The sequence below is a fragment of the Seriola dumerili genome, unplaced genomic scaffold (genome assembly GCF_002260705.1).
Source record: "Seriola dumerili isolate Sdu_G_001 unplaced genomic scaffold, Sdu_1.0 BDQW01000003.1, whole genome shotgun sequence".
Lineage (NCBI taxonomy): Eukaryota > Metazoa > Chordata > Actinopteri > Carangiformes > Carangidae > Seriola > Seriola dumerili.
In genome coordinates, this window is record NW_019174258.1 from 11,805,570 (window position 1) to 11,877,658 (window position 72,089).

A 72,089-nucleotide genomic window follows, 5' to 3' on the forward strand; every position below is an offset into this window, starting at 1 on the left:
GGTCAAGATATCTGTGACCTCACACAAATGCTTTTGGCCCCTTGAAGGTGTTATCTCAAGAACACCTTGAGGGAATTTCTTCACATTTGACAGAAATGTTCATTTGGAGTCAAAGATAACGTGATTCAATTTTTGTGACCAAAGGTCAGAGTTCAAGGTCACACATTCTTGTGAATGTGATACATGTGGAACAAACATCCACTTGGACTCATGGACGAAGTGATTAGAATTTGGTGGTCAAAAGGTCAAGGACATGGTGACCTCATAAAACACGTTTTTGGTTGTAATTGACAAATTCATTTGCAAATCATGACACAGTTTAACACAAATGTCTAATAGGTTAAATGATGAAGTGAAGACATTTTATATCCAATAGGTCAAAGGTCAACTTCACTGTGACATCATAATCTTCTGCAAAAACACTTCTGGCCATTATTCAACGCTGTAACTCAGGAAGTGAGATTGTGACCATATTTATTGCAACACTGACGGCTGGCAGAGGCATCCAGCCATGAGGTGATATGTCTAATTTTTTGTATTATTTTGAAAACTGATTTTTTCACATTCTGTAATATCGTTGCAGTGTAATCTAATAATATCTTTTTTGTTTGGGGTACTTTTCTCATCCTTTAGACAACTGGTCCGTTAAAGCAAAGTGAAAAGATTGCAGTGTTACAACCTGGTTTTTGTGGCAGTCCCCTGAAACTTAAGTGGAAGAGATTTTTACTTCCAATGTTTTGCACATATTATTCAGCGAATCCATCATATTGCTCAGTGATCACATGTTTGTGCTAATGTGTGTTTATGAATGCTGATAGAAAAAGAAACAATGATACAACATCAGTCATGTTTCTTTTCCTTTATTACAGTCATTTTAGACATGTTGGGGTTAATTCTACCATTTGAAAGAATGTGGCACTGTAATCTTTAACATTGATTCCATAGGTTATAGAAGCTTTTATTCAATTACAGAAAAAACAAACAGGAAAACTTGAATTTGTTGCATTTGGCATCAAGATGGTTGTTAGCAGCCGTAGAGCATGTTGATCCTCATGATGTCCCAGTGGGACATGCCCTGCCTCTGGCCGATCTGGACGTTGGGGTCGGGGATGGGGGTGATGGAGTCCTTCCCGTACTGGATGGAGAAGGCTGTTCTTCCATAGTGCATGATGGAGGAGTAGTCGTAGGGAGTGTTCAGGTTGTTGGTGGGCTGCTTGTAGAAGTTGTAGGCCATCTGCGGATCGATGTTCTCCCAGTTGATCCTGACGTAGTGGTCGCGGTCGCTCCTGGTCTGCTCGTGCTGGAAGCCCAGAGCGTGGTTGATCTCGTGCTGGATGATGCCGTGGTAGAGGCAGCCCTGCCTGTTGAGAGAGAGCACCTGTCTGCCTCCCTCTCTGCCAAGAGCCGAGAAACATCCGGCTCTGTTCTCGACGCTGATGTAGTCGTACTCGTTCTGACGGGGGACGAAGCGGATGCAGGTCCTGCTCTGGTAGGACTTCATGGCCACGTCGATCTTCTGCTTCCCCCAGCTGGTGAACTCACCGCTTATGGTGAAGGGGATCATCACCAAGCCGTTGGAGGCTTTCCTCCACAGGCAACTCTGGGACCAGCACGTCATGGCATTTCTGGTTCTGGGAGCTAGCAGGTCTCCTTCCAGCAGGATCTCATTGGTGGCGTTGTTAGAAGTCAGAATCCTGGTGGTGATGTCCATGGTGTCTGGGACTTCATCTGCGCTTCCTTCCTCCTGGAGAGGATGAGCCTGAGAGAGGCCGAGCAGGAGCAGCAGCAGCAGGCTGGCAGAGGGAGTCATCTTCAGGGTCAGTCCAGAGGCTGTGGAGCTTGTGTGGAGAGACTGTTTGAGGCTTGATGTTTGACTCAGTGCAGTCCAGGGTTTTTATACTCTCCTCTGCAGGTGTGTCTGCAGGAGGATTATGGGCTGGGGTCCACACTGCTAGGCCTAAATAAACCTGTGAGGGGAGGACTCCACAGACAAACCCACTGTTTCAACATGATTTGTCATCTCTGGTCATTAGTTTTATCAAATTTCTGGTTTGGTGGTTGCGGTTTGCTTAAGGAAATACTTTTTATGGTCTTCAACCAGAAAATAATTCACATCTGTTATTTGCAATCAAGCACAATGCAAGCAAAACAATTGTGTCTCTCACTTTTCACGACCTTCTGTATCTAGAATATCTACGGGAAAACATCAGTACAATACAGGATTAAATAAAAAATACCTGTTAAAAAACAGAGATATCAGATTTCAATCTTAGCTTTAGATTTTCCAGAGGGTGACTATTTGCCTTTTACATTTGGATCACAAATTGTGACTAATATTTATGTGTATCTCTTTTTGAAATGATGAGGGCCATTGTCACCTCTTTCCCGACAATCTACCGATTAAATGATCAATTGTTTTACTGACAAAATCACCACTTACTCTTATCTCTGTATACATAATTCTAACAGTATCCAGGTCTCTGATCATCTGCGTGCAACATCTCAGCCAACATCACCAATAAAGAATGTTCGGAAATATGGACAAGGTAGTTACATGCTACAGGATGGTTTCCATTGAATTACCCCACCTAGCATTTGCAGGTCTCTCAAAACTGTGATATCGGGGCGTCGAGTGGCGCAGTGGGTTAAGCAGGCTCCCCATATGTAGAGGCTACAGTCCTCGCTGCAGTCATCCCCGGTTCGAGTCCCGCATCGGATGGTCCTTTGCTGCATGTCATTCCCCCTCTCTCTGCCTCCCCATTTCCTGTCTCTCTCTACTGTGCTATCAAATAAAGGCATAAAAAGCCCAAAAACATATACTTTAAAAAAAAAACTGTGATATTGTATTTTCTAGGTTCCTTAAACCAGGATATGGTGTAAAAACATGTGCAACACATAAACCACGATACTCCAAAAACCTGATTATAACCAGTATAGCAGTGCAAATATAAACTTAATCAATGAAAATAATCTTTAACTGCAGCATTAAATTAGTTTCTCGACATGTTACAGTAACAGAGGGCCATGTTGGTGCATTGATCAATGGGCTTTTCATTCCTTAGAGATATTGTCATGGCATGTGTGTGCATTACAGTTTAAAACAAAATTTGTGCTCAGATCAGTTGTTTTACAGCTCACTGCTCTCAGTGAAAATCATCAGCCTTTCATATTATTATTATTACATATTATATCTTAGTGAATTGGTCCAGTTACATGCTGTTGTAGAAAGAATGTAAAATGTTGTAGACAAAATGTGAAATGGAAGCCCAAATGTCAAATCTGCCAGCTCACACAATTCATTTTAATGGTGCTATTCATTATTGAAATTTCTAGTGAGGTCAAGAGTAGAATGACCTCAAGTCCCTATATCAACAACCTGACAGGCAGCCAATAGCAAGAAGGTCACTGTCACAGACCCAGCATCTGTCAAATGATCCCCATGTTCTACAGTTCACAGAGGTCTTATATACCCACAGAACTATTACTGGTTATGCCCTAAAAGCCACTTGAAAAGTGATGGTAAATATGCTTTTAAGCCAAATGGTTTTCAAGGATGAATATCTTATGCCATTTAAAAGTATTGATGTAGTTCCTCTTTGAGTGCTTTTTTGTGTATTTAGAAAGCAAAAATTAGTATGTTCAGATGTTTTCAGCACAGCTTCAATGTGGTTTTTGTGTCAGTCCCTTAAAACTGAAGTGGGTATTCCTGTATATATTTGCTGCAAAAACAACAATTATAAGCTTGTCTCTTGAAAATGAATCCAAAATCTGTAAAAGACATCAAAGGTTTTGGCATTCAGAATAATCTCTGACATCATTTACATCTGTGCTTTGGTGATTTATTTGTTTGTTACAGGATAAATGCGTTAATGCATTCTTCTTTCTCTGGACCTTGTGATTAAGAGGCATCCTAAAATAATGTCATCAGTTGGCTTGCACTGCATCAGCAGGCACTGTGGTTGATCCTAAATCACCCCAGTACTCTGAATGACTCCATGAGAAATGGACGCTCTTCCTGCTGAGTCCACAGTTTGTCTGATAGATTGTGCTGCTTCAGATGCTACTGAATTGGTCCTGAATGGTCCGAGGAATATTGTGGAGCCAAAAGCTGTAGAGTGAGTGGTAAGTGACCTTGGCACTCAGTGCTCTCTTATTTCACGGTCATGATGGAGGATTTTCACCCTGTGTTTTTTTACTGCTGTGCCTGTCCTGCCACTCTGCTGTCATTTTCATTTTTCTGCATGACGGACTTCAGAGCAGATGAACTTTATCATTCAGATCCCTGACACGCTCACAAAAAATACTAGGACATGTTTTGTTTTATTGGTGCTGGGACTCAAAGTGAGTGTTTGCATTTTATATCAGGTAAAACGTGAAAATAAATTTAAAGAAACAACACTCTACGATTAAATTTGCCAATATAGAACTCAAGATGAGAGTACAGCCTATAGGAGTATTACACATGGGAGCCTTTGTAATTCAGCTATCACATCCAGCCCAGATTTCCAGGAGGCATTGACTTTAAATAGCACAATGGAGAGTGGCATTACATCCACTTGACTTGTAGCTGGATAACTTGCAAACCACCAGCAATACCAGCTGTGTGATTTTTTTTTCTTTATACTTTCCTAGAAATGAGAAAGCACATTCAGTGCATTCATTGGACAGAAGCAATCATTATCTTTTGTATTCATGTTGTGACTTTTACATTCGCATTGTGGCTTAATTTGCGTTCATGTTCTTGCTATGTATTTGTGCTGTGGCTTTTGTAAAGTGTTGACCCTTCTGGGCCACTGTACAGACTGGCCATCAGAACCACCAGGAAAAATCCTTTGAACATCTAGATGGGGTTGTGAGGGAATTTTTATCCATTAAGTCTATTCTTCCTTAAGTCTATCACCACAGCCCATTGTTTATCTCTAGCCTCATTAGTGTGCAGCTGCTCCATTCCCATCAGTAGCTGTAGTAACCAAGGTTATAGCAGGCCTCTTATTGATAGTAGTGTACAAGGATGTAAACATTCAAGGGTTTGAAGCGCCTTAGAGTCCCAGGGACAGATGGTATGCAGCACCTTTAATACGACAAAATTCAAGGAGGATCCTCAACGTGAGTTAGTTAAGGCATGAGATGAAGTTTAGGTTTAGGTACCCAATGGACTTTGCACACATGTATGTGAAAGATATGTAATAGCCTTATTAGGGAATACAGGTGGTGAAAATCATGCTAGAGCCATGTGACAACCTGTGGGTGACAGACCAGTGACCATTTCACTGGGAGATTTTGCACCCACTGGCAGACAGAAAGCAGGGGTTATAGGGAACCAATGTAAATGTTGATTGTGTCATTATTCTATAGCCATTACATTGTTCAGTCAACATTTACTCCATAACGATAAGCTAAACCAAATAACCTTCAAATCATACCACCTTAAGTATCAAAATATAGTAGCTTAAAGGTTAAAGTGCACATTAGAAATCATGAAATAAATATGGTGCAGACTGTAGTGGTCCCTGAGCATTTGTCCACGCTGATACAATACTACTTAATAGTGAATGTTTTCATGTAGAACAGCTACAGCAGTACAACACAGTGGGCCGCTGATGTGTGTAATAGAGTTCTTGTGTGGCAAGTGTTGAATTTTTAACCATCCTGAAGCCAGCTGAGTACACTTCAGTCAAGCATGAAGCTAGATTACCTAAGCTAAAGCTACTATTACGGTAACATAACATAACACTGGCATGCAGGGGGAGGGGGAGCAGCTGCCAATGCACTTTTTTTGAGAGACTTATTTAACCAGAATATGTTTGTGCTTGTGCTTGCTGTGTGTACATATTATAAATTAAAGTGTGCTGCATTAAGTTAAATCAGCAAGACTATCAGCTCTGAATGGATTTCAGATCATGCCAATAGTATGTGGTAAAGATGCATTATAACTGTTTTTTTTTCCACTAGGAAATAAAATGAATCTTTTCTGTTACTGAAATTCTACACAGTCACAATTAGAGGCTGAAATAAGTATTAATATATAAATATATATAGATGAGGACGGGTTTTTGGGTTTTTTCCAGATATTTATTACATGTGCAAAATCAGCTGCATTAACACACACAAGAGCAGCTGCGTTCGCTGCAATAACAAAGAAGAAATAAAACCAATTTGTGCTATGTCATTACACGACCAGCAGATCTGTTCTCGTGGTGGATTTTGCTGGATACTTCAGTGAGTCAACTGATGAAATGTTGCATCTTTGTGGCAATGACAAAAGCTGAACGTGTGCACAGGTAAAATGATGATGTTGAGAAACACGTTGAAGGAGAGGGGGAGGAACAGAGAGAGAGAGGGAGAGAGAGATTACACCTCTCTCGTCCTGCTTTGGTCTTTGAATGGGAGGAGCAACATACCACAGCCTGCAGTATGCAGAGCTGCGGATCAGAACCGGGCTCAGAAACCAAAACTAGTCGGCACCAGTCGAGGGAGGAGATGTAACATCCCGGATGTGGAGAAACAGCGTCCTGTAATTCTACGTCGGGTCTTAGAAGCCGTCACACATATACATGCGTAACCTACGTATTTAAATATGATGTAGCCGATACGCACTGGCTGGACAGGCGGTGAAGAGAGGTCGCTGACGGACTGTGCGTAATGCTGAGTGGACAGCAGCATTTCTCGCTGTATATTCCAGCCTAGACGGGCTATTGACAGGAGATTCGCACTTCTTCTGCAGTGCAGCTCGTCATCAGAACCCGATGCGCTCCGCCGGACCGGACCCGTTCAGTTTCATGCCGTCCAACCCGACTGGAGCCTGAGCCGAAGGATGCAGGTTAAAAACCAGATCTGCACCGAGCGGAGCAGCACCGACGACCCGGAGCAGGATGACAACCAGAAGAAGACCTCGTGTTTTTCCAACATTAAGATTTTCCTGGTGTCGGAATGTGCGCTCATGTTGGCACAGGGCACCGTGGGCGCCTATCTGGTGAGTTTCCACAGAACAGCCTCAACGACGGTCTGAAGGAACGTCGTATCTCAGTATATCTCAGGTAACATCGGGTTAACGCAGCGCCCTTCAAACAGGCACAGGCAGACAGTGAGTAACGATGCGGTGCCTCAGCTGCTGCGGTAAATAATCATATTATTCTGATCACATTAAAATAATCACATCCTCCAGTAACCAAGGAACGCGGTGCTTTCACTGATTGATGAGTTGCTGCGTATTATCCATCAGGCCTATGCACCATCTGCATGACACAAAGCGCGTCACAGCGGCCGTAGGCTCCACGTTGTTGCTGGAGAATTTTATATGCGTATAATGATGGTCTGCCGGGGAGCGGGTTACGAAACACTGGTCAAGAGGTTTGATCCAACCTGCCGGCTCTTTCTGCATCCATGTCCATCAGTAATGCAGGAGGCCTTTGACACTGGAGGATACAGGCCTAGGGGATGACGTGATCACCACAACAGAGGCGACAGCAGCTTATATTGTATTTTCAGAAAAGATTGCTCCATTTTTTTTCTCATTAACACTGTGACAGTTTCATCACGTGCTATTCTAAGCATTGATGTCATTAGATTGATGTCAGTTCAGCAAATGCTCACATGGATAACAAAAATAACGTATGTAAAATGTAAATCTACCTGAATATGAAAGATGCCATTGTATTCTGGATTGTTAGTTCCCTGACTGAAGTCAGTTGCTCTGATAGGTGTATTGATACTACAAATAATTGTAGGTTCATAAGAGAATTGGGCTGAAAGTTACCTTTACTTATCTCAGGGCCAGAACACCTTTACTTAAGAAGTTAGAGTTTCCCTCTATATACTACTGTAAATAGTGTAGATTATTACAAATGCTTCTTTAAGCTCAGGACAAGGTGAAAGGTCAGCGTTTGACTGTCATTAGACACAGCCTTTATTTTAAAGCAGCTTTTGTTTGGAAGAGAAAAATATTAACAAGCTAAACCCTGTGGGCCGAGCTCCAGGACACTGTACACCTTCACATTTTGGTTTAAATTCAAAGTGCATTAGTATTTTCCTGCAGTGGAACTTTTCTCTTCTAAAGCATTATCCTGGACCAAAAGTGCACCTTTAGCAAATCCCTTTGCAGACAAAAGCACTACAATCTATCCTCTCTTGTATAAAATACAGTTTGTCATCATCTTTTATCGCCTCTCTCTTTTTAATTCAGCCACTTTCTTGGTTCACAGTGTGCATGTGTTTTCTCCTCTGTCTTTAGTGGCACATTATTATTTATTTATCTATTTATTCGTGTATTTTACAAATAAATGACAGTAAACTGAACTAAAAATTAAATCCTTGGCACAGGAGAAAGCTCTAATGACTGAAGGTCATCACTGTCAGCACAGCGGCACCTGCATAACAAACTGAAAAGGGCAGCAGGTTTTCTCTTTTGTCTGTTCTCTGCAACAATTTGTATCTCTGTAAATATAGGTGTTGAAAAGCTGCTGTTCTCCAGGAGGCCATGCAGAAATCTTTCAGGGCCACAAGCTTGAATCTTTCCTCTGTCGTCCAGGTGTTGTGACCTCTGAACTGTGTCCTCACAGCCTCTGATGTCAAGGAGCTGTGAATTACAGCTTTGTCATAATTCTGCACAAACAGTGGACACAAGCTAAAGTAAACGTTAAATAATTTTAACTAATAGACTTGCAGTGGTAACATCTGAGACGTCCGTCAGTCCCCCCACGAACCCACCCCCCACCCCCCACTCATGTGTTGCTGCATGGTGACAGAACTAGGTTAGTGTTCCACAGTTGGAATAATAAACCCGTGACAGCCATCCGCCCATTTTAGAAGTGAATTATAAATTGTTCATCCTTTTTTGGAAAGTGTGTGTATGTGTGTGTGTATGTGTGTGTGTGTGTGTGTGTGTGTGTGTGTGTGTGTGTGTGTTGGGGGGGCTGCCAGTTGTCTGGCTTTGTTACTGTTGTCCAGACACCTCTGGTGGCGACATACCAAGGACAGGCCCATGTATGATGAGGCTGAGAGCTCGGTACTTAGTTCTTTCTCCTTCAACAGTCATATAATCCATAGCATCTTAATAAACATATTTTTGATGTAGTATTAGTTTACCCAGAGGCAGTCTGCTTCTACCAGGACACCCTTTGTAAGGTTAAATTAAGTAAGAGCTGCTTGTGGACAATCCTTAACAAATTAGAAATGATCAGTCTTGTTCTGCTAAGTGCTATATATAACCTGCTAGAGCTGAAATAATTAGCTGAGTAACTGATTGATTCATCAACAGAAAAAAAATCTGTTTTGATTAATTGATTAATTTGTTTGATTATTTTTCCAAGCCAACATTACCTTGTTCCAATTTCTAAATTGTTAGAATTTGGAGCTTGTCTTTGTTTTAAATTGAATATCTTTGTGTTCTCAACTGTTGGTAGAAAAAAAACATAATAAAACATTAAAGCCATCATATTGGGCTTAAGGAAATTGTGACAGGCATTTTAATGATTTTCTGACATTTTATAGACCAAACAATTAATCAATAATGAAAATGAAAATCATTAGTTGCAACCGTAAAAAAAAAAGCTAACTAGAAATTGTTGGAGTTTGGTGTGACAAGACAAACAGGATAAGCAGTACAGAAAAAAGGTTCATGGTTAAATTTTCCTTTTTTTTTATCTTGAATTGCTTCTGAAGTCTTGGGACACGTACTGTACCTTTTGCTGTGGATGAGTAATTAGTAAAAGTTGAACATAATTCAGCCTTTTACTGTCGGTCCTGCAGATGAACCAGAGCACATTTGATGTAAGGGGCCAGCTCGTCGCTTACACACACCCAGAAAAACAGCTGGTGAGATTGTGTTTGTGCCCGCTGCATAATTAGAACAGCTGCATGAGGTTTGTTGCCTGAAGTCACACACATGCACTCATCCCTTTCTCCCAGGCTGGCGTCAGGCTCGCCTCAGGGTAGTTTTGGGAGAGAGAGGAGGAGTATGGGGATGTGCCCCCCCCCCCCCGCAGAACATCTCAGCTTCTGTGTGTTATCAACAGGTTGCTGATGTTGGTACAAGCTCTGAGGGAGTGGCAGATGGCTGCGTTTCCAATCTACTTCTACTGAATAACGCCTGAAGCTAAATACTCATGTGCATCAGTATTTTAAACAAACATTAAAATGGGATGGAAAATTTACAAAACTCATATTCCCTTAAGAATAATTACAGAAAGTAATAGAGTAGAAACTACAGTATGTAAAATCAAGTGTATGAATCTGCCTTAAAAAGGTGTGGGTTGGTTATGATGTAATTAGCAGTCATAAATGGCTACTAGTTGTAAAAGCACTTCATAACACCTGCTGTCTCTGTCTCTGTCTCTCTCTCTCTCTCCCTCTCTCTCTCTCTCTCTGCCAGGTAAGTGTTTTAACAACTCTGGAGAGACGCTTCAACCTCCAGAGTGCCGATGTGGGCGTCATAGCCAGCAGCTTCGAAATTGGCAACCTGGCCCTCATCCTGTTTGTCAGCTACTTTGGCGCCAAGGCCCACAGACCCCGCCTGATTGGCTGCGGGGGGATCGTCATGGCGCTGGGGGCATTGCTATCAGCCCTGCCGGAGTTCCTGACTCATCAGTACGAGTACGAGGCCGGGGACTCATGGCACGCTGAGGACGGCAGGGACGTCTGCTCCAACATCTCCAGGTCAGAAAACCGAGACTCTGGGTTTAAATGTGGCAACCGAGCCAACACCAACATGATGTACCTTCTGCTGATCGGAGCCCAGGTTCTGCTGGGCATTGGAGCAACACCTGTCCAGCCTCTGGGAGTGTCCTATATCGATGACCATGTCCACAGGAAGGACTCCTCACTGTATATAGGTGAGTCACTCTGAGCTACCGTACATGCATGACATCAGAGCAGATTCTCAATTCCGTATTCATGGTAGTTATTTTTGCATTTTAACATGAACAACATAATGTTTTATTACCAAATCCTCGAGCTGAAACATCTCCATTACTGACTGAATCCAAAGCTTTTTGCAGAGGAGCTCTGCTGGCTAAAAGCACTGTAGTCAGCTCCGCCATGATGTACAGAATGTTCCCTCATGGTTAAAAGCTTACTCAAAGACCACAGACACCACAGAAACAATCATGGTGTGATAAATGTGTTGTAAGTAGGAGGTTTCCAAGCTATTAACCTTTCTAATGATATAGAGGAAGGAATCCTTGGAACAAGCAACAGACTTAAACCAATTCAGATTCAGAGACTGAGCTCAGGACCAAACAACACCTTCATCTTCATGGCTATTTTTTTATTCAAAGTATTCAAGTACCAGTGCAACCTTTATGGCATGTTACAGTTATTAAACACGTATCAAAGGCAAAGGAGGGAAACAAAATACAGCGTTGGGGTCTTATTCAGCTAACATAAACAAGTCCAATAGAGGAAAAAGTTTCCGGAAATTCTGTCCATCATACATTAAAGAGATTTTGCAAATAGCTCTTGTAATAGAGTTCATTCTTCTATCCGTTGATATGGGGCTTTAACCAGTTACATCTATGAATAAAGTGCTTACCTAACGTAATTAAATTGTCTATCAGAAAATCCAAATCCCTCTTCTTCATAAGTACTCCAGCTTTAACCAACATCATATTTAGTGGGTTCTTTAGATTGCAGCTAGCTCTGAAACAAAATTCTTAGGTTCACCCTGGAAGAAAATGTGCTCTGCAGTTTCAATATCCCTCTAACAAAATCTACGTTGTTGTTGTTCCAATTAAATCTTTTGTGTAAGAAGTGATTGGATGGATAGAGTCAGCCATTCAAAATTTTAAATGGTATTTCTTTGGCCTTAAGGAGGATTGGATTGGATAAATATCTTTTCCTCATGTTCTTTGCCTCGTCGTTTCAGCTGATTAGGGTAGTGCTGATAAAACATCTCTAATAAACTTCTTGCTACTTAAGTTGATACCATCAATACAGATTGACGTTAATTCTGATACAAATGTTATTGCACCAAAAGCTGTTGAATCATTGTTTTGAGGGGAACTAGAGTTGTCAATTTATAATATTCTTTAGTTGGGCAGTGAAGATAAAATTTATCACAAAAGTCTCAATAATTACAAAAATTACCCTCCCTATCCATCAAATGCATTACAGCCCATACTCCTTTTTTCATCCATGCTCATAATAACAACGATTTCCTATTAGTCAAAATCTACCTGTTGTTCCACAGAGGTGTATTATGTGGTAGGTATTCACACCATCATCTTTCACACTCATCACCATGTCAGCTTTCCTAATGTAATGACATTTGTTTTTCCAGATAAAACTGAAATTTATATTGTTTATTTCGTCAGAATTTTCTCATGAAAAGGCGAGATAAATTGCTTTTGACAGATTTTCCATCTTAGACAGTTGTCAGTTGATCATTTAACACAATTTGTTTTGCATTTCATGCATGCTGTATTGGAGAATTGATTAATGGAGTCTAGCACTGTTTGTTTTTTTCAAATTTGTTTTTCATCTTTTAAAAATAATGTTGTGTCATCTTCAAATTGACTTAACTTTGATTATAATGTCTTCCATTTATGTCCATGTTTTCAGTCCCATTCTTCTTGTTCATAATGGACAGTAATTCAGCAACCATTATAAATAATAAAGGAGAGCTGCTGCAACCTTGTCTAATGCCCTTCCTAACAAAATCTTGTGCAAGTTCCATGTTCCAAAGGTACTGAACTATTAGTATCCTGACATAACAGATGAATTACATTTCTAAATTTCTGTCCAAAACCAAACTGATGTAAAGTTTCCAATATGAAAGGTTGTTTCACTGAATCAAAGGCTTTGTTGAAATCCAGAAATACAATGAGCTCTCTCAAAGTGTATCACAGCAATCAATCAGGTCTAGAACCATCTTATCTTGTTGTGAATCGATCTCTGATTGGGAAAACCAAATTGTGTTGTTTCATTTATTACCTGCGTCAGGCCTTTTTTCATTCCAGCTGCAATACATCCAGATAGCAATTTATAGTCAGTGTTGAGTAGTGTAATTGATCTTAAATTGTCTGGTCACCTTTTATCCTTGTCATGCTTGGGAATAAGTATAATTAGACCTTGCTTCATGCTTAGCATTAGTTCATTTCTCTCTACGCATTCTTGCATTGCCTCAAACAATACATTTCTGACATCTTTCCAAAAGAATTTATAAAAATCATCCGTCCAATTCTTCTATTTTTTGATCTGACGCACAAATTTCTTTGAATGAAACAACAATTTTTGGTTTGAAGTTGGATTTTTCAAATAAGCTGGTGAGTCAATGAGGGAGTATGCAGATGTATAAAGCTTACTCTAAAAATGTGAAAGCTTCCTTTTCAATGATTCTAGCGTCCTTGCATTCTACTTCGTTTGTCAGGAAGCCTGCTACTACCTTATTTTCTTCTCTTCTCCAGGTTGCTGAAATATGAAATATTCTTTTCTCCTTCCTCTATCCACTTTGCTCTTGATTTAAAAAATGCACCCTGGTCCCTTTTGACATAGATCGCATTCGGATTTGAATTGTCATTAATATTTTCTTTATGCACATTACTCAGTTCTGCTTTCCTGCAACACTGGCTGCCTTTTGGTTTTATTTGTATTATACAGTGATTGGTTAGTGGAACTTTGGAAGTGGAAGATGTCCAAGCCAAGCTCCATGTCTGAATCAACAGGTTTATACCAGGAATATTTTTCCCTGGATTTAAACATCTCCATATATCTATCAGTAAATTCCTGAATAATTCAATTAATTCAAAGAAATTGTCAAATTCTTCTTATTATAACGATAACTTTCAATTTTTGAGCGCTATTCATCAAGTGTCATATTCCAGTCACCGCCCATTAAAATAAATTCTGCGGTGTGTAGTGTCTTGAGCCTTGATTGCATTAGTGATACATCTTCCAACATTTGTTTGCTTTGGTCATTCATTCATCAACCATACACATTAAGTAAAATGAAGAAATGACTTTCAAGTGTTAAGACAGCCATTAACCAGTGGTCTTTTCAATGTATGATAATATCACCTGGAAACCCTTTGAAACAGAGTTCAATACCAGCAGATCTATTGGTTCTATGACTAAATAGTATTCGATCATCCCACAGGTTAGTCCAAAAGTTCACATCCAAGGAAGAATCAGTTTCTTGTAGTAAAAGACAACCAAGTCTTTAAGACCCCTCACATTCAGCGAAGCAAATGAAAGTGTGCAACTAAACATTTCAGTTCAAAACTGGAATTGGGACGAGTTTTGCAATGATAACAATAACCAAAATAGTCCCATGCCCTTATGTTGCATGAACTGTATGCATATCAAACCTTCCACCTGTTTAGCCAATCCACCGACCCTCTATGTAACCATGCGGTTCTTGGTGGTAGACTCGTTTCCCAGTCCGGCCAAGCATATACCTCTCTCCTTGCACAGGGGTGAAATCTTTACACCATATCTCTTCTTTGATAAAGCTCAGCGCAAAGAATGTAACTACATGTCTGTTGCCCTTCTTTCGGCTAACTCTGTGCACAATGTCCATGGTTTCTTCAAGCTGGCACACTTGGGGACAAGCTTGTTAAGAAGTTTCACAATGTCTGCTCTGATGTTTTCGTCGCTCTTCTCCATCAGACCTTTAAGTTTCAGACACCACAGCATCTTGTATCTTTCCTGCTTCCTGATCCTCTCTTTGAGCTCCTTATTTTCTTAACCTGGGTGCTTGTTGTGTTTTTCTTGCTCGTTAATTTGAAGTGGACCACTTAAGTTCAACTAGCAGTCATGGAGCTACTCTGTTTAGCTTGTTCCTTAAGTTGAGCCAGTTGTTCATCATTCTTTTCCATGCTTTGAATTGCTTCCAGTATGGCCAGGTCACAGACCTCTTGCATCTCTGCTACCACTATAGCATAGCTGACAACACATCAGTGTTCTGTATTTTATGGTAATCTCCCGGCCTCCTTCCATTTTGTTGCATTTTCTGGAAACTCCTGTAATTTGCATGGCCTTCAACCTTTATTATGAATAATCATCATACATGGATTCAAGCGTGTTATATGTTTGTCTGATGTAACTCAAGTTGCCATATTGCTTGACACACACAACCCACACACAGACATACAATTTCATCCCATCTGTTACCACAACCTGGCAACCTACAACCTGAACCTGGCAGTAGTAGTGGCTTGCTCCACAATGTTCTACCATGCTGTTTTTCTTTCCCCTCTGGGGCCTTTGACTGGACATGTGACTTCTGAAGTACATTATTTGACAGGAAATGGTATCTTCATCCCTGAGGCTTTAACATATTATTGATGCAAATTTGGCATGTTCTCAAAAGGTTGTTGAATATGGATGCAAATGTCAGTTCACTCAGTGACACCAGATGTCTGTCCTTCCTCACCTGAAGATGGAGTGCACAGGTGCAGTGAAATAAGTCATGCAGAAAATAATTTTGACTGTGACCACAACACTGGTTCTGACATTATAATGAACAAAGGAGATGATTTAGAGTCGGTCCTAGCAACAATAAAAACAGAAGATCCTTGATTCCTGAACTAAACAACAACCAGCAGCAGTTTGAGTCCTTCATGCTCTTGCATTTGGCTGATTCGTGATTCCAGTTAGCTGGAAGTAATGAGAAACAAAGGCCAATGGCACAATAAAACCTGCACAATCACAATATCTATCATAGTAAATGGAATGATTATGCATGCATAATTGAAACATGACTATGACATTAATCATTCATGTGTGAACTAAATGATCGACTCTGCTTAATGAACAGAGAACAGGCTCGTTTCAGGATTATAAGATTACAGTACAATGGGAACCGCTTACAGTGATCACGTCTGTCCAGGTCAAATTGATCACTGTGAGCCGATGATTATTATACTATTATATTATGAAACGGACAGCTTCCCATAGCACTATACCGATGTAAAGATAAAATAACTGCGCCATAGCCCTCTCCTGCTCCAAGCCCCATCTGAGTGGTCAGGGTGACAGCATTACACTCCACTCACGTAACAAACCTGCTGCTGTGACAGAGCGGGGACGATAATTACGCACTGTGAAAGTCCCAAAACGTGAGCAGAGCAGGAATGGGAGAAAAATAAAAATAACTCACTGAGTTACGACAGTGAAGATATCGCAGCTCACACACAGTGAGCCAGCAGGAGTAGTCGTCAGCAGTCGTTACACCCTGTGGCAGTCCAAAAACCTTGTACAAGTAAGTTCTTAGTATGACAACTTGCAGGAGTAGGCAACAACATTTTTTTTCCATATGTTGCCATGTATGAAAAGACACAGTGTATGATGAATACTGTAAGCAGTCGTCTTGATTACTATAAGCAAATGATCCAAACAGCATTTGTATAGGAATGATTCTGTCCTAAGCTTTGGATCCATGTAAGCAATTGATCACTATAAGCAGTTTCCATTGTTTTATATTTAAAAAAAAACCCTTTTACTGATATAATCTTCACTGAATCACAATTAGTCATGATTAGTTGGACAAATGGTAAATGCTATGCTAATGTAGTAAAGCAGGTAACGGAAAGCAGTGGTTGTGGCAGGGTGTTGGTTTGAGTACCAACTGCAAATGTTGGTTAAGCAGAGGGTCTAAGAGTAAAAGAAAAATCTTGCAGGATGCGTGTAGAGTAACACGTCAACCCACAATAGTATGTGATGGTTTAAAGTGTGAACTTCCCAGAGATCAGTCAGTCAGCACGTCCAGTAGTGTGATGTCTTTGTCTATGGATTTACTGTAAATGCATAGTGCGTTTCAGTTGATGACTTATTTTCTGCAACATTTTCAACCAGTTTGTACCGCAGCTCATGCCAACTGCTCAGCCCCTCTTCTAGATACGGATCAACACTTCCTGCTTGTATAGCCTGTCTTCTGCTCTAGCCCACTGACAAAACCTATCATGTGTACTGCAGCGTCACTGTTTGTGTGCGCATGTATCTGTGTGTCCATCTTCCTGTTAAGTGAATCTGACTCGCAGGTTTGGAGAAATTATAGTCATAGTTCAAAGTTTTCTGTCCAGTTCAACATAAGAATATCACTAATAGAGTAATAGAATTAATAGAAGAGGTAGAATACACATACATTAACCATACATAGACTACTAGGTTTCAAGGTGATACACATGAACGAAACACATTATAGATTATATATTAACACATTTGCTCTTATTTTGGCAGAAAAGAGAAATGCAGTATATTCTGGTTATCCAGCTACTGGTACACAATTTTATTTCACAAAAATTGTATTTTGGCAAAATCCATCTAGGAGACGAAACAGGGCTGGCGACATGTTTCTGTGACACTGTACTGGACAGTATTGACTTAGTTTTGCCCTGCTTAGATAATGTGTTTGGACGGTGGATGGAAATATCCTTGTTATTTTAGTTATGTGTGATGGGATGCATCAGCCCATCAATACGTGTGCTATTTTCTGCTCCTCTTTACTTAATGGTGTCATGATGCACTACAATGTTGCATCTGTGAAAATGAGTTTGTTGCTATGACAAAATCGAGGAGTGTGTGTTGAAGGTCAGAGACGCAGTCTTGTGAAAAGACGAACTGACTGATAATTTAATATTTCCTGTGTGAGCGCTTGAGAGGGACATTGTTGGTGTGTGACCTCTCTCAGATAGGGGCCATTGAGCAAAGCACTTCATCCCCAACTTCTGCAAATGTTCACAGGCCTGCAGCAGAGGACTGTGGTTATACTTACAGCAGAAACCAAGAGGCTGACATAACACACATTACAGCCTGTCTGCCTAAGTTGCCAAGGCAACAGTACAGAGGAAGGCACTGAGGTGTGCCATTCCTGCTCCTGCTCACCGCTCAGCGACCTGCCAGTAGCAGAGCTCCATCTGGGGAAGTGGAGAGGATGAGACAGAGGACGAGAGGAAAAAAATGAGAGACTGCTATTACTAAGAAAAGAAAAAAAATAGAAGTGTAATGTGTAGGTTACTTGGTTAAGATGTTGGTGCAGAGCATGGGAAATCCCTCTAAACACAATGCATATTTCCATGTTAAAAACAATAAATGATTTCCTCTTTCATTATTATTGGTGCATGATACAGAGGTGATCAATATATTATCTTCTGATGACTGAAGATGTAATTATTATTATGGTTATAATATCAGGATTTCAGTAAATAATTACACCAGATAATAGGGAGCTGTTTCTAATAATAGCTGCACTTCTTCCATGACTTTGAACCAACACATTAAGAATAATCATATTGCAGGTCAAACAGCCAAATCTGTGAGTAGCATGCAGCAAGGAACCATATGAAGGTGGTGCATTATGCAACAACATGCTGCAGGTTGTATTTTGTAGTTCATCAACTTAATGTGGGATTTTCAGTCATATAAATTCTCTCTCAGATTCAATTGCCAGTGAACAGGACCTTACCTGCAATTTGTTTCTAAAAATTGTAAGATCTGAACAGTTAACTTTCTGTCCACTTCACTTTTTGCAAATACAAGGTTATTGGCATGGTATTAGTAATTACTGGTTATTGTTATCAGCCCTGAAATTTCATATTTTTACCAGCTGTGGTTCAAGCTCAGCTGCAAATTTGCCAGCTATATTTAATTATTGTATCATAATGTATACTGTTAAAATTACAGTCACACTATAACTCAAAGTGCTTATACATAGGGCTGGGCATAGCACTGATCTTCTGATTGGATTTTCATTCACAAAGTCCAGAATTGAATAATTTCCATTTGATTCAGTCCAATTTGATCAGAATCTATCCTGAGCACTTAAAGGCTAAACTGTAAACATATTTCCTTTTTAGGAAACTGTGGGCCAAGGATTTCTTTTTCTTGGCACATGTAAAATGAGTAAAACATGATACGTCTATATTTTTTATAAGGCTGAATGTGCAAAACAGTCAGTAATTCATCTGCTGTGTTTGTGTTGACATCAGTCTGATATCCGCAGACAGCTGCTAGCTAGTGTTAACTCACCAACTGGGACAGACTGATCTCTAGACTGGCTATAAGACAGTCAGAGTCGGTGAACCATCCTGAGTCATGACAGTCCTGTAAACCCACAGACTGTAATTATTCAGTTACAGTTTACGAGACCGATGTGACACCAGCCGGCTCTTATAGCCAGCTATCATCTCTGTTACTTTTTACTGAACCTATTTGTGCATGTTGTAATAACTTGATTTCTACAAAATGGACATGAAGCCGTAACTGAACGTCTAACAACATGTAACCATTGCAAACACATAATGTTTAGCATAGATGTACAAGAGAAAAGGCACAAATACAAAGATTGATCTGGGCTTTAAATAATCAATATTGGGCCATTCAAATAAAAATCAATATGTCAATCAATTTTTTATCCAGCCCTATTTATGTATATTTAAGTCATCTGCTTGCAGATGAATTGAAAAATACACAGTTAGGTTTTGGCTACCATGTGGCTAGTTGCACCTCCTCACAGTCTCCTCTGCTAGGCCTTGGCCAGTCGTGTTTCAGTGCAGACCTCTTGCAGGGTGAGAAGGCCTGCGGTTTGTTCTGTGCATGCTTTGATCTGCACAGTCTCTGCCAGCAGCACTCAGGGAGGAGGAGAGGGGAGGAGGAGAGGAGGTGGGGAGGGAGGAAGGGATGGACAGAGGATGGAGGAGAGGGAGGAGTGCACACGAGGCTTGCACAGCACCCAGCAACCCACCCTACCCCCCGCTTGGCTAGAGGCCAACTCATACCAGATGCCTGATGTTACACTTGATATTCCCATGCTATTGTAGAAGATGTAAAGGAATGCACTGGTCTTCACTGAATATGATCATGTCTTATAATGTGACAATCCATTAGCAAAATCACACATTTAACATCTCTAAAATACCTTATTTAATCCTTATGAGAAAGAACTTAAGTAATAGCTAATGAAGAAACATTTTACAATACAGTAGCGGTTCGGTGGTTATCATGGCTGCCTCTTCAGGAGGGTCCTGCATCTGAATCTCCTTCATGCTTCCTCTCTTTCTTTCTCCCTTTCTTTCTTTGGAGCCATATTTGCTTCCACACAGTGTTTTCTAGTCTTCCTTGGGTCCACACACAAAAATAATAAGTAGAACAAATAATAATTAAAATCACACTAAAATGATTATTTAAAAGAATGAAAATAATTAATTAACTACTATTATTTACTAAAATAATTCTGTGTAAAGTTTGCAGTTAATTTCATGTTTTTTTCCAGCTTTTTCTGAATGTCTGAACAAAATTTAATGGTGACAGAAGGAAAAGTTGGTAGGGTTGATCCTCTTGGAACTATGAACGTCTGCACACAGTTTCATGCCAATCGTGACAACCAACAATGCCAAAATATTACAGCTGTAAAAATACTCTATCATGACTTTTGACAGCAAAAAGAAATGATTAACTGTGATTTTCAATTGGACTTTAAGCGTCAGAACTGCCTGTGAGTCTGAATCTGATTGCGTTTGTCTGTTGATGTTAGCCCAGTGATGGACTGGATCTGACAGTCTAGTCAGTCAACCAAGGACGTCTCTTAACCTCAGAGGTACCACCATTTGTTGCTATTTTTTCTCACTCTTGAGTCTTGAATTGTTACTTAGTATGAAAATTTGCACATTCTGCATTTTGGACATTTGTGACTCAGATTTGTTATCAAGCCCACTGTTGTTTGTCCTGGTTCAGTGCGAAGTGGCCTTTGCCAATCCATAAGCAACTGTTTCGTTCATAACATCCACCAAGCTTCTTCCATTGACACTTAAAGACAGGCTATTATTCTTTTCTCTCCACCACCCCCTCTCTCTACTCCCTTTTTTTTGACAATCGAGGCATGTTGATCGCCATGGTTACCTCCTACAATGTGACTGCTGGGTCGTCTGTTGTGGCTCTGTAATTGCATGGAGACCAGTCTTTATACAGTATGTATGTGTTACGTGCTGCCTAGTATTTCTGCTGCTTCTGTCTCCCAGTCTCCAGGCGGTGGGTTTGTTTGACAAGCTTGACGTGTGAAGACACAGTTGCATTGTAAGAAAACCCCCTGAATAATGCAACGTGACAGAGAAGCAGTTAGGAGTTGTTTAGCAAACATCTAACCAGATTATTAAATATTAAAATAGCAGCTCTCCGCGGGCTCGCTAACAAACCAGATGATAGACAGAGAGGCTGCTCTGTTGTGGCCACATTTTCACCCCACATGGATCAATACTGCCTGATTGAGAGATTGAGGACACTTGGATTACTCAAGAGCAAACCAGGAAACACTTAACACTTGTCCCTCAGCATATGCCTGCTCTGTATCTGTTCTGTATCATTACTGCAGCCTATTCTTTCTTAAATGTTGTGTGTGTTTCATTTAGTGTCCAACACCTTTGTGTGTGATTTTACTGGTATGTATGTCTGCATTCAGTCAAAACAGTGCTGCAGGGATAACGTATTTTTGTACGCCAACCTGGAAGTTAGCTTCACCCTGGTTCCCTCGACAAAAAGCCAGTGGGATTTTTCCATGGGCTTTTGGATGACTGCAGAAAATAAGATCTGGAAAATAACAACTGGAATATTTACTGATGTATTTTATGTCGTAGAATAAAACGTGAAAATGTCTTGAGCTTGTGTTAACCACAGACCTTATTTCAGTCATCTAACCAAAAACACATTCAAAAAACCCATAGACTTTGAGTCAAGGGAACAGGAAGTGGAAAAATGCTAACTTATTTCCAGGTATATCACTTGAAAATACTTGAAATACTGCACCACTGACTTCAGACAAGGTTTTTGTTGGTCAATTGTGCAAATGCTTTCTGCTGCCTAAAGATAGCAATGCGCCAGCACTGTGCCTGATCACACGTCATTTTAAGACCAACACACCCATGGGCGCTCACATGGGCGCAGGTGTATTTGCTATTTAAACAACATGGGAAGTGGACGGGAAAATGACAACTACGTCGGCCTGAAACTAGCAAAGACACTTAAGTTTTACTTTGCACCACTGTGTACCAGGTGTCATATAGGGCCCATGGTCTCCTAAGGATGAAGCCTAACGACTGGTGGTGGTGATTCTGACTTTCATCAAGTGCCACCAGCAGGTCATAGTTTTCAGTTATCCAGTGAAATAATTGAAATATATCAATAAATCTCAACTTGTCTACATTCATGGCTGGCAATACGTAATTTTATGCAGATATTCATGCTTCCCAGACAATGCATTGTCAATGACTTTGGTGATCTCATGACCTTTCCTCAAGCACGACCATGAGGATCACATTTGCGGTTCTTAGTCAAATGTCTCAGCAACTATTAGATTACCTTGATATTTGGTATACATGTTCAAGTTCCCCTCGAGATGAACTTTAGTAATTTCGATGATCCCTAAAGTTTTCATCTAGTGCCATCATCAGGTCAGAATTATATTTTATTTATAATTTATTTAGCATCATTGCTAAATCACCCTTATTATTACACCTATGCAGTAAGACAAAATAACCATCCATCCAATACAATCCAATACAATCCATAATTTGTCCAAAATTGGTTTAAAAGAAATTTAAGTAAATAAGAATTCTTTGACAAACTTGCACACCCTACGTAGACCTTCCCATTATCATATACATGCGCTCAGACTGAGCTACAAGAGAAATGTTACAGAACGTGCACCGGAGTGCCAAATGGCAGCAACAATACATTAAATTACAGAGCTGTAAAGTACAGTAACCTACAGTACATTACAGTACAGTAAAGGAAAAGAGCAGCCTACGGCACTTGAGGGGACCAGCTCTGCAGCCGCTGGGTCAGCTTCTCCCTTCCTGCTTCATATCTTAGACTCTATTCATCGCTGTAATGCACATAATGAAGCGCTGTGAGGCTGCAAGTTGAGAGTCCACTGCAGCAAAAATGTTTTTACTCCAGTGCAGTTATTACTCTTCCACTGTAGGACAGCAGAGGAAGGAATGGACGCTGACTCAGCACACACTGTCCGTTCAGACCGGCCCGGGATGTTTTATGTGTGCACCTTTTAGGAGCACCTTTGCCAAGATACAAAGTGCCAGTGATTGAACTGTGCCATAATGCGAGTCTGAGTGAGAAATTATTCATGTGCTGGCAGGTGTGAGCAGGTAGAGGAGCGCTGTCTCACACAGTATGACCTTGCCTCTGCTGCACTCATTACTGCTGGGTATAGAACACAGACGAAGGGAAAGCGCTGCCGTCAGCTTAGGCTTCATTTTTCATCACCTCTGAGTGTACCACTGTTTATTTGTTTTTATTAGAGGAAATGTAACAATATTAAACAGAAAAGGACCAGGTGGTCACTACTTTTGAACACCATATTTTATATATTGATTTATATTGTTATTCTAACAGTACTTTGTACAAATCAGCTTGGTCCTACCTTTTTAATAGAGGTGGGTAAACTGAGCTACCCTCCACCACATTCCTGGTTTTAAATGTCATCAGTGAATTAGAGCTCATTGTACATTGTGATATGGTTCTTTAGTTATCGTTTAGGAATTTTTACTGGGAATTTGAGGTTTTTGGCTAACTACTTTGACAGAAGATAAGAAGAAACTTTATTGAATCCCAGGAGGGAAATGTGGCAAATTAAAATAATAAGTATAAGAATTGATTATAATATATTTCAGCTATTGATAAGAAGTCTTTGAAACTCTATAAGAGCATTTAGACCTTTACCCTGGGAAATAAAATATCATTTGGATAATAATAAAATGAACTAACAAATAAAATATGAAAAATAAAATAAAAATAAAAATAAAAAATCCAAATAAATAAAAAAACATAGAAACACTTCTTTGATGCCTGTTGAAAATGTTTGTAGGGGGGGTGCAGTGGGGGAAATTGGACACTTTGTTCAAGAAGTACTTGATTGAACAATTGAATTTTTGGATGCTGTAGTTTGTAGTGATGTTGTATGGGACTGCATTATACTGTGACATGTTGGTAATACTCTGTGCTATTGGATTGCAATATGATGCACCTGTGTTTCAGGTAATTAGTAGAAAGAAAATTGGGAACAAGCATAACTAATCATGCGTACGACCACACATAGAGGAGTGTTAAAGTTCTCCCAGGCATCGTTTGCTCATCATATTTTCATTAATATGGTAAGCTATCTAGCAAGCTGCTGGCCTGACGTTACTCTTTGTGCTTGTTTTTATTGTGTGTATCTGCATTTGTGCTGTAATCAATGTATAATTAACATAATTTTGATATTGATATTTTAGAAGCTTGTGTCAGGCTCAGGCCAAGCTACAGGCCTATGTTATATGTGGTATTAAACGAGGCGGAGCTGTCAGATCTTGTACAAGCTCTCGGCTTTCGTGGAGTGTCTCTGCCTGACATTTCCAAATGGCTGGGTCAGACACACAAAGACTAAGCTGCCAGAGTGTTACATGGATATCTGAGTTATCTCTAAAGTCCCAAGTCTTCTCAAATCATCTGCACTTTAATAAGTGATCCTGTGAATTATACATTTCTGTCACACAAAGTCACTTCAGCAGAGATAGCCTCATGCCAAAGGGATGTGGAATAAGTACGCCAGGGAAAATAGAATCATGTTTTGTGAGTTTCTTGTCTGGCAAGACTGTGGTACTTTGACCTTTATCTCCTGCTGGCCTGATGTCTGTGTTCACTGTCACAGCACCCACAAACAGCAGGTATGAAATAGTGTAAAGGAGGATACAACAGCAATCTGATTTTTGCATAGAAATGATGAGAATCCATTAAGGTTCTCTCTGGAACTATTTTATAATGTGCAGCATCTCCAGGGAAAATCGTGTACTGCTGAATAGCCTATGTGTGTATGAGATCTCCACTTTGCGTGTCAAGTTTAATTGGCTAAGATGATTTGACTTAAAAATAGTTTTGGACATTGAAGTACATGGTTAGAAATAGTGGTTAGAAATCTAAGAATGATATTACAAATTTTTGAAAATGACTGATAGAACTACATTTAAATGAATAGAGGTAGTTTTTAAAGGATAATTAGGTAAATGTATAAGTGAAGTCGATAAATTGCACAGACTGGATGAGGCTGAGGTGAGTAAGTTAATGTAATAATATATTTTTACCCCAAAATGACTGTAGTTAATATTTTTTTGAAATAGAAGTGTCTAATATTAAAGTGTTTTGTTGCTGCCTTCTTGCACAGGTGTTTTTCTACCCACATACCAACAAATAGTGCCGTCATTGCTAAATAAGCTTTCTCTGGAGGATCAGTCCCAGAGGCTTACGGTCAAGACCATCTCCCTGTAGCTGATTCTGCTGAGTGCATGTTCCAGTCCTTCCTCCCAGTTCAGTCCTTTCATAAGTGCAGCTCAACTGAAAACACCGAGAGCATCTCATCCTCGCTTTACACTGAGGCAGAACTGCTATCACTGCACAGTCAATAAGTCTGGAGAGATTTACAGTCGGTCTCTAATGAGCAATCAAAAGTCAAACCAGTCCTGTGAAAATGAACCTATCTCAGAGGCATTGATTTCTGTAATTAATGTATTTAAAAGATGCACGCACATCATAATTCCTAAATTGTTGCCATGGATGCAGGTGTTTGCAAGATATGTGAAATTACAATGCAGCAACTTTTATTTGAACTAAAATTAAAGTTAAAATAGGAATATAGGAAAATAGTTTTGAGAAATGACTTTTACAGTTTGTTATATTTCTAAAGAGTAATATTGCTTAAGGTTTTGGAGGGATTTTACCTATTTTGCACATTGCTTTCTTAGATAACAGTATAATACTGATTTTCGGTCTTAGTCAATTGCTAAAATTTTCTTTAATTTTACAGTTTTAGTCAAAGATTGTGCCTCAGATGAACCAACTGTGGAGTCCAAACAACAGCCTGGCATTAGTCCTGACTGCTTCTTTTTAACATCAGCTGTTTCTCTTTGAAGGCCACTCCAGGCCGCTTACCTTATTCCAGTATGTAGGGGGCACAGTAAATGTGGTTGTGCCCACAGTGAAGTTTAGAGGATGTGGAGCTTTGGTGTACTGTAGATCGGATTCACGGATTGGCTGGCACCCAACATTTTCTACTGGTTCACTGCCATATTTTTGTGCGTGTGCGTGCATGTACGCCAGCTTGCTTGCATCACATACAGTATGGATTAGCTGTGTTATCCTGTGTTTGCCTATGATTTGACTCCTGGTGGGAGGCAGAGTAGGAGATAGGAGGATGTTGATTGGTTGGTGGTTGAGCTGGCCCAGCTGTAACCTCAGACCTCCTCTGTCACCTGACTTCAGTCCCATTGGCACCAGACTGCTCAAATGAACATAATGTGTCTATCTCACAGAGAAAGTCAAACAGGAAGAGAATGACTGAAGTTAAATTATTCTTAGCTTAAAAGCAATTATTTGTAAAGTAATAAAAATAATAATACACTTTATTTATTAAGCACATAAAACAGAGAAGTCATAAAATCATCATATTTAAAATGTGGTGTGAAAAACCAACTCAGCGTCGGAAAAGTATCTTTGTTTTATTTGAATTATTTTTTAATTGAAATAATTGTCTTTTCACCCCACTCTTTTACTACTGTTAGTCTGTCAGACAGTACAGTTCAGTACAGCTACAGTATGTCTTTAGTCTTGACATCTGAGAGTCTGGACCAAAGAGGTGCACTTGTAATTACTGGTTGCTAACACTGCTAAAATGTACAGTATGTGCAACTTGAAATGGAGTAGTGTAAGGTGTAAGGTGTAAAGACATGACTCAGTGTTAATCATTGTCTAGAGAACACAATATAATTCAACATGTTTACCATGACATTTGGTTCAGAAAGTCAAGTCTGTGGTACCTATTCATCTTATGTCATTATCAGGTCAAAATTTCAGCATGCCCAATTCTTTGGTTTGTGACCAAATACTTGAATTATCCCCTGGGGGAAATTCATGAGTCCATTAGCTCATTGTTGATAATAATAATAATGATAAGGATAATAATAATAATAATAATAATAATAATAATAATAATAATAATAATAATAATGATAATAATAATAATAATAATAAAAACAGAAGGAGGCAGTTCTTGTCGCTCCATTCACTGAAGGCCATATCAGATCCCTGTACTCCTCTTCCTGCCCGTTCCTGATGCACGCCACAATAGCTGTGTCATCTGAGTATTTCTGGATGTGGCAGGACTCAGAGTTGTATTTAAAGTCCGCCATATACCAGGTGAACAGGAACAGAGCCAGAACAGTCCCTTGTGGAGCCCCAGTGCTGCTCATCACTGTCCCTGAGACACAGTTACCCAGCCTGATGTACTGTGGTCGTCTTGTCAGGTAATCCACAATCCAGAACGTGAAGCAGGGATCCACCCCCATCCCTTCCAGCTTGTCTTTAAGGATCGGGGGTTGGATGGTGTTAAATGCACTTGAGAAATCAAAGAACATAATCCTCATGTAACCACCTTGCTCATCCAAGTAAGAATGGGCCGGTGGAGCATGCAAAGGACAGCATCATCCACTCCAACATGTATGTATCTTATAAACGTTAGCATGTTAGCATTGTTACTCAGTGTATGTTAGCATGCTGAAATTAGCCTTTAGCTGGGAAAGAATTTTCATATCAGCCTCCAAATAATTATTCTGAGTCAGTGATATCAGGAATTTCACATTGATGAAGTCAACATACCTTTGGCAGAATGGCTGGTTACATCAAACCAAAATCCAGTATTTACACTAATACAATCCATTCAATCCATGGCTCAAAAGTAGCCAATTTAGGCTGTTTATCCGGTGTGAGTGCCAGGTTTGCATTACCTTGGAATAATGTGTCCTAAGTCAGAATATGTGGTGTCAACATTACATCAAAACCTCTGTCTTGTTAAAAAAAAACATCAGCATGAAAACAGGACAATGTGGAATCTGGTTTTATAGGCCTACTAACTTTCTTTACAGATAGTGTTGTAAAGTCTTTACAAGACTGTTAGTGTCCAGCTTTATGCATATGAAACCAATATGTTTTGGTTGGGACCAGTTCTGGGACCTTTGACTGCAGTGATTAGAATTACTAATTATTATTATTATATTTGGGTGTTTGTACCCCTGAAAGGCCGAAAATCTGTCTACAGATTTCTAGATGGGGCTAAGGCTGATCATGAATTGTCCTGTCTGTCTTTCCCCCATTTTCTTGTCCATCTTTCTACTTTATGTCTCTTATAAAGGAATAAAAATGTCCAAAAATACTTGCAGATAAAAATGTTTTTCAAAAACAGTTTTTCAAATGACGACCAGAAATCAAAGTCTTTCTGCATCTATAGAAATCCATTGCTAACACTATGAGGAATGAAGCAGCCTCTCTGTTCTCAGATTCATCACTGGCGATAACCACAGCACTGATCATTACATCCCTCACAGAGAAACCGACTGCTCCGGGCTCCGAGCTCACTCCTATTGTTCCACTTACCACCTGCATGGATAACTGAGTTTCACTGCCACACACATACATATACACACACACACACACGCGCGAGCGCACACACACACACACACACACATACACACATAGTCCTGCACAGTCTGCTGCTTATTGGAAACCTTTCAGCCTCTGGGCCAAAGCGGGGCAGATTTGCACAGAAGAGGAAGTCAACCAGAGCTGCGTGTCAGTGCTTCTGCTCTTACACTAAGAAGCCATTTCCTGCTTGATTATTTATGATCCTGATGGATAATCTAGTCTTAGATCAATTACCCTGAGCAACCTATGAGCTGCATATTACAGTGACGGTGAATAAATCTGTCAGTGGGAGACATCTGGTGAAATTTAAAGTCCTTTGGCATGGATTCATTACAAATCTTTCCTTGAATGGAATGTATTTGGTTTCCAATCATACAGTAGATTTAACAACATGAGTGGTCTCTGGTAGGAAGCTTCGTGTTACAATATATTTAATAAAAGGGCCAAGTTATAAACACTTTACAAGCTTTATACAATGCTGCCCTCTGCTGAACGATCAGGGGAAAAGCACTTACAGCTCAGCTCAGCTAAAGTAAACTAAATGAAAACAATTCAAAAATAAACGTTGATGTTATGAAACTAACACTGAATTATGTTTTTGCTGTTGCTGCTTCCATTTAACTGACAGATATTGTATATTTTTCTGTCCCTCCTTGTCTTGCAGGTATTTTATTTTCAACGCTGGTGTTTGGCCCGGCCTGTGGCTTCATCTTAGGTTCCGTCTGTACCAAAGTCTATGTTGATGCTGTCTTCATTGACACCAGTGAGTTGTCATTTATTCTTTGTTTACACTGTTTCCCTGTGCATTAGTATATTTGTATTGAACCTTTTGGGAAAATTAAGAATATCATTACACCAAAATGAAAATATTAAAAATTTTGAAACAGACAGAATGTACTTCCAGTGGAACCCAATTTCTTCACATTGATCTCTGAAATTTCATCTTACTGCATCATTCAGCAGCCAATCATTGTGCTAAATTCCCCCCACCTCCTGTGTAGGTAAGCTGGACATCACCCCAGATGACCCTCGCTGGATCGGGGCGTGGTGGGGCGGCTTCCTCCTTTGTGGTGCCTTACTCTTCCTGTCAGCCCTCTTCATGTTCGGCTTCCCCCAGGCGCTGGACGAGCAGGACATGGACGGTGGAGGGGAGAGTGAGCAGGCCATGCTGCCTTCTTCCCTGACCCTGGAATACCAGGGCTCTAAACCCAACGGGGCCATTCATGGTTTTGATATGAACAGTGGACTCTCAGTCTGTGAGCATCTGAGAGGTAAGAGGGAACAGAGGGAGCAGATGGTGAGAAGTGTGAAGCCATCTGAAACAAAATATCCTTATCTTTTCTAACATTTTTTTTTCTCTTCATCATTGACTCAGTAATCCCCCGGGTAACCAGGCACCTACTCTCTAACCCGGTGTTCAGCTGCATCACGCTGGCAGCCTGCATGGAGATAGCTGTAGTTGCTGGCTTTGCTGCCTTCCTTGGCAAATACCTGGAGCAGCAGTTCAACCTTACCACCTCCTCAGCCAATCAGCTGCTAGGTAGGCAGGTCATAATAATTTCTGATTGTCTTGTTGGGTAAAGCCTTTTTGTTGTGTCTAACAATCAAATTGTTTCACCATTAAAACATCAGGGCAGAAGAAGCTTGTTAAAGGAGCTATTTGTAAGTTTAGCTATTGCTAGCCAAAGTTAGCATTAACAGCTGTTTACTTACCGATCTTGAGAAGAGCTTCAGCCATGGTTGCATTTTCAAGACTATATTGCATCCTCTGAGCAGCCCTACTTCTTCAGGGCAGAGTGGACACTACAGTGACTCAGTATCGGACACTGACGAAATGGGCCGACTGGACCGGAGTTGGCTGCTTAGCATGCTAACATCAGTAGGAGAAAAGAAATGATAGAAATAGAAGCAAAACAATAATGTTGCTTTCCAAAGCTGTAGACAGCTCTTGCTGAGTAAAGGAATGAAGTTCGGTGCTGAACCTGCAGCATTTCTTCTAGACTGGTAAGTAAACAGCTGTTAGTGCTAATCCTGGCTATGTACCAATAACAAATCTTACAAATAGCTCCTTATAGGTTATACAAATCAAAAAAATAAGAACTGTAATGACAATACTTGTGCAGTACAAGAATCTCTACTATGGAAAAATAGGACAACTTTTAGGGAAACAGTGGACATCCCTGTCTTTATCTCTCCAGGTATGACGGCGATCCCCTGTGCCTGTCTGGGTATCTTCCTCGGAGGGCTGCTGGTTAAGAAGCTGAACCTGTCTGCTCTGGGTGCTGTCCGTATGGCCATGCTGGTCAACCTGGTGTCCACTGCCTGCTACGTCTCTTTTCTCTTCTTGGGGTGTGACACTGGACCTGTCGCAGGGGTTACAGTGGCCTATGGCAACGAGTAAGAGTGATAACCTGCTGATGTGACTGAGGAGTCTGACTTTCTACTTGTATATTGGCCTTATTGTTGTTTTCCTCAGGTTTATATGCTTATTTGCAGTTTTATAAGAAACATATTCTAGTTATATATGACTTCCTCTCCAAACATGCAACTTTCTTGATGAGTTGTAGCTATTATTACTTTAGTCTTTCCATAATTTCTCTCTATCATAATGCCCAATGTATTAATGCAGCATTTAAAGGAATAGCTGGTCATTTTGGGAAATATGCTCACTGGCTTTCTTGCCAAGATTTAGATGAGAAGATCAATACCACTCTCTTGCCTATACAGTAAATATAAGGCTACTGCCTTTGTTTGATGTGAACATTGTACACATATACCGTCTCTGATATGACCTTTGACTTCCTCCACAGGACGTTGCAGTCTTGGCAGCGACCTGAGTCAGCATGCATCAGTAACTGTAACTGCTACACAGCATCAGTGAGCCCCGTCTGTGGTTCCAATGGAGTCACCTACCTCTCAGCCTGCTTCGCTGGCTGCACCAAACCAGTGAGTGGAGACGGTAACACTGACCGAAATAAGCTATATAATGACTACTCTGGATACCGGACACATTCATACAGACAGAGGAGTAACTAAGCTCCAATCTCTCCCTGTCTTTGTGTCAGAACCTGACCAGCTGTACGTGTATATCCAACAACAGTGAAGATGCTGTGGCTTTGCCAGGAAAGTGTCCCAGTCCAGGCTGTCAGCAGGCCTTCCTCACCTTCCTATGTGTTATCTGTGTGTGCAGCATGATCGGAGCGATGGCCCAGACGCCCTCCGTCATCATCCTCATCAGGTATGAGACTGCTGTTATACATGAACTCCACAAGAGGGAGCTGTTGATATGTATGACCAATCAAGGGCGAAATCTCAAGTGTAGAGATTTGTCAAGGTGACACTGGTACAGAGAAATACTGACAGACAAGGCAATATATATATATATATATATATATATATATTGTCACGACCCGGCTCTAAAGCCGTGACCCGCAAGGAGGGAAACGCAGACTGAGATGAAAACAAGGATAAATTTATTTAACAAAAGACAAAATCAACACATGAGCAACGCAAAAGACGATTAGATGTGAGCATCAGTAAATCTGTGGTGAGTGTACGTGAGTGTGTGAGTGAAAGGCAACGTGTGTGTGTGAAAGTGTTGGATGTAGAAAAACAAAAGACACCAACACTGGGGAAATGAATGGGGTCAGAGAGAGCACTCTGGTTGAATGAAGCTGGGGCTTTACAGTAGTGGGCAGCACCGGGACCAGGTGCCTTCAACTACAGGTTGGCAACTCCGCCCACAAATGACCTGCAGACAAATGACAATCAGGATGAGAACACAAAAACACAGCCTGAGAGCTGATGACGGAACAGGGGTCCGTCACAATATAGATATATATATGTTGCCTGTCATATTTCTCTCTCTCTCTCTCTCTCTCTCTCTCTGTCTCTCTCTCTTTCTCTCTCTCTCTATATATATATCTATATATATATAGATATATATCGATATATCTATATATATATACACATATACAAATACTGTAGATATATATAATAACAAAGAACACTGTAGGGTACAGAACAGACAGTTGAGTAGATGTGTGTGGACATCACCGACATAATGATGTCTGACACTCCACATATTGTATAATTTATTGTTAGTATAAAATACTTAAGTATATAGATTGTTTTTGTGATTTTTAGCATATATTGTCTAGACGGAGTTTGTTGTAGTGTGAATTTCCTTTGTACATCTAAATGGTTTAGATCCGGTTACACTGTTGGCTTTATACAACCTGACTGATTTCAGATTTCCGGCTGAAATAATAATTGCTGCATCCCCAGAACTCCGCAACGACTTTAGTGTGAATGATTCTATCATGACCAATAGAAACGATGGCCATAAGTTCAAAACCAGTCCCAAGTTGCAGTAAACCAGAAATATTCTTGACCCTAGTGGCAAAGGAACCCCTAACCTGTAGTCTGTGTAGTGCCTTGTAGCAGCATTCAGATCACTAGTACACATTGTTCATCCCAATCGTTGCTCTGTTTCAGAACCGTAAGTCCAGAGCTTAAATCGTACGCCCTTGGAGTTCTGTTCCTGCTCCTGAGACTTATAGGTAAGAAACATCAGTTAACATTAACATTAGTCTTATAGTATACTTCAAATAGCATATTTCTAATTCCATTCATATTGGTACACTTTCTGTAATAAGTCTCACACTGCTGTGTTTGTTCTACCTGTTATTGCCCTGAAGTTTTACTCTGTCATGTAAATGTCAGAGTAATTTTTTTTACCTTGGATGAAATGAACTTCATTGGCTTGTCTATGAAGATAGTAGACCTCAACTCAAACTAGTGCTCTTTGACCTTTTGACCTGCTGTCTGTCCACCTCAACCCCCACCCCCTTTCAGGCTTCATCCCTCCCCCTCTGATCTTCGGCATGGGCATCGACTCCACCTGTCTGTTCTGGAGCTCGGTTTGCGGCGAGAAGGGAGCCTGCATGCTGTATGACAACGTGGCCTACAGGCATCTGTACGTCAGCATCGCCATCGTCCTCAAGTCATCAGCCTTCGTCCTGTACACCACCACGTGGCAGTGTTTGAGAAAGAACTACAGGAAGTACATCAAGAACAGCGAGGGTTACCTCACTCCCACCGAACTCTTTGCCTCCAATGTGACTCTGGACAATTTGGGCAAGGAGATCACGCAGAACCCAGTCAACAGGACAAAGTTCATATACAACCTGGAGGACCATGAGATGTGTAACAACATGGAGTCAGTTTTATAGTGTCACTCTGCACCGGGACTGCAGACTAGAACTGTTAATGTGCAATTGACCTGATGTGCGATGTTTCTTTGGTGTCGTCTTGGTTTAGAAGAATGTCCTCAGTAAGGGTTTTATCTTCTTCTCACCCAAAACATCAGACATAATGACAAAATTGAAGAGGTGTTTCCCAAAATGCTCTATATCCACATTGCACTCAATTTTTTATTTTCTATTTTTTACTAAAATATAAATTATCCAGTATTTTGTCAAAAAAAACAACACATTTCTTTTTGTTTTAGCATTTTTTTTTCTAATTTGACACGTGAGTAGGGACTGAAAGCAAACACTGGGAGAGAAAGGAGGAATGACACATAAACTCCGCCATATTTCAAAGAGGGATGTTGCAGTTATGTGTTATGCATCTTAGACTATTCATCTACCAGAACACCCCAGGATTGATTTTCTTTATAGTAACACCATTAAAAGTTAAGTGAAAATAGTCATATTAGATTTAGATGTACTTTAAATCCAGAGCTGTGTGAGAAGCAGAAATCTGTTTATTCATCGGCTTCATTAGACAGTTTATTTTCCTTTAGAAGGAAGTTTTTCTCAGGTCCAAATGTCAGATAGAGTGAGAGTTAACATGGTCGTTCATTGTTAGATGATGCATTTTTAGCTTGTTTTTGGAGCACTTTTCAGATATAAAGATCATACAGCTGTAGTGCAATTGGGACCTTTTCATTCAGGGAGTGTCAATCTTGCAACTGCTAGGCAACCCTACCCGAATACTTCTTAACACACTTCTGTGCCAATAACCCCCTTACCCTCACCCAATATTTTAATTCATTTTAAATACAGACATGTCAAAACTTCAGTTGGGCCTGTTTCCTGGCTACATCATTAAAAAGTTTAGAGAAAAGGAAAAGAGAAAAGAAGTATAGATAAAATACCCCTCTACCCCAAAACCAAACCAAAAAATGATCTTTTCATTAACCTTAACCCCAGTGATCCAGACCAGATCATCATAGAGAGTATGAAAATGAAAATGTTGTTTTGAAAATGAGTCATATTACTTGTAGTCTTATAGAATAACCCAGAAGTTGAGTTTACAAAAATACATTACCAATGTAATCATTTATTTTACATACTTGTGCTAAAAGTGGGTTTGACTTTTTCTCAAGAGGTGGATATCCCATTTTGGAGCCAAACTCTTCAGTTTGAGTTGATGTTGCACACATTGTTCAGATTTTAGAAAATAACAAACAGTCTTTCTTCATTGCCTTCAGGGTAATTGGCCTGCTCTTGTTCCAGAGGGAACTTAAGGACATGTGTTGAAGGTAGAGGAGTGTTGAGCCAGTATGTAATAATTATCCCTTTGCTGTGCTACAGTGTGGAGTTTTGCTGTGAATGCTGGAAAAGATTCTGAGACTCATTTTCTGTTTCAGAGACACAGAGCAGTTTTTTTTCTACTTCACACAATTAAGTTGATCATCTTTGTTTTTCCTTTGGCGTTTAAAGAAATTAGGTACACCTCCCGAAAGGTAAATGATAAAAAACAAAAATCCCTTCCCATTGTTTGAATGATGATCTTACCCAAAGCAACTGACTGAGGGTGAGGATAAAGGAGTTAGGAGGCCTACTCATGAATACTTGGACTAGACGCACATGTGAGCTGATTCAGTAACTGAACCATGTCTCTAACCAGTGATTTGACCGTGGTACCACCATTATAATTCTGTCACTCATGTCATTGGCAAATGGAGAGGGAGATACAGTTTGACTTGGTGGAGTCATTCTGCCTTCAGCAGTGATGCATGGAATACAAAGCAACATGATAAATAACAAGCAGGGAACATTGCAAATAAGACTCTCCGGTGTACATGTATGTAGTAGGGCTGACGCAGGTGAAGGCTGACTGAGAGTGTGATGTGCATTTAAGTAGAACGCCAAGTCAACACAGCGAGACGTGATGATTCTGGTGGGCTAGCTGTCAGCAGACACAGCATAGCATGACGCACAGTGTCAAGCCAGAATTAGTTCTTTTAAAAGCATGCTGGTAATGCATGTAATGATAAAAAAAAAATAAATATTCAGTATGTTACTAAGTTGCACACACTCTGTGGTTTGATGGACATGGTAATGGTTAAATACACATTTAACTCTAATGGCCTGCAAATTCTATTTTTGACCATGGAAAAGCTTTATAATGCATACTGCATTGTGTTGTTGACATTTAAAAAAAACCTCAGCTGACTCATAATCACTCACACTGCAGTGATTGTTTAAATACAGATTTTTTTTTTAAAATAATATATATATTTTTTGTTAAGGAATTCTATGGGATTCTGATTTCTGACATATCCAGTTTATAGAGAGTATATTGTTTTTCCTGGCTTACTTTGTAAGTATTTAATATGTTTTGCATCAAAAATATGGCGGTTTGTCCAGCTACTCACCATTGCAGCAGATTTCATTTCCAAAATGTTTAATCCCTTTGGGGTTTGAGATTGGGGGTTAAAGGAGTATTTCATCATTTTGGGGGGAAATACACTTGTTCACTTTCTTCATACCGAGACATGGTCATTCACATATTCCCCTGTAAAAAGGAAACTCATTTGGTTTTGTAATGAGATATACCATGTTAACAGGTTAGCTTTAAAGGTGCTCATGGGTGGATTTTGTTACTAGAGCCAACGACTGCTGGTTGTAGTTTCATATTTACTGTACAGACATTCGGAGGTGTCAGTTCTCTCATCTCTTTGCAAGAAAGCTAATAAGTGTATTTCCAAAACTGTTAACCTGTTCCTTTAAGTTCGTTAAAACCACCTACTATTATTTGAAAAGTCCCACAGTTTGGTTACTCATGTTTTATGAGTCATTTGTTTGCTCATGGTGGAGATTACTTTAAAACCACACAACTCATGTGATGTATTTAACTTCATTAAACCAACAGTATAAGATTTAAATTATACATGGATGCTGCTTTAGCGTCATAAATAATACAGAAAATATTTATCAAATGGGGAAAACAGACAGCTGTCAGAGAATACTTGAGATCAACTCTAAATGGACCTACATTCAACAGAGAGCCATGCCAAACCGCACCAGACTAATGTCTGCTTGGTTTGATGTAAACAAAGAGAGTAAAACTGCAGTTAAGACTTGAATCCTTAAAACGGAGGAATTTTTGGGTACTGGTGCCTGAAACAGTTTCCAAGCTCAAAATTTGATCATCCCCGATGGGACGTTCGGCTCCTCGCAGGACATTCAGGACAAGCCGGACATAACGCAGAGATGTACAAACAAAAGGAAGCTTCCGCAGCTCTAACAGGGAGGAGGGTGATAACTAACATCACCAGCTGGTTACCATCTTCTCCTTAGCAACCCCCAACAGGTGGCGCTGTCTTTGATATCTGTAACGTCCAGTGTGTCATAGTGCTGACTCCTCTGTACATAATAGTGCCATACAAGTGCCAAAGTGACACCATAGAAGTGTTCTGTAACGTCCTGCAGAGAACTTTGTCTCAACACGCTGGAGCTCAGAGCAGATCCTCCAGCTGTATGTAGCCTTTCTGTGATATCCTCCACTTACTTTCACCATATCATACAAAAGTGTCCCAAAAACATATTGCCTATAAAATATTGTATATTGGTCTAGAAAACAGTATTATTTAGGATGTAATAACTGTTAATATGTAGGACTTTTCTACTAGTGAAGGTATTGTCTAATTTAGATTAATCTGTCTTTCCATCAGTGGCAAAGCTGATAACTGTTTGTTGCTTTGGTCCAAATAAAAACAATACTTTGCTTGAAAATAAGTGGCACCAATGTTGAGCTATAGCCTGACATTGTACAGTAAATAAGGTTGACTGTAGAAAGTCAGCCAAACTTCACTGATAGCAGTCCTGCACCTGTGCCTGGATATAAAGCTCTATTCTGAGACTTTGTGATTGGAGCCAATGTTGTGCCATATCAACCTGTGCACTGTAACATTCAACACTCACGAAGAAGAAGCCAACATATTCTAGGTCTGTCTAATGCGCTGGCAAGGGTGATGGCGCTCGCTTGACCTTGTATTCACCTGCGGCGACAGGACTGTTTCTTTTGGCACCTAAATGTGCTTGAGATGTTTTGCCTTGCAACGAGAAAATAACTTTGGAGCATAAACGTTTTTTTTACATCCTATTGTTCCCATTATTCTCTTCTGATGACCTTGCCTTTTGGTAACAGCAGGTTGACTTTTATAGCGGATCTTTAGTGACAGAAGACTTGACATATGAAGAGTTTACTGCCAAAATATGACATTTTTGGGCAAAGCTGTTCTTATCTGAGGTGTTTCAAGAGCCATGGCCAACAATGGACAGTTATCCTGTAAATAAGTCCATAATTAGTTTGACCTTTTCATTGTCATTACTCATTTCTTACAGATAGTCACTTTTTGTAGATGAAGGATTTTATTTTGGAAGGAAACTCTTCATATGCAGATAGATAATCCTTTGGTTTGAGCCTTTAGGCAGCATGTTGCCTTTTATTAAAGTGAAACCATGTGCTAACCATGTTAGTGATGGTTTTGGAGTGATGTGTTTGCTTATTTTGTGGGCGGTATTCAATATGTGAATTTCATGGCTCTTTGCAGGGGACCTTTGAAAAGGAAAAGGGCATTGAAATAAGAAAATATCACTTATATTTTCAAAGCATCATGGAAGATTTTAGATATGCTCTATTGCTTCTTTGGTTTTGTTTTCTTTTTTCCTTCAAATTACATGAATTTATATTTAAAAGCTTTATGTTCTGTATATTTCTTGGAAAAGATTACATGATTGTATGTTTATTGTAAATACATTAAATATACTATTTTTGTTTTTAATGACCTTTTCTGCCTGATTATTATCTACAAACCTGTGGTGATTTCCTGCAGCTTAATCAGATCTCATTGTCACCGTCAGGTGGTTTTTACACCAGTGAAACCAAATTTGTCATGTTCATTATGCCAGAGTCTAACACCTGGTGCAGGTGTTAGTCTCTGGCATAATGGTTTAACGGTGAGTTAAACCAGTAGTAAATATTGTTCAGCTGATGATGTTCACATATCAAAACTCTCCGTGCTTTGAGCTAAATGCTAATGTTATCATGCTAACATCCTCACAATAATAATGCTAACATGCTAACGTTTAGCAGGTGCAATGATTACTATGATCTGAATAGTTAACAAGCCAGGGGCAGACTGAAACAATAATTCAGGCCAGGACTCAATCCCAGGCCACCCCGTTCACATGAACCAATTTTGTAAGATACTTGTTGATGTAACAGGTAACCTACCTTGTTATAAATTTGGCGTCTGTCAGGGAGGAAAATTATCCAGATTACAAAATATAAATATTTGTGAATGACCAACAAATATGAAAAAAACTATTATTATTAACTACTTTAGCAATTGCTTGCTGGCTTTTTTTCAGACACTTTACATATATATATACTGTACATATATACATATATATACATATATATATATATATATATATATATGTTCCCACTGCCATCAGGCTATATAACACCTCAGCCAAAGTAAGTGGACTCATTCAATTATTATTGTTCATTCATAATTAACTGTTATTATTATTATAACCAATGAGCTACTGGAGACATGCATTTTCCCTAGGGGATGAATAAAGTATCTATCTATCTATCTATCTATCTATCTATCTATCTATCTATCTATCTATCTATATATATATATATATCTCATGGCACTATATAGCAGCACACTGTATTGTGTCTTTACAGGAGGTTTAGGGGGGTTTATAGTTGTCATTGCAAAATGTGCCAATATGAGAGGCCATCAGGTAGCCCTTTTCCGCTTGGAGGCCCAAGCATTTGCCTTGTTTACCTTTCCTGATGGTGTGTCTCTGCCTGAGGGGGACATGAATGTTGTACCAAATGTCATGACAATCCATCAAATAGTTGTTGAGACATTTGGCTCATAAAGCAAATGTCAACCTCAGAGTGACACTAAAAAGGCAAGGAATCACCAAAGTCAGTGATATTCATCCTTAGGGAACATGAACCTCTGTACAAAATGACCAAAGTGGTGGACCAATCAACATACCAACCTTGCCATCCATAAGGCCACATGTTTCACATAGTTTTAGCAGCCTTTACCATCTAAAGAGCAATTAATGGCCAGAAAGAAAAATAAATATCTGTCTGGAGGTGAAAAGAATATGTGAGCCCTTTAAATGCAGGTATCAGTCTAAATTAGCCTATCAACATCACTAATAAGTCTAAATGAGTGTTGATTCATATGTTTTACCACAAGGTGGCTGTGGTAGGCTATTTGTGATAATTTGGTACTGTAACTTTGAATTTCCATCACAATCATACTATGTTTTTGCCACCTGTGATTGGTTTCCCTCACTTTACTATCTCCCTAGCTGCCATGAAACTAGCAGCAGTTGTGGAGTTTAGGGATTCGATCTATTTCCTAAAACTACATTTGTTCCTCTTTCCACAGCAGTTAAAACTGCTTTTATCACAGATAATATGATATAGGTTTTTTATATGACATGTAGTACTATTCTTGTGATAAAGGCCTATATCCATCTGGTTAGTGTAACGTTAGGTCAGATAGGGTGAAAGGTCCCGTTTTCTTTTCCCGTCTAAATGCACTAACAGGAGAAGATAAATCCTGACATGAGTTTAATCAAAATGTGCTTGTGCTTTGCCATGATCTAATTTCCTGTCACCAAGCCCTCTGGTTATCCACAGGCCTCCCTGCGGCGCTACAACAGCCAGTGGAGATAATAGCCAGGGTTATGGATTGACCAGTGAATCACCTTGTACCGCTGCTTTGAGGGAGCGATGGACGTGTTCGTGGCCAGGTTGCAGCATTGCCTTTATGCGAGAGCCGGGGCTGAGAGCTCTCCTGTTTCTCGAGTGCAGATGGGGTCTTGCCAGGGCCATGGTGCAGTGAAATGGAAAGCATGCCATTCCCTGTTCCGCTTGATGCCGAGTGACTGTGAGAGGTTGTGTCATGTTCCTTGGCTATTGAGTCAATGACTTGGGACTCCACGACAAAAGCCTGAACCCGTGCGGGCTTTCTGCGTGCTGACAGAGAAATGTGTCTTCCACTTGTCTTCACATTGACCCAAGGACTCTGCTGGACTGACGTGTCCACATCCCCAAAGTCTCACCTCCTGAACCCAGAAATAACCTTTCCACGACCTCGCCTGTCTCTCACGCTCTGTTAGCCTTAGGTCTGACTGCTATCGAAACAATTCACTGAACTTGTGTTTTTTTTCCTGATATAGCTATGGATTACCTGTCTGTGGCAGTCAACCTATTCAGCTTCTGCTACACGGATGACATGGCTGTGAATTCAGCCTTATGTGTAGCATATTATTCACTGTCACAGTGGGTTAAAAAGTCAAGGCACAGAGTAAGCTCAGGCCATTAGCTGGTACTGAAATGACAGCACAAAGAGCCAGAGCTTCACGGCTGCCCCAGCCCCGAGGTTCATCCAGGAAACAAAATCACCATATGCCCTTCATTTGTTGTAGAAATTAGGATATCTGGACTTGCCACACTGCAAATAAATGATGATGTATTCCTCTTTACATTGTATGCAAAAAGATCATTCTGCATATTTGACTAATGCCTTGTCTTGTGATGTGACTGCGACAGCTGACCTGATTTATTGCAAGGTTCCCCATATTGTTAAAAAACACAATCTCTGACTCAGTGACAGTGGCCCAATTATCCCTTTCATGCAGAAAAGGTCCATGTACAAAAGAGACTGTGAATTGCAAATCCAGTTGCTGGCTATCCTTGCTCTCCTCTAATCTAATAATGTGATCCATCATTTCAGCAGTGACGGCTCTACACCCCAGGCATGGAAAGAATCCCACAGAGGATTAATATTATATATTAAATACAATGTTTGCATATCCGCATATGCAAAGAGGCTGCATGGAGACAAAAAAAAAATCACAATAACATATTTATAATAATGTGCCACCTCATTCCTTTGCATTTCCTGTGATAACGCCTTTTTAAAAAGTATTTATTTATTTATTTATTTATTATATGTTTTCAGTCTTTTACTGGCTGTCACTAGAAGTTGACATCCATAACCAGCACAGATGTCTTCAGGAAAGCTTGAAGCTCTGTTTTCACTCAGGCAAACCAGTAAAACTCTGTGTTTCCTGCTCAGTAGTGGCACTGTTGGTTGAGGGATGGTCCTGTTGCAGAATCATCCATTACCCTGATGAGGCTGCAGCCCCTGAGCTATGACAACACAGCCACATGATGAGCGACACAGCCGACTGCCAGTATTTGTTTCGCTGAGGCATTCATCACACTAATTACCCACAGTGCCAAGCAGCTCCTGTAGCCCGGTGAAGCTTTGGCTGCTCGTTTGGAGCCGAGAAGAGGCAGGGAAACCTCACATGAGCCTAAACAGGAGGCTGTCCTCTTTTTCCTGGAGCTTCTGCCCATAATTAATTCAGCACTCCAGCAACTTGACAAATTGGAATGATGAATCTGGCCTCTATGAATAGATACAAATACATGATCAATCAAAATACCGGACAGTGTTCTCATTCTGAGGAAATGTGCCATTGTGAAGGACAAAAGAAGTGTCTTTGCTTTGACATGACATTTGGCATCTGATGGAAAAGTGAGAGGGGTTTAGTGTCTATGTTGCCTTTGTGCTGCGAAAATGTAGAACCAAGTCAGTGCTAAGAGGGTGGTGCGGAGAAAGTGGCTGCAAAATCTCACCATTTCATCATTTAAATGCCAAATTAAAACCATTATACTGTCTCCATTTTTCCACTAATAATGGACGACACACACAAACTGCCTCCCATCGTCTTGGAAAACTATAACTGTCTGGCAAATGCAGACAGATCCACAGTGACAGTCTCTCCGAATTACAGTCATTTATGCCACCTGACCTTGAAAACCACCAGGACGGACTCATGTTTTTTGAATTTCCATGTCATTCATACAAGCCTCACACTGCCTTTGTCGCTTCTGGCCTTCACACAGCCATCTGAACCGATGTAACATCCAGCACATCACAACATCCCAGCACCACCTCCCTGCAGTGGTTACAGATCAGCAGATCAAGGACAAGGAAACAACTTGTCCCTGATTGACCAAACCCAACCCGCCTGACAGTGAGAGTGTCACTACAGCTCATCAACCATGGAGGGAAAAACCACATGCCTAAAGGTTTCATAGCAGTTGTTGAAAAACTGTGTTATCTCTTACACGCATAGGTCATTGAAACCTGCACTCTTCCATAAGTGGTTGAAAAAGGTCCATATGAGAATAACAGTTTTTGTTTTTGTTAAATAAAAATATACAAACTTAGCTGATAATAATGATTTGAATTTCACACCATTATTTATTGTAATGTTTATTTATCATTTTCATCATCAAGTCATTAAATATTACTCTGTCTCTTTTTTAATGCTACTCAGTTAGCTAAGCTAGCTAAACTAAACTAGTTAAGCTACTAAGCAGCAGTTAGTTATGACAACAGTTGCAGTGCGATGCAGTTCATCTACATCGACAACAATACTGGCCGACAAGCTGATGTTACAAATGCTTAAAAACAGACAATCTACAAATGCTGGGCCATTTTCTTTTTTTCAGTCCTTTGTCTGATTTCCACTTCACTGGATGAAAAATGAAACAATGACTGATTTTTAATAATTTACATCCATGTTTACTGTTTATATATAATATACATATTTGAATACTTAGGAAATGAATCATGATTATTTTGATTATTTTGATCATCTACTCAGTTATGTGGGTTAATCTGATGCTAGATAATGAGTTGTAGTCTGAGTTAAGTCAAAGGTTAAGTAGGACTTTGTACAAGTCCTAATGAGGATCTCAGCATTTTGCCAGGATGGCTCTGTTCACAAATAGGAAGACCAGTGGTGGAGTGTTACAATTGCACAGTGACCTGTAGCACAATGTGTCTCTCAAGCATGAAATTCCCCTCGTGAAGAATGAAGCCCTGAAGGAGTCAGAGGTCAGTGGTCTGGGGTTAATGAAAGGTGAGAGACAGCCGAGCTGTCACAGGTGAAGCACTGACTGAGGTGTGTTAATCTCACTGACTAAACTATTGTTGCTCCCTGCCCGGGCTTTGACCCTGCTTATAGGAGCCTAAGAGATTCCAGCTTGTTTCAATGGCTGCCAAGGTTAACAGCAAGGAGACCGTCTCCCAGCTCTGTTTACTGTCCAGCATCCACATTTTTTAAATTGAATTGTTTCACCTATTACTGTAGTTGTCAATATGAATTATATTTTGGGTATGAATACCTTTTTAATGTAACTATTACTACTCAACGTACCGTACAGACGATTGTCTTTAAAACTCTACATAATTTCCCTTTTTTACAGCAGACACTTTAAATCATCATAGCAACAAAGGCATGTGAAAAGATGTCAAATTGGGACCCACCACTACAGGCCACGCCAACCCTGAAAATATAAGACTGTGTAGACATGTATACATAATGTAGTGAATAATGCTGCATACAGTGCAATTCATTATTTGACACAAGACTGATTCTCTCCTTTGCTGGCTTTCCACATTTGTTTTACATCGTATAACACAACATATTAATCCACTAACCGATGCCACAATTAATAACCATCACAAATATTAGTTAGTATATTATGTTGTTGTTTGATTTTTCCATACACCTGTGAGTTGCCCTTTCTTTGTCATTGCCTCAAAGCAGGAGTGACACTCCTTGACCTGCACGCTCACTGAGGCTCTACCCAAACCACAGCAGGAAACATCCACCAGAGGATGTGCAACAGGCTGCAGTGTAGGTTTACTTTTAGATCACAACCATTAATCTCATTAACATAATGAGTTTACACCAAACTCATTTACTCTGAATGGCAAGAATAGTAGTACATATTCCTAGAAGACTGTAATGTATCCTACACAGACCTGTCACACTTCTACTGCATCTGTCCTGATATGACACACTTGGTGGATTTAACAGATAACCATATGGTGCCACTGGTTGGTTAGATGGGGTAAAGAGCTTAGTGAGGAACTGCGTTCAAAGAGTAAAAAATGCTGCAGATCTCTGAGCAGCGAGCCAGCGATGCCTCCCACTGAGCTGTAAACAGTCACATCCTGGTGGTTTTGCACACACAGCAGGTCTCTCCTGGCCAAACTCTCCTGCACTTTGTCTCCATTTAGCTCACTTTCAGCTCCCCACTGGTGATAAGTCTTAAAGGGCACCAGATTACCAAAAACAGGGGGGATTTATCATCTTTAAACTCCCAAGTCTGTGATTCATGTTAACTGGACTTTTCACAGGATAGAACAGGGAGGGGAGAGTTCAGTGAATTAAAGTCTGAAGGAATGAATCATCCCCATCCAGTGAGATAAATACTTTAGCCTTGACCTTCCACTGTTGATTGGTCTTGGACGTCAGCCTTGTGTTTTGTTTGCAGGCAGAGTAAAGCTTGTTTTGTGTGTGTGAGCAGTCGCTGCATGACTGCAGCGCTGGCCGTCTGGAAGAACGTGACAGCACACTCGGCCTCAGGACTCATGGAGCATGAGTCAACAGTGAAGTGGCCAGGCAGACATGTTCGCATGGCAATGACTTGCTATCACAGGCCTCCATGAACATTAAGATCATTCAGTCACAGAAATACAGGGATTAGTCTTAACGACACTGGTGCAGAAACATATCAAGAGATAACAGGAGTATGTAGAGACACAGATGGCACAGGGACTACAGGACAACACTGTTCATGTATCATCATACATACATTGTGATACGCAGTAGGTTGCAGCTGTAGGTTGGTGCTGTAGTGTCATATTGTGTGTGTCATAAAACAACATACTATTGGTACTATATATGATACTATATGACACAACTATATGATATAAGTTGTGCTGATTATGATCAATGCAACTAGTGGAACTAATACACCCACATTAAATCTTACCACCAAGTTAGGAAAACAATAATGTGAGTCCTGTATCAGTCCACTGCAAACATGACCTTTGTGACATAGTATAGGTGAAGTAAGTGAGGGTAGACTAATGATTACAATTCTTATTGATCTAACATATTGATCTGAAATTACATGTGGCAATGCAAAACACCAATGATTTTAGCTATTTATGTTTTACATGGGAATCTATGTTTTTGGTGATTGCTTTTTTGGGATTTTTTAAACTATGATAGGCACAGGTATTAAAAAATAACAGTAACACAATATACTATAAGTATTCTCACTTTGTAATTAAGTAGAGGTAACATGAAAACCATTTTAATTGAAATTACTTTTACACCTACACTTTAAATGCTAATTGAAAAAGGAGACTATGATCAGATTAGATCCTTATAATCAAAAAAGCATATCAAGGAGAATAAAGGAAAAACAATGATTCTCTCTCTCTTATTCTCTCTAACTGGCTGGTCGTTTATTGTTCAGTGACTTCACGTTTGTTCATTGTTATGATGCACCAGTTTCTTAAAAAAATGATTATGTAAACCCCATGAAAAAAATAGAGGTCCCATTTGAAAAACAAATTACACAAATAGAATCACAGTCAGGGTTGATTTAGGGTTCACTTACTGCAGCAGAGATGGGAGGGGGAAATGAATTAAATACAACCTACTGTTAACATATGTGTGATAAACACTTTAAATAACATTTTATATGCTAAATTTTAGAAATGTATCTCCTCAAGCCATGTGAGTCAAGTGCACATAAGGTAATTCTCTGTGTAATGAAATGATGTCACTAGGTGGCATCAAATTACTGCAGTTAGGATCTGCTGCTCCTGTGTCTGTTATATGCCTCATATGAGACTAATAAAGTGTGAGCTTAAGTGTATCAACTCCTTATATTTGAGAGTAGACGGTATATGACAGATGTGTGATGGAATAACAACACACAGACGCACACACACACACACACACACACACACACACACACACACACACACACACACACGCTCAAAAGATCACGGGGATGATAAGCGCTGCTGCTCCCAGACCAGCTTCTCCTGGCGTCAACCCCGCCTCAAACACTGACGTCACCCAGTCACAGCCGTGACGTGGGACGCACCACTCTCCTCCTCCGTCCCGAGCAAAGCATCGCCAAAATCCCCATCCACCCCTCTCTCTCTCTCTCTCTCTCTCTCTCTCTCTCTCTCTCTCTCCCCCCCCCTCTCTCTCTCTTTCGTTGTCTTTTTAATGTAACTTCTGACTGATCGGGAGAGCAGGGAGCGTCTGGAAAGCCTGGTCCGGCGACTCCATCACTGATGAGGGATCTGCTCGCACGGTATTCTCTTTAAAGCTGGACACACCGGACAGAGAGGATCAGATTACATATTTTTTGGGATAACGTTGCTTCCCCTTGTGGATTTTGGCTGAGAATTGTCTGCCTTTATGTTTCCCTCTGTGGATGTTATAGCGCATATCTCGGTCTGAATGACGCTTTCTTTTTGGATTTCCCCCGCGCCAAGCTGTTTCTGGGTGACTGCCCATTCTTTACTTGTGAAGTCGCGCGTTATAATTTTATTGCCGTTATCTTATGAGGTCTGTTCATATTCTGAGGCGTAGCTTGTATTTATTTTTTTCCTTGAATGTGTTTTAGTGGTTCATGTCGACAGATCGCGTGCGTTAATTATTGCGTAAAAAGAGGGAAGTTGGGCGCAGAAAGTTTTGGTGACGGTCGATATGGCGATGGTGGCGTGGAGAAACACTGAGGGCGTCGGGGACACTCAGGGGACCCTCTCCTCCCCGGTGTCCCAGGTTGCACCTCTGTCTCTGCCCGGGGAGCTGACGGGACACATGAACCCGGCGTCTCTGGAAATACCCCCGGCAGCAGCAGCACCCCAGGGCGCACCACCGCCCAATCCGTCCAGCACCACCACCGCTACCACCACCACCAACATTAACAACAACACCTCCTCTTCCTCCTCCTCCTCCTCGTCCATGGACAAACAGCAGAGCCAACAGATCGAGTGCATCGTGTGCGGGGATAAATCCAGCGGGAAGCACTACGGACAGTTCACATGTGAGGGATGTAAAAGCTTCTTTAAACGCAGCGTCAGGAGGAACCTGACCTACACCTGCAGGGCCAACAGGAACTGTCCCGTAGACCAGCACCACCGCAACCAGTGCCAGTACTGTCGCCTCAAGAAATGCCTCAAAGTCGGCATGAGGAGGGAAGGTACGCGCTGGCATCCTCCTGTTGTTGCTATCGGTATTATCAAATCATATTATCCAGCACCACACGGTCCAGGAAACTGATCACTTTCACACAATGCTCTCTATTTATTTTCTTTCAACACATAAACTGATAAAAAAAAATGTGTACAGCCTAGTAATAGTGTGTACATAATTTATCTCTGGACTCATCATGTACCTGGATGTTTTCTTTGTCTAGTCCGTGATATTGTAGATATGTTCTCCGCCTATTAATATTTCTGTTACAAAGCCTTGCTACACATTAGGCCTGTTATTATCATATTTGTCTGGGATGCTAGTCTCTGTACTATCAGTACTACAGCCTACAGTCTGGCCTGTGATATTACAGAGATTAGTGTGTTCCAGCTAGCATCCTGTAGCATGTTTGGTGTCTGTATTATTGTTGCTATTCGCCCGTTGTCTGTCCGTCATCACGGCCATTGTGTGGCTCCAACAGCCTGAAGCTGCTTTAAATGCCACATGTTCATATTCGACAGCGGCGCTGCTGCATTTTACTTTAATTTCGATGTGTTTTTCGTTTAAATTGTTGCCTTCAAGTGCAGGTTGTTTTTAGTAGATAATGTTTGCGCATGTGGACTGTGTGTGTGTGTGTGTGTGTGTGTGTGTGTGTGTGTGTGTGTGTGTGTGTGTGTGTGTGTTTATGTCTGAGTGCGTATTCATTATGCATGCTGGTCGTACAGGCCCTAAGCAGCCTACTGCAGCCTACTATTAGCCTACAGCTTCAAAAGGAGCCCAGTGACATTTGAGAGTTAGAAGAAGAGTTTCGTTATAAATCCCAATAAACTTTTATCCAGATTTCACCTCCAAAAAATAAGTATCGGGTTGAAACTTGGTTGTGAGTGAGCCCAGTCCTGAGTGACAGGTACACACAAAGAAACATGATGGATTTTTTGACGGACCACCGGGACAAATCCCGATGGGCCAGTCAGACAATCACACTGAAACATCTCCTCCGCCATTATCTGCAGGTCCCGGCCTACAAACAAATATCCGAGCTAAATGTGGCATTTTTTTTTCCAGGGACCGTCTTAAAGTTCTGATGCACAAATGCACATGCTACATGTTCTATTCTTTTAATTAACATCTCTGATGTTTTAAATATGTCTCCTGCATTTAACAGTTTTTCTATAAATGCAAATGTGTTGTTTTAATCGCCCGTAGCCCGATTTGACATTTGTGCTGTTGCTCGTTGCAGCTGTCCAAAGAGGCAGGATTCCGACGCAGGCTTATCACGGCCAGTTTGCTCTGACAAACGGAGACCCTCTACAGTGTCACTCCTATCTATCGGGATACATCTCTCTGCTGCTGCGGGCCGAGCCCTACCCGACCTCCAGGTTCGGCTCTCAGTGCCTGCAGAGCAACAACATCATGGGCATAGAGAACATCTGTGAGCTGGCGGCCCGGATGCTCTTCAGCGCCGTGGAGTGGGCCCGCAACATTCCTTTCTTCCCGGACCTGCAGGTACCGGACCAGGTGGCCCTGCTCCGCCTCACCTGGAGCGAACTGTTCGTGCTGAACGCCGCACAGTGCTCCATGCCCGTCCACGTCGCTCCTCTGCTGGCCGCCGCCGGCCTCCACGCCTCCCCGATGTCCGCGGACCGGGTAGTGGCCTTCATGGACCACATCCGGGTCTTCCAGGAGCAGGTGGAGAAGCTCAAGGTTCTGCACGTGGATTCAGCAGAGTACAGCTGCATCAAGGCCATCGTGCTGTTCACCACAGGTAAACTCTCTGTCCCTACATCCAAACATCAGGCCTGGATGGTGGGATGTGTTCAGGAGACAGTGGTGTGATGTGGTAATGATAAACAATCAACCACCAGTATGAACAAAATAATAATCTTCAAAAAGAAAATAGAAAGAAAGAAAGAGAGAGAGAGAGAGAGAGAGAGAGAGAGAGAGAGAGAGAGAGAGAGAGAAAAGAAAAATGAAAGCTACAAAAAGCCATCATATCACTTTATAGGTGCATCGGGTATACAGAGAAAAATACAGTGTAGGCCCGGGGCACTATGGCCAAACTGTCTGTTTAGAAAAACGTTACTTACCATCGTATTGTAACAAAACGACCATCAGTTAAATAAAATATATTTTTAGAAAAATAATATTTTGATGATGATGATGATCTGAACTTTGAGCTTTGGTGTAGTGGGAAATAAGAAGGAGGTGAAAACCCCTAAAAATACCTTTAAAGAAATGTGTCATTTTCCCAGTTCCTCGTGTTTCAGAAGAAAAGGAAAATTAAATAAACCACCTATACTTTTCTGTTAAAATACTGCTTTTGGATAAAGGTAAGAGTTTGCTCAGGGTTTTCCTCAGTGCTAAATAAATAAATAAATAGGATAAAATATATCAATAAATATAGTAAAAAACAAACATATTAAATGTTAAAGAATTAAAACATTTATTTTCCTACAAAATTAAAAGTCCAGGTCATTAAATAGAAAAAAAAAGAATAAAATAAAATATAAGAAATCAAAGAAAAGACAATAAAAGGTCTTCATATAACTCATAGAATTTCTTTACTACTGACTAAGTCCTACAGTGAACTTAAATGACCTCAGTTTGTCAGCCTTTACAGCAGCAGAGTAAAATTTGTCAGTGTTATAAAGTGTATTTTTACTAAAGCATTTAAGAAGCTGTGAATCAGGTTGGGTGGGTTTACAAACTGCATCAAATCCCTGCAGCCCCTGAAATAAAAACACTTTGCATGATTCATCCAGTATGCAAATGAAAACAGGGCTGAGCATTTAACTTCTGACAGCATCTAATATTTTATTCCACTGCTGACGCGTCTTTTATGTTAAAACAACAAAGCACTTTATCAAATGCAATGTTTTATCCAATTGAGACATTTGTAATCTTTATTTTAAGCCCCAAATAGAAAGCAACTAAATAAACTTGTAATTTGTCAGCTTTAAATTTTGCATTTATATATCAAATAGTGAACAGAAATAATTAAATTTGATTTACGTAATAAGTAATTCTCCCACAAATTACCTTTATGACTGTCATTACTGGCAATGCATGCTAGTTATTTCACAGCCTTTTAATACAGTCAGAGTGTTTGATGGCTGAATCCAAAGGACGAGCAGCAGAAGAGTAAAAAATAAAAAAGGTTTCCTATGTAGGTCTATTTCAGTCCCCACGAGCACATCTGAACACGTGTCTTTAAACTGGGACACAGTAACCGTTCTTTAACCCCTGCTGCCATCCGGCCTGTAGCACTACAGGGCAAACACAGGGGTCTGCTGTGTGTAGAAATACTACACATACAGTATATGATATCTCGTATACAGTAAGACCTTATACAGTCAATGCTCTGGCTGTCCTATTGATTGTTTTTTTGTTTTTTGTTTTTTTTTTTGATGGGGGCAGCAGCACCATCTTTGATCCCTGATGGCAATAGATTGATGGGGTATCACTTTATCTCAATGACAGGCCAAGTGCATGCTGTTGTTTTTCTTCATGCTGTTGTGTTTTCACCACAGCTATTTAGAGATTTGACTTATTTCTTACGTTTGGACACTCTTGCACATGTATTGTATATTATTACCTGACCACGTCTCACTGAGTGATTTAATCCCCGTTAAATATTATACACAGGGTTTGTTACAGTATGTAGCCACTTTCCTGTTCTGTTACTATCTCGCTGCGATTCATTTACATCTGCTTACAATAAGATAATGAACTGCCTGAACGCAGCCACAAATGCTCAGTAGTCTGCAGTCCTGACCAGTCCTGTAATGTCTTGATCAGAGACGTAGTAAATAAATAGTATCGAGTGGAAAACAACAGGAGCAAAACCATACTGTGAACATAGAACAGATTTTTGTTTCTGGCGGTTTTTTGCCTTGTGATATAGTTTCATGAGACGCTACCTCACCCACTGATTGTGCTCTGCTTTTCCGGTGCTGCTGTGCGCTGTAGCTGCTCTTTAGCGAAATGCCTATGAAATTAAACTGCACAGATTTTTGCTGGCGATGCTTTCGATGCCTGAACCACTGGTCTTGACAACTTCTTCTCCTGCCTCTTGTTTGTCTCGCTGTCGTTCTTTCTGTCCGTAGATGCTTGTGGTCTGTCGGATGTGGCCCATGTGGATGGTCTGCAGGAGAAATCCCAGTGTGCTTTAGAGGAGTATGTGAGGAGCCAGTATCCCAACCAGCCTAACAGGTTTGGGAAGCTGCTGCTCCGCTTGCCTTCTCTCCGCACCGTCTCTTCCTCTGTCATAGAGCAGCTTTTCTTCGTCCGTCTGGTGGGGAAAACCCCCATAGAAACTCTGATAAGGGACATGCTGCTGTCGGGCAGCAGCTTCAACTGGCCTTACATGCCTATTCAGTAGAGGAGGAAACTGCAGTGGTGCTGCTAAGGTCAGGAAAGGTCTCACACCTCAAACAAAGTCATTTTAGCTACTGAGGCTTAAAATCTGTGTCGCTTCGAACAAGGGAAAAAAACTTCCGGTGGAACGGGATCATTACTGAAATTTTCCAATTAAAAATGTATTGAGTTTTGCCATTTTCTTGAAACCAGAGCAGTGATCTGCCTTATTCTGCATTAAATAAATCAATCGTTGTGATGACAAGGAACAATATGACTCCACTGGCAGATTTTTTTTACTTGTTCAAAGAGAACAATATTTCATGAGATGAAATGACTGGTCATGATGGACATTTTTACTGCGTGATGACCACTCACATTCTATGGTTTTTGGGATAACAAACAATATTTATTGGACCCTGTGTGTATATTTATCGTGCTTGTAAATTATGTTTTGGCTCCTTTTTTTTAAAAAAAAAAATGTTTTATGTATTTTTGCCCCAGCCAGTGAGAAAACTGCAGGGATCGTCTTGTGTTGATCTGTTTTTTTTTTTTCCTTTTGTTTGTTTGTTTCATACCTTCCAGACATGGCACTTTGGACTAAAGGAACATTTCATATAAAGATTTCACACAAGTGTTTAAAACCCAGCATTTCTGACTTCAACCTATTTGCTCAGTGGTGTACAAACAGAAAGAAAGGTGATACTAAAGCTCTGGTTTAGTTACTTTTGGTTCTTACTCCATTTGCAATGTCGACACTGAAAGGATGCGAAGAAAAAGAGCAAAACATACTTGTAAACTGCACTTCTCATAGTCAGTGTAAGGTTACACAAAGTAATTCATTACTTGTTAATCACTGAATAGGTAGTATCATTACTTTATTACATTAATACAGCATGTCCTTAAATATTTTAGTTAATACTTTCTGGCAGATTTTTTCTTGCCACAATGGACCATTTCTACTTTTTTACCCTCTAAAAAACAATATTTAATTTTTTTTCTCCTTTAAATGATCAAATCAGTGAATTTTTGTTATCTCATCCAAACAGAGGTGATGATGAGGCCAAATATGAAAAATAGATAAGGAGAAGGAGGCTGAATGTTGAACAGCCGTAACCTGATATTTTTTAAATTTATAGGAGTTAAAGGAAAGAATTGTTTTCTTTTCACTGATGAAAAGTAATGACATTACTCCACTGATTAATGACTGATGCATTACCACACACTTCTCATTCATTTACATCTCCAGGTCTTTTATACTGACTGTCAGACACTGGGCCTGATGTGTAACCACAGTTTCTTAATGGGATAAATGAACTGTACACAACTTCCCAGGTCAAGTAACAAATCTATTTCATTATAATTCATGCATTTATGAGCCCAGGCCGCTTTAATGGCACAATAGACCACTGCAGGGTATTGCTGAACTGAAAGTGTGTGTATATGCTTGTGTGCGGGCATGCGTCTGTGCGTGTGTGTACGAGTGCGTATTTGTGTTTACTTCTTTTTTGACAACCACTCTGATGTACTGTGAAAGCATATTGGTTAACATATTGGTACCGTATTAAATTATAACTCAAGATTTATAAATAAAGTGTATTTGGTTTATTTTGCCATTTCAATCCTATGTTGTTTATGACTGGCCTCTCTCCCAACAGAACGAAATGTGTGTGTGTGTGTGAGTGAGTGAGTGAGTGAGTGAGTGAGTGAGTGAGCACGAGTTTGTGTACTAAAGCTGAGCAGCACAATGAAAGTCAAGCAGAGCTGTCTGCTGCTCTGGAGCCTGTTTCTGATTGTAATATTGTCATTAATCAGACATTTTAATCAAACTAATTGCTCTCCATTGACAGGCTTTAAGTGTATGTCAGGGTTTGTTTGATTTTCCTTATTTGAAGACCACCTGCAGGAAAACATTTAACTTGTCTTCAGCTGTAATGCTCGATCAGGCAGTGAACTGAAACATATTTAAAAGTTTATAAAAGAACACAAAAGCAGAACAGACTGTCGACTCTGCATGTAGGAGACGTATTTATTTTAATTTTGCCCAGCTGGTGCATGGTTTGGATATTGTAATGGAGTGTGATATATTCTTATTTAAACAATTACTGGACCAAATTAATTCTCTTCATATTAATCTATCACTATTTAAAGTGAAACAAACAAAAATAAAATGTTCTTATGGTGTAGACCATATATAACACCACAAATACAAATGTGATACAGTTCAAAACTGTGAGGTATAAGCAAGCAATGCCAAAATAAAAGCATTAAAGTATACTTTTTTTCCCATAAATCTATTTTCACCCAGGTTAAAGCAGTTTTTACTACTCGTCACTAACTTAACACCTCTGTACAAACGTGTGTTTTTGCTATTAAAAAATCTATTCATTCATTGAGGTGGTTAAACTCTGCATAAGAGAGGAGAGCAGAATGAAAATAGAATTATAATCGTGTCTGTGTTGCCAGATTGAGTGACAGAGGGGATTAAAGCAGCTTCTTTACTTCTTAGCGGACAGCGAGCTAATGAGGGGCCCCTGAGTGCTCTGTCACTACTAGTTTACCCTGAGGAGGATGATGCTGGGCGCTCCACGGCCCCTGTGTGTCCTGAGCCAAAGGTCCAACATAAAACAATGGAGCATTTTCCCACACACGTCCAGGTCCAAAGGAAGAAAATGCCCAGGAGCAGTGGTCTGATGTGGAGGAGGAGAACCGGCTCAGGCTGCGCTGTGTGTGAGCAGGAGAAACACCTGAACTCTGGCTCTGATGGATTTTTCATTTGCTTCTGTATTTACGCCCTTTTCATAAGACTGTTCCGAGCCAGCGGCTCTGCTGTTTGTGTGGAGCTGCGGCTGCATTAGTCATTACGCAGCATGGTTAGGATTTAGCCAATCAGCTTTCAGGAGTGAAAGTATGTAGCCAATGAGATCACTCTGACGATTTAAAAAAAATATATATTTATATTCATCATGTCAAGTGAGGACGGACTGTTCAGCTTAAGAGTCGAAAGCCCACAGGAAGATTTATCATAGTGTTGACAAATGTTTGAGTGTCGCAGCCACGTGACAGGAAATTACATTTATCAGATAAAATTATATAGAAGTATTATCTGATAATGTCTCATACAAATATCCCCCTTTAATTGTTTTTTTTACTGTGTGTGTGTGTGTGTGTGTGTGTGTGTGTGTGTGTGTGTGTGTGTGTGTGTGTGGTTTTGTTTATGATTCAAATCAACCTTTTATGCTAAATTTTATTGACTATGACAACACTAATATTTACTATAAATACAATTCTTAAATATTGTTTTTAGATGTGGAAGCTTCGGAAATAACTGAAAAAATTAAAAGAGTGTTAAAGCCAAGTAACATTATTTCTACCAATTTAGTTAGTTAGTTATAAGAAATAATCGTATATTTCAGGACTGAGCAAAAGATAATATGGTGTAAAACATTACATTAATATCTGTAGTTACTAGCTGCATAAAGTTACCGTAATAATTTTCTATTGTATTGATCTCCCACTGCCTGTGTCCCTTGCAGATGTAATCCAGGAAATAACTGGACATAAGCCACGTGACTTTTTTTTAAAATGCTTTTTTCGCCTTTCTTTTTCTATTTTAGCTTTTACAGCCGAGCTGAAATGAAATCAGTCATTCAACAGCTTAATTGTGAAAATTGCAGTCAAATGTTTATAAATGAAATAGTGTTTAGTCGCTGAGACGTGGCTGCTCTGCTGTAGTTGATCTTTGGACTGGCTTCAATGACATGTTTTAAACCAGTAGTAATCAGTGTTATCCTCTCAAAATGTAATTTCAGCAATCCACACTATCCTTCGACTTACACATATATGATAGTATATCATATATTATTCTTATATGTAGTATATATTATATATATATATATAATATATGTTTAGAAATAATTTTATAGGTAATAAAAATTATACAAATTAGACCTATTTACAAAAGATTTTCAAAGAAAAAGGTTTCGGATTAATGCTTGGATTGAAGAGAAATTGCAAAAGAAAACGACTCAATTCTACTCTCGCGTAGAAAAAAAAGAGCGAAAGAAAGAAAGAAAGAAAGGAAGAAAGAAAGAAAAAAAGACAGAAAGAAGAAAGAAAAGGATCTTTTATCAAGTCGTTTTTTGCACAGCACACAAAGCTCATACTGTTATCTGTAAAGGGAAAAAAGATTTACCGTCGTTAGTAGATCAGGAAAATCCGCCCTGTCCGTTTTCGTGTTCCTGTTTTTATTATTTATTATTATTAGTTTTCTATTTTGAAGCTGTGTGGCTGTTCTGGTTGGGTTGAGTCTGTTCATAAGTCTAACGGGAAACGGAGCTTATATAATAAATAATCACTGGTAATTATTACAGGGAAAGAATCCCGCTCTTGAATAAACGGTTGAGCCGTTGTGATGAGTTGAGAGAAGTTATGGCAGAAACATTTCATTCTTCAAACCTGCTTCATATCTAAAACCTCAGAGCCACCGTAGTTGCGAATAAGAGTTTTACACTAAGGATTTTTTACTACTATTTCATTTGTTAATGGTTTCAATGGATAGGAAAGCTACAACAGTCCGAAATACAACATAAAAACAGCTTCATTCTTTCAGCTTCAAGCTTTCTTTCTTTCTTTCTTTCTTTCTTTTCCTTGCATTTTTTATTTTTTTAAATATTTTTCATAATTATCGTTGTGGGTTTTTTTTTTAATTATTATTTGTGTTTGTCTCAAGTTATTGTGAAAAACAAGTCTGACCAACAAAGCTCCATGTTGGGTATAAATGATTTTAGAAAGTAGTTCTAGTAGTAAAACAACAAGCCAATAAAAAAAATCACAGTGAATATTCCTATAGTGAGTCAGAGTGTGTGAACGCTGGGGCCTAAAGAAAAAAACTTCTTACTTTATGGTATTTATACTGTATATAGTGAATTTAAGTGCACGTCTTTTTACTGTGGCCTACAGTTTTTCATTTTACTGTGCACGATCCCGAATCTTCACTTATTTAGTTATTTGTCTATTTTTTTGTGCTTTTATTGTGAAGAATGTATAAAAGGTTATTAAGCGCCGCAGTTGTGAAGTGAACTTTGTCCGCTTCGGGATCAGTTTTGTTTGATCACGCTTACTGTGCATTTCTCTCAAAAACACATGGAGTCAGATACTCTGGGCTTTTATTTTTTTATAACCGAACGAGTCTCTCGGCGAACAAAACAACCACATTAGATGTTGTATAGGCTATAAGTCGTAAACGTTCACTTGTGCAGCTGCTCGGACGTCCCTGGTTGACTTTGTGCATCTGAACGTGTCATCGTCGTCATATACTATGAGCACTTTGCTTTCTGAAATTAAGCTCCATCTGTGTGGAGGCTGGCATTAACAGGACCTGCAGACTCAAACATCTGAGAACCAATTTCACATTTAGTGCGGAAAGCCTGTCCAAAAGCGAGAATCTGTGGGACACATTTAACATGGAAACCTCATCAGATCAAAGAAAAACCTTCTTTCATCTTTCACAGGTGGAAATACATTGTCTAATGTGTGTGTTTGTCCAGACTTCATTCATCATTTGTTTTTCTATCTAGTCTCTGAATAAGTTGAGGTCAAACTTAAAAACCACAAATCTGTTAAATCATCTTCTTATGTATATAGATGCATTCTATCTATCTATCTATCTATCTATCTATCTATCTATCTATCTATCTATCTATCTATCTATCTATGGGAAAATCTAAGCTGCTGGGAAAAGAGAACAGGCTCTTTCCTTCTTCCTTTATTTCTCTTCCTTGTCCCCAAATTGCCCCTCTAATCCTGTTCTGTGTGTCAGACTGACATCACGCCACTCTGGCTCCCTGCTCTTCAAGCTGACAGTGTGAATCAAGAGGTTCCCCTGGATCCCTCCAGTGACCTTTGACCTTAGGCTGCCCTTTCCCTGACACTGGCTAAAGTGAAAGGGGGACACTATGGCGCGTGAGTTGATGAGCTGTTAGCTCAAGCCACAAATCTATGTACAGTCACTTCATCTCATGTAATTTATCAAAACTTCCAGAACCTGATGAGTGAAAAAAGGTCTTTATGAATCATCTTTAAAGGAACATTGATGTCAAATGCCCCCTGACAAAATCCACTTTCTGCCTTGTTTTAAATTGGGTCTTTTCTGTCATTTCTCTCCCTTGAATAATGCAAGTTTACAGTGAGGGAGGTGAAGCTCCAACGAGTGTGCCACGCCTCAGCGAGCCCATCTGACGCTCATGGAAACAAAGTCTTAAAAGCAGTGAATATGGGAGGAAGCCTGTCTGTAGAGGAGCCCCCTCACAAAATATTTCAGCAACCGAGAGGGGGGTGGGAGGGTTGGGGGACACACACATGCACGCACGCACGCACCAATCAACTCAAGGACTGTACAAAGAGCGGTCTGTTGTTGCTAAGAGACAGATGCAGAATAACCTCCATGAGAAACCTGACCATGACCCTTCCTCCTCCTCCTCCTCCTCCTCCTCCCAAACAGTCTCTCCCTCTCCTACCCAATTACTACTGAACATTAAAGCCCACCTCTGTCACATTAAAGCTGAGGGAGAGAAAGAGAGGGAGGTGGGGATTGGGGTGGGGTTTGTCTTAAGAAGAAGCTGCGTGGAAAGAGATTTTGGATTTGTCCTTGCAGCTAAAAACAAACCAATTTTCCATTTTTTTTCACATGAGAGAATGAATCCGGTTCAGCTGCAGAAGGCATGAAGGGCTGATGTTGGTGTGCCTCATGCAGGCTGGTGTATGGGCGGAGTTTGGGCTGGATATGAGGAGGGTGGGGGTGGGCAGAGGGAATCTGTCAGACGAATGAGAAGATGAAGATCTGACAGAGAGGTGACGGGGAGTTCAGTTTATACGAGGCCTGTCGATTAGTGCGTTTGTGGCTGACAGGTGGAATCCCAGGGGCGCGTCTGTCACTGCAGTCTGCTGCCAGGCCCGGCCGCAGCTCCGCCACCACCACCACAGGAGACACCCATGCATGGGCGGGGATATGCTACAGACACGGCGACACAGCCCGGCCTCCCAGTCAGAGCCTAGATTAAAGCTTTATTGTGCTCAAAAAGCAGGGCGAAAGTCATCTTAATCCCCCACTAATACATTGCTATCAGTGATCTGTTTTTACAACACGATCCAAACAAGCTTCCTGGAACGGGCATTAATCTAAACCGAGGACACAACAGATTTTTGAGCCCATGCAAAAAAAAAAATTTTGTTTGTTTTTAATTCACACTGTTGCAGCAGTGCATGTGACACTGAAAAGCGCAAGTGCTGAGAGGGCCTCTGCTGTTGCTAAGATACATTAAGATGCAAATCTTCCTTTTTGGAAAGTGTTTTTTTTCTCTGAAAAGGCAACTGGGGCAAAAGGAAAAATCATACTGGGATGAAGAAAAACATGGCAACAGTTAAATCAGACAGTATGATAAAGTCAGATGAGTGCATTGCAGATCCAGTAATATCCAGGGGTGGACAGTAACAAAGTACATTTACTTGAGTATTGTGCTAAAGTATATTTTTGAGTATCTACACTGTACTCTGTACTGTATTATCTTTTATGGAAACTTGGAGACTTTGACTCCACTACACTTAACATACAGATATTGTGCTTTTCACTTCACTACATTTCTACAAAGAACTTGTTACTTTGAAGCTTTTAACCAGTGGAATGGATTTTCTATTATTCTGAAAATGTGATAGACCATACACTGTTCATCACAGGAGAAAAACCAATCACAGCCAACTCTTCCACTGTCAGTCGTGTTGTGTTGCTGCATTTTTGAACTGCTCAGTGTGAACAATGGCTACGTTAGATAAAGATGAGGCAGAAGATCCTCCACCAGAGACCACGGCCTTATCTATCTCCTTTAACTTCATCAGTGCCTACAAAAAAAACGACAATGGCTCCTTTTGTTGTTTAAGTTGTTTTTTTGTCCGTGTCTACAGTCTTTGTATCATAGCCTGCCAGCTTGTTATTCTACAGGTTCTACAGTCAGTCGGACATAAAGAAATGTACTTTTGAATATTAAAGTATTTTTATAATCAAGTACTCCAGTACTTTAACTCAAGTAAAAGTTTGACTGAACAACTTCTATTTGTGTTTACTTCAATGTTTTGGAGTAAAGTAATGGAGTTGTGTACTTTGTCCACCTCGTTAAAGATCTAAATGAAATGTTGGCTGCTTTTTTAAGTTCCACATATAAACCAGCGTTGTTGCCTGTCTGTAAAAACAGTCATGACAGTTCAAGGATCCCTTTTCAAAATGAAACTTGTTTTACACAGAACAGTTCCTGGAAGATCAGGACAACCCTATTACTTACTAACACTAGTTTAAGTTGTGAAGGATGTTTTCAAATCATTTACTTAAATAGCAATAATCATTGTTTTTATAATATTGTCAATATATCAAATGACATTGTGAGAGGGGCCACTTGTGGTGTTGAACTTGCAGAGAGCAGCTCCACTTGGTTTTATAAAGCTTTAATGTCTGGTCTGTCTAGTTCAACCTTTCTGGTTTCAGCTCTGTCACACAACAGCATGCTGACTATTGTCTGTGAAGTCCCTCACTGGATAAATAACACATCTAAATATAACGATCAGAACTATCTCAGTTTTCCACTGTTTTATCTCATGCAGTTTGAATGACTTTTTTCATTTACAATATTTCTTCTAATTCTAAAAGAACATAAAACAGGTTAAAGCTTTTCTGTTTTTGTCTCAGTGACATGTGAAGAGTGGGGGAACTTTGAACCTGACAGCAAACTGTCAGATGAACGTCTCAGTGACGGGGGGCAGTGACTCATGTCCGAGCCCACAGATGTGTCAGTGCACTGCTGACACCGGGGAGCCCTAGTGTACATGTTTCTCCTGTGTTTGCTGTTGCCTATAGCGGTGCTATAGGCACAAAGACACAAAGACTGATTTCCTCCTCAGCACTTGTTAATCATCTGTGTTCACTCACGGGTCACAGGAATATTGTCTGTGTGCTGTGACCCTTGACCTCTTGATCTCCTGACTGCTGGTTGTTTGTAATCAGGCTGTGTAGGAAATTGGATGGACAGTGGATGTAAATAAACTAAATTACTCAAATATAACTTATTTTAATACAAAAGGTGAATGTTTTGTTTTTATTTTGTGTTTTGTTTCTTATTTTACCTTGACTGAAGGACTGTTTTGTGGTGAGACGTGGGGTCGGGGTTGGGGCTGTTGGGTCATAGAGGCATAAGCAGCAAGCTGAAGAATCATTCATCTTAAAGTGATAGAAAATGTGCAATATGCAGTTTTGCACACTGACACCAGAGAGTGTAAAAGAAACAGCTTGAATGCTGTAAAACTATTACAAGTTTGTGACAATAACCTGCAGCGGCCTCAGCTCTCAGTCTCTGCTGCTTTAGAAACTAGAAGAATTATTGTATGTATCCATATCTGTCCAGACTCATGTAATACATGTATTAAATGTATTTTGTCACAATTAGCACATGAATTCTTGAGTTATGGACAAAACGTGTTTTGTGAGGTCAGGGTAATTTTGAACTTTGACCTTTGACCACTAAGATCTAATCAGTTCATTCTTTAGTCCAAGTAAACGTTTTTGCCAAATTTGAAGAAATTCCTTCTAGGCGTTATGGAAATACTGAGAATGTGACTGACAACACACAAAAAAAACAAAAACACAAAGTGTTTGTTTGACTCTTGTCAGTTTTGGAGACTGAACTTCTACATTTTGATCTTGTAGGATTCAAACTGTGCTGGTCGAGTTTGAGTCAGTTTGGATTCTTCTGCTCTACACTCTTCCTGACAAGCAGTCGGCATGGTCACAGATATCAATGTTCATGTTTTTATAATTCTTTCATTGTGAAACTTTTCATAAGACATTCAGATGTCAGCATGCTGTTTCAAATAATGTGTGTTACCATTCATTTACTGTGTAGTTTTTATTTAAAACGTAGGAGTAGAGCTAAACAATTCATCCAAATATTATGGAAATACCAATATGACCAAGTGAAATATCCAAGTCGCAGGAGCTGCAATTTTTTAAATAAAGGTAAAATGTGTCACAAGAACAGACCATAAATGAAACATTGTGGTGCTACAGAGGCGCCCCAGCCTGTAAATCATGTTCTCTAGATGTAAAGGAAAAATGCTTGTTTGGTACAAAAACCAATAAATGGTAAATGGATTTGCCTTTATGTAGCGCTCTTCTAGTCTTACTGACCACTCAAAGCGCTCTACAATACTTGCCACATTCACACATTCAGTCACACATTCATACACTGATGGAACAGCAATCAGGGGCAAGGTGGGGGTCAGTATCTTGCCCAAGGATACTTCGACATGCGGCCTGGAGGAGCCAGGGATCGAACCACAGACCATCCAATTAGTGGATGACCTGCTCTACAGCCTGAGCCACAGCAGGCATCATCATTTTTATATTTTTTTCAGTGGAAATGAAAAATGATCATTATCACTGAAATCATGACTCATATCGCAATTGCAATTTCTGCCAAAAATAACTGCAATATGATTTTTTTTCGTTCGGCCATACACAGGAGGTATTATATGAGTTAAAACTCAGTTATTTTCCTTTAAATTTTATGATGTCACAGCCATATGGAGAGATTTTAGCACTGGTGGCCGCACTGATATCAGGTTGTTATTGGGGTAAAGGGTATGATGGAGATGGTGATGAGACGATTGGATTTGCACATAATGAATTATAATTGAATTGTAATTACATCACATTAGTTTACATACATTACAATAGCTTTGTGGGCCTTCTTAAACTTTAACATCATTAACAGAAGTAATGAAGCACAAACGCAATAATTTTGAGTCCCCTTCTGTCTATGTCCCACTCTCTATCTCTGAGTAATATAATATAACAGCATACCATCAAATGTTTCATTTAATAGTGTAAATATTCATGATGTCCAAGAGTCCCACTTTTAAGTCCATGATGTCAGTGTCTTTGCGTGCAAAGACAAAAAGGCAAAAAGTTGCTCCCTTTAGATGCGTTACGTAAGAGGAGGCTGTAATCTGTTATATAATAACAAAGTAAGTGAAATGTAGTTAAATTAGTGGGTTCCAGGATTTGATCTTTCTCTTTAACATCTGCAAGTACCAAAAATTTAAAGTAAAAAAGAAATAATGTTAAATTAACCCTTTTCAGTCTGGACTCTGGTTTACAGTTATTGCGGAGGACATGGTTGTCCTCTGTTCTCACATAATTCTCACAGTGTTGCTGCTATATAAAGGCAACATTGCAAATAAATAAATAAATAAAAATAAAAATTGTGGAAAAAAAAGATCTCAAAGTTTTATTCAAACAGAATCTTGTCTCAGATGAGTTTGCTCTGGGACACAAATAGATTTTTCTTCATCCAGTGCTCTGAGCATTAGAGCCTCACATAGCTTGATAAAGAAATTTATCTCACAGGAAACAATAGGCACAAAGAAATGATAAAAAAAACAAAAAAAAAAACATGCCTGGCTCACTACAGTTAGAGAATGTCTTTTGGGGTCAGGACAGTTCTTTAAGAAAAAAGCAGAATGTGTATTTGCAGCTGTGTCAGAAAATCTCTGATGAATATTTATTCATCAGGATGCAGTTTTTCTCTTTTGATTTCTTCCATCAGGGACTCTGCTTTCCTGTTCTGGTACAGTGACACACACACAGGACCTATGAGTAATATGGAGTCCAAGTAATGCAATCACCAAGTTTATACAATATAGATAATGTAGCCAGCACCTCACACTACAATGCTTTCAGTCATCTGAGCTGCTATAGTCAAACACAAACTGAGCGGTTTAGCTGTGTGACAGATGGATTTCAGGGACAAATCAGCACTGATTCTACTTAGATACACGGGTGCAACTAAAGAATTTATAAAATTTTTTGAAGTCTGTCTTAAAACAATACTGACTTGTGCTTGTGCTCATTTATTGAAAGTGCTTTTGGTGGCTGCAGTGATTGTTCCTCCTCTCCATGCCGACCACTTAGAGATCCCATCCTGCGGTGATTCCAGTCGGAGATGGGGAACAAAATCCACAGACGTCATTCTGTGTAGAAGCACACTGTGAAGTTCAGCTGAAGATGATATGAGGGTTCTGCAGTCTGAGCCACATGTGAATTTTCAGCTCACATAAGTTAAATCTCTGTCAGTCATGTTATATACTGTTAGCAATAATGGTTAGCAAACATTTGCATGTTTTATATAAAAATGCTGCAGGTTATGAGTAGAATCACTATTATTTACTGTAAATATATATGAAACCCCTCTTTAAGCAGCTGAACTGAAATCAGATGCTCTTTTTTGTATTATGTTCAGTTAGTTCGACCAGAGAGTAACGACTTTGTTCACGACACAATCCAGAAGATGTCACAGTGCAGATGATCTGTCGGCTCCATTCACACAGCCAAATACAAACCAGTGCCTCTCTGTTACCTGATAATGAAAACCTGAAACCTGACTCCACCATCAAAGCAAACTTTATGAATAAATATTTCTTGTCGCAGTGAGTCAGTGGAGAAAAGTCATTTCATCTTCATCAGATTGAATCACATTCTGTCACAAATGGTTTGAACTGCTTAGTCTTTCTCTGCAGAGGATATTTTTGGCTCTCCGATGTGGAGAAGCAGAGAGATGCACAGAGAAAAGAGAGAGAGAGAGAGAGCGAGAGAGAGAGAGAGAGAGAGTGATGGCTGTCACAGGGAGAGGAGAGGCTCACAGAATTCCCCCGGCGGGCAGTGTGTGAGATCTGGGGCCCTGGGGCCCTTTGGATGGCTCACGCTGAATGGGTGCCCTGGCGAGGTGACCAGGCTCATTCAGAGCAGGTTACGAGGGGAAGGGAATGCTTTTGCTGTGTGTTTGGCCCCCTGACCCACTGTCCAACGTCTGGCTTGGCAGCTTTGAAATCCAACATATTTATTTGCAATGCTCTGAAGAGAGAGGGTGGAGCAGCTGTCAGAATAAAGTCATCGTCCTGCTGACAGCTTCATCTGCTGTTGAAGGGCATCTATGACAGGCACACAATGTCACCGTGTCGTCCAGCCCTTGGCGAAGGACTGTCATATGTGGACTTGCTGGAAATCTAAAAGCCACCTCCCCTCTCTCGAGCTCCCTTGATCCAGCAGAATGATTTCTTTGGCCCAGTTGGAAATTTTTTTGGAATGTTTTTCATCTCGTTGTACAAGGATGTCAACTGGGTAACACGTGGGAACCCTCCTTTTTTTAGCTTGTCCATTTTTGCTATTGCTGTTTTTAACCATCATGAGAGACACAAAGCATTAGAAATATCATCAGTGCTCCCTCTAACCTGATGTGTATTTTGTGAGCCTTGTCTGAAAATTAAAAACCAATGACAGTAAATTAAGTGAGTCTACAGTAAGTGCAGCGTGTAAGCTGAAACATGTACTGTAGGTTTGTACATTTTGCTCAGCTGCACACTGAGGAACTCAGGCCAAGAAGAGTATGAGCTTCAAGTTGTAAGTTGCTTTAAGTCCAAAGTCTGAACTATGTTTTTGAGTGCAAGCCATGTTTTACATTTTGGTGGCAAATAATATGATGCACTTTGCCTTTGCCTTAGAGTTTAAGTAGTTGATTACTCTTAAAAAAAAAAATTATGGCAAGATTAAGATGCATAAACATAAACATAAAATGACAGCAGAGCGGCCTCTGTGTGCAAGCCATCTACAGGTAATTGCATTAGCAATGTAGCTGTACCGCGACCAGCTGGCACGGTGCTAATATACACGAAGTACCCAGCATCCTCTCCTATCAATAAGTCATTATCTGAGCCATGCCACTGATGGGCATCCTGCAGCTTAGACAAAAAGGATGGAGGGGGCAGGAGGAGGCTTCAGCACTGGACTGCTGCCTATATATGAGGAGTTATTCATGCCACAGAGCAGAGGGACCACCACTGTCACCATGGTGGAGATTCAGACTGAGATTAACACTGCATTTAACAAATGGTCCACATTGGTGCGGGCATGTTCTTGCAGGTCCTGGTTTTAAAATGAAATATGATCCGAGACAAGGGTGTAATTCCCAACAGGGATGGAGGGACCTCCCTTCTCATTTTCAAAATCCTACTTTTGTTTCTCCCCCCACGTTTGAAGTTTAAGTTGTAGATCTCTACAAACACTGTCGCTATAATCAAGATGAATGAAGCTCTGAGTTTACAGAGATGTGTGTTCACGGCAATTTAGCTTTATGAGCAGTAGCAAGTACTTTCTGTATTTTTTTTTGCCCTGAATTTTGCTTCTCTGGTAACATACACGCACCCTTATCTTCTTGATCAAGGTTGCTGGGGCCAAATGCAGAAGCTGCTCAGGGCTGAAAATAAATAATCCATCTCCTCTGCATGTTCCCTGGATTAGTAATTTAGTTTATACAAGTCGTTTTTTTTTACAGTTAAGATGCTTCTAATGAGACAGCAGAATTGAACACCAACTATAATGCAGTAAAGCTCTGTATTGTAAAGATGGAAATACAGCACTATTAACTATAAAGTCAAGGAAACTAAATGTAATCATAGGGTTACTGCATCAATAATGCTGCAAATTACAACACACATTTTTACCAAATACAGTCATCCATATGACTAGTGCCACCCTAATTCTAATTATTTACTAGATTGATTTAAATGTAAATGGAGGAAATGGGATTCAACTGTTTTTATTTATTTTGGTCGAACAATCTCTGAATTCGTTGTTTCCCTTCTCACTCAGACACCAGAACTCTTCACAGCAGTTAATAACACCATGGGGCAGGAATTTACATCTGTGGAAAATTACCTTGACAGCAGTGAGATTATCCTCCACCTCACAAAGTAAACATTACAAATTAGGGACATCCCAAACAGTTTCTTTGGCCCCCGCGGTCTGATCCGGGTCCTTTACTACAGGATATCTACCAATACAGAGTCCAGTCTGATGCTTATATTTACATAGCAGCTGAAGATATGCGAAATGTTGAATAAATGAGTATCTGCCACATGGGAACAAACAGCTGCAGTCCGCTGAGTGTTACACACTTCATTTTCACAAGCTTTAAACTGTAAAGTTTATACGCTTGAATTACAGATGTGATATGAATAGAAGTTAAAGTTGTGCAGTGGTGTTACAGAGTGGAGCTTCTTACCTCACAAATGATCTTTGCCTGAGTACAGACAACGGCTGCAGAGAGCGCACAAACCGATGAGTTTAATTTGTCTAACTGTCATCATGTTGCCCTCAGAATTAACATTAATTAGTGACAGCTGATATGACCCACCGCCAGCTGTGTCATTTTAAGCAGCTTAAGCGACACTCAGCGCCGCCTAAAAATGAGAAGCTGTTACCTGAATGTTTTGTACACTGCTACTCTTTACAAAACAGAGAGAAGAGTCTGAGGTCAGCACATTTGTGTCTGTTGCCAACCTGGACGTCAGAACTCACAGCCACTTGCAGAAGTGTGCCCAAATAATGCTTCACATCCACACACTTGCAGTGAAATGCTTGCACCATAGTCTGTCATAAAGGAGAGCAATGCTGCAACACTGGCAGGATGATGTGGGCAAAATACTCCGAACGATAGGAAAGGATCAGCATTTCCTCAGCTTTATTTTAATTAATACCCATTCATTGAAATGTCCTGACATCCCACAGTGTGTTCACAAATAAAATGTAAAAATAAAATTGCTGCTTACAACTGTGCTAATGCAGCGGTGCTTTTCAAATAAAGATGTTTTTGTGTTTTGTGTTTTTGACACAGCAATGGTCTGAGCTTGTCCCAGACACAGAGGAATGTTGCTTCACTCCACATGCTGCCACTAAATATCTGAACAAAAGCTGAACGTTATTGTGACATTAACTGCCCCCCATACACCCACAACACCACCACCAAACCCATCAGCTCGTTCTCCACCATCAGCTCAAATTACCGTCCACCTCTAATTGATATGAACAATAACAGAAGAAAGCTTGTTAATGGTGAACATAATTGTCCCAGACAAAAGGCCAAACACCGTAAATCACACTTTACAGCAGGAGCGAGCAGAAGGCGATGTCTGGGCTGCGGCCAGTGAACGGGGAGATATTTCACTACAGATATCCATCTACCACCTGAATCACATTTCATTACTGGGTCACCCGTTAAACACAACACTGGACTCCAAAGACTCCACTTTCACAGTCAAATACACAACATAACATACTCTCTGTTGGTAGATTTAATGTTTATGAGGGAACATGACATAGGCACCATAGTGACCATTTATGAGTGTGGATTGAGCATGTGTAGGTGTGCAGTAGCATGCTGTTTACTTAATGAAATATATTCAAATTTCAGATGTATATTAAGCAAATCAGAAGTCAGACAGGCTGTCTCTGTGAAAGGTTCATTGTTGCAGTAAAATCCATTTTTCATTCTTAATCTCCTGTGGACGCCTCACTGCTGTGTGTAGTGTTTTTCATTAGATACATTGCATTCAGCACTAAAAAAAGCTGCAGCCTGCTGGAGATGTTAAATGAGGTAGACAAGGCTTAAATCCTCCACTGCGTTGATAACTGGCTCACCACTCTCTATTTCTAACACACTGCTGAAAGGAGGAGGGTTAACTATCAGTTATAATGTGTAACTGAAGATCAGCTTTCCCCCGCGGCTTCACTCCTCACACCCCAGCCCCCCCTCCCGCACAGCGCCCTCTTCCCCAACCACAGCCCTCCCTCCCCTCGCAGCATCCCTGCTGCTGTTGTTGCGGTGGTCTCTGCTTCTGCTGTCACCAAGCCGCTGGTCTTTCAGCTGCCTGCTCCCTCCCTGCTTTTTTTTTTTGCCACTCTCTTAGGCGTCACAAGATTACTGAAGCGGTGCTGACATCTCTATCAGCCTGACCTAACACTCTGCCCTTTTCCTCCCACCCACCATCTCCTCCTCCTCCTCCTCCTGCAGCTCTCCAGGATCCATCACACTCTGGCCTGAGCCACTCACTACGACTACACATTCAAAAAAACAAAAGGGGTAAACAAAAACAGAACTTACAGAAAGAAAAATACAACTAAGTTTTCCTTCTCCAACAGACAGCACATGAACTAAACACTTTACTGAGTTACTCAGGAGTTTGGTTTGCTGTGTTAAGCTCTGAACTCATCACACTCATACTCACCCATTCATCCATTTTTTAATTGTTAGTTGAGCAGTCACATAGATATGCCAGGAACATATTCCACAGAAATACACTTAAAAAACAGTTTTCTACTGAACCTTCTACAGTTAAATGAACTTTACATGTAACAAAATGTGCATTTCTGACTTGTCACTGATTCTAAAAATGCAAAATGGATTTGACATCCTTGAAATATAATCAATATTCACAGAAAAGCCGTTCAGAAAGCCGTTCTTGTACTTGAAAGTTTCGTTTTTCGTGCACTCTACACTTCTGCTCCATTACCTTGGTTTGACGACTATAGATACTAGTGGCTTTAGAAATTATGATTTTCCATAGAAATCCTATGAGCTTAACATGTGATGTAATGTTAAAGATAAAACCAACAGATTACAAAGTACCTAAAATCAGCTCCACCTCAGCCAACTACAACAGTAATATGATATTGATACATGAATACATCAGTAATAATCCAGTAATATCACATAAAATAATATAACACTCACAGGGGGAATTTTTCTGAATCGAGTACTTTTAAATTTCTGTCTTAAACATCAAATTCATGGACTTTTCAAGGACTCCTCAAATTGAAGGACCCAGCACAGCACAGTTTGAGACACAGATCAAGGTTAATCACTGCTACAACACAAAGATTTTTTTATAATGAGAGCTATAGAAGGATTTACAGAAGCTCACAGACAACAATTAAAAAGAGAGAAGGCTTGAATGTGTGAACACTTCTTCGCTGTGCTTTGATACAGTGATGGCAGATTGTGGCCTCTTGCACACATGCAGACAGTGACACACAGCCTATTTACTAATGATGAGTAAAGAAAAACATCAGAAGAACTTCAATCTCTTTTTGCACAGAATATATAAATTCAAGCACTTTCAATAACCCATTTCCCTCTTTACGCCTGTTTTCAAAAACTTTCAAGGCCTAGATTTTTTTTCTCAAATTTTCAAGGATACCTGTGGGAGCACAGAATTTGGATATTTTACATTTTGCTAATAATATTCAAGCCACAGGTCCAATACTTGACATATTTGTATCATCATCAGTATTCTTATATTGTGATTTATGCATAAAAGAATGAATTCTTCTTCTGCCACTGCAGAAAAGTCTATTTCAGTTTTTCAGAGAGTTCTCATTGTGCTTTCATCTGCATGAAATATAAGGAATATAAAGCTGGAGTCAAAGCGGAGCTGTTTTGGGAGGACAATTACTTTTCACATGTTTTGAAAATATAGCTTTCCTTCAGACCACCTGTGTGAAGAGTGTATTGGATATAGGAACAGATGAAGAATTATTTACATTCCACATTTTCTGCTCAGAGTAGATGAGAGAAGCGTTTTAGTTTCAGGCAGAAGATGAAAATGTTCATGTGGCCTGATTCTACTGAGTAACCAAGGACAGTTTTAGGTATTCTTACAACACTACCGCTAATTCTTGATACAAAAAGCCTAAAAATGATATTATATACGATATATGCTGACATAGATTGCAAAACTTTGACTTTAGTATGGCTAAATGGCTAATATGAGTTTGTGTTTTATTGGGATTTTGGCCACATATAATGGGAGTGATGTCACATATTTGCCCTTTAGAGATGCTTTGTGTCCTTTTCAGCTCACAGGCTTCAGTGTTAGTGGAAGACAGTCTGAAAAGCAAACGCAGGCCACACCAATGTTTGTATCCATCACAGTGGCTTCAATAGCATTAAAAATGCACTTGCGCTTGTTTTCTTTTGTTTTGTTTGTGAGGGTGCTCACGCATATGAATAGCAAACAGTATGAAATATACGCAAGTGTATATATATATGTGTATATATGGGACTGCATGTAATTCATCCTTATGGGAAAACAGAGCAGCCATCAGACAGATGACGGCTGTTACATCATCGCTAAAACTGATCTGACTCATTCCAAACACAGCGTCTGCATGTACCATTGCTATATGTGCTAAAAGTATATTTGCACAGTGATATGTACAATCTTTTCTTCCTGACGTCTTGCATTGTCTTGCACCCTGTGTGTCAGCATGTACAGCTCTATAATTAGCTGTCAGTACATCTCTGCTCTGCTTTAAGAAAAACAAACGCCTGTAATTTTATTGTTCCTGCTGAATGAAGTGGTTCTAATTCTGGTCTTTTCACACATATGACCAGTTTCTCTTTTGATAAGTTATATTGAATTTCCCCCGCTGAATGCCGTCTTTGCTCGCCGGCCGCATTCATCCAATCACCCCCCAGTGTTAGCTTTTCAGATTTGTGAGGGGAATGATTTTCATCTGCAAACAAACTGCTGTTCTTGATAGAATTCCTCCGTCCAGACTGAGTGTTGTTATTAAGCAACCTAAAATGACACAGTCTGCTGGGGGGCCTGCCAGTGGAAAGATGCTGTCCATTAGCTGTCAACAATGACCACTGGGTCTACCCTCCCATGGGACTGGCAAGCAAGGCATCGTCTCATCCTGAGTCGGGCTGAGGGATCACACAGGCCCCATTGTCTCAAACAGCCTGGGGTCTTATTGTAGCAGCGCCTCTGGGAAAGGACAAGCCTTCACGTCTGTGGTCTGTTAAAGAATGGGCTTTCTCCAGGCTAAGGCCATGAAAACTGTAAGGGATGAATCTAGGGGGACACAGAGAGGCTACGGAGTAGATTTGGAATAGGGGCACCCCTCCT

The 72,089-nt window shown here is 40.1% G+C and overlaps 3 protein-coding genes across 6 annotated transcripts; 2 read left to right on the forward strand and 1 right to left on the reverse strand.

The window, feature by feature from the left end:
- Nucleotides 1-1,024: 1,024 nt before the first annotated feature.
- On the reverse strand, nucleotides 1,025-1,810 carry LOC111218600 (high choriolytic enzyme 1-like). Its single transcript, XM_022740973.1, has one exon. It carries the CDS (start codon nucleotides 1,808-1,810, stop codon nucleotides 1,025-1,027), a length of 786 nt encoding a protein of 261 aa, XP_022596694.1.
- Nucleotides 1,811-6,307: 4,497 nt separating this feature from the next.
- LOC111220989 (solute carrier organic anion transporter family member 3A1-like) lies at nucleotides 6,308-33,912 on the forward strand. Its single transcript, XM_022744305.1, has 10 exons — nucleotides 6,308-6,973; nucleotides 10,370-10,829; nucleotides 29,111-29,209; nucleotides 29,448-29,717; nucleotides 29,822-29,986; nucleotides 30,645-30,843; nucleotides 31,257-31,392; nucleotides 31,512-31,684; nucleotides 32,944-33,008; nucleotides 33,304-33,912. Exons 1-10 carry the CDS (start codon nucleotides 6,815-6,817, stop codon nucleotides 33,678-33,680), a joined length of 2,103 nt encoding a protein of 700 aa, XP_022600026.1. The 5' UTR covers nucleotides 6,308-6,814; the 3' UTR covers nucleotides 33,681-33,912.
- A 13,269-nt stretch (nucleotides 33,913-47,181) lies between these two features.
- LOC111218920 (COUP transcription factor 2-like) lies at nucleotides 47,182-53,127 on the forward strand. 4 transcript variants are annotated; one of them, XM_022741419.1, is made up of 3 exons: nucleotides 47,182-47,907; nucleotides 49,126-49,653; nucleotides 51,995-53,127. In XM_022741419.1, exons 1-3 carry the CDS (start codon nucleotides 47,400-47,402, stop codon nucleotides 52,267-52,269), a joined length of 1,311 nt encoding a protein of 436 aa, XP_022597140.1. In that variant the 5' UTR covers nucleotides 47,182-47,399; the 3' UTR covers nucleotides 52,270-53,127. The 4 variants fall into 4 exon arrangements, with proteins under 4 accessions (XP_022597140.1, XP_022597149.1, XP_022597123.1 ...); XM_022741428.1 differs by having other exon boundaries at nucleotides 47,182-47,901; nucleotides 49,129-49,653; XM_022741402.1 differs by having other exon boundaries at nucleotides 47,182-47,895; nucleotides 49,129-49,653.
- Nucleotides 53,128-72,089: the final 18,962 nt, after the last annotated feature.

Coding starts and splice junctions, on each gene's coding strand:
- LOC111220989 (XM_022744305.1), top strand. CDS start 6,815: ATGCAGGTTAAAAACCAGATCTGCACCGAGCGGAGCAGCACCGACGAC. Junction 29,987..30,644: donor CTCAGCCAATCAGCTGCTAG/GTAGGCAGGTCA, acceptor TTATCTCTCCAG/GTATGACGGCGATCCCCTGT. Junction 33,009..33,303: donor CCTGCTCCTGAGACTTATAG/GTAAGAAACATC, acceptor ACCCCCTTTCAG/GCTTCATCCCTCCCCCTCTG.
- LOC111218600 (XM_022740973.1), bottom strand. CDS start 1,810: ATGACTCCCTCTGCCAGCCTGCTGCTGCTGCTCCTGCTCGGCCTCTCT.
- LOC111218920 (XM_022741411.1), top strand. CDS start 47,400: ATGGCGATGGTGGCGTGGAGAAACACTGAGGGCGTCGGGGACACTCAG. Junction 47,895..49,109: donor AAGTCGGCATGAGGAGGGAA/GGTACGCGCTGG, acceptor GATTTGACATTT/GTGCTGTTGCTCGTTGCAGC. Junction 49,654..51,994: donor CATCGTGCTGTTCACCACAG/GTAAACTCTCTG, acceptor TTCTGTCCGTAG/ATGCTTGTGGTCTGTCGGAT.